The sequence below is a fragment of the Coenobita brevimanus genome, chromosome 102 (assembly GCF_032717465.1).
Source record: "Coenobita brevimanus isolate Jiangsu-jjx chromosome 102, ASM3271746v2, whole genome shotgun sequence".
Taxonomy (NCBI): Eukaryota; Metazoa; Arthropoda; class Malacostraca; order Decapoda; family Coenobitidae; genus Coenobita; species Coenobita brevimanus.
This window is the reverse complement of record NC_137055.1, coordinates 41064678-41136766: the sequence shown is the minus strand read 5'-3', so window position 1 is coordinate 41136766 and position 72089 is coordinate 41064678. Positions and strand designations below refer to the sequence as shown.

General features: G+C 42.3%; 3 pseudogenes across 3 annotated transcripts; all 3 read right to left on the bottom strand.

Moving 5' to 3' along the window:
* Positions 1-3829: 3829 nt before the first annotated feature.
* On the bottom strand, positions 3830-20471 carry LOC145415297 (glutathione peroxidase-like; annotated as a pseudogene). Its single transcript, XR_013900068.1, has 5 exons — positions 20380-20471; positions 17743-17914; positions 16305-16430; positions 8154-8297; positions 3830-4710 (listed from the first exon to the last, which is right to left on the bottom strand). The product of XR_013900068.1 is annotated as a glutathione peroxidase-like (transcript).
* A 2764-nt stretch (positions 20472-23235) lies between these two features.
* Positions 23236-30762, bottom strand: LOC145415377 (glutathione peroxidase-like; annotated as a pseudogene). The gene is made up of 5 exons (XR_013900077.1): positions 30720-30762; positions 29096-29276; positions 28550-28675; positions 26283-26426; positions 23236-24441 (listed from the first exon to the last, which is right to left on the bottom strand). The product of XR_013900077.1 is annotated as a glutathione peroxidase-like (transcript).
* A 3374-nt stretch (positions 30763-34136) lies between these two features.
* LOC145415365 (glutathione peroxidase-like) lies at positions 34137-49340 on the bottom strand (annotated as a pseudogene). The gene is made up of 5 exons (XR_013900075.1): positions 49170-49340; positions 39280-39405; positions 37808-37851; positions 37382-37481; positions 34137-36090 (listed from the first exon to the last, which is right to left on the bottom strand). The product of XR_013900075.1 is annotated as a glutathione peroxidase-like (transcript).
* Positions 49341-72089: the final 22749 nt, after the last annotated feature.

Here is a 72089-nt window from a genome sequence, read left to right as displayed (position 1 = left end):
GCACAAAATGGAGTTACTTCCCACACACTTGTTGCAAATTGTGCATAACCACACTTATCTGCATTGACAGGACTCCCACTTGCCCTATATTTCGTTTTATATGCACTTAGGCTACTCTCAAACCCTTGTGCCCCATTTCATCTCTCCATCGCCTACATCTCTCTTCCGCTACCCTGTCATTCTCCACGATCAACACCAAGCCATCAGCATATAACACCTCCCATGGGAATCCAGTTCTGAAGTCACATGAGAGAGCTTCAAGCACCATGATAAACAAGATGGGACATAAAACTGGCCTCTGATGCACACCAGCATTCATGGAAAATTCACTGAAACCTCATTGCACCCTCACCTGGGTGTGAGCACTCTCATACATTCTCATAACCACTCTCGCTAACCAGTTCCTCATTCCCAAGCTTTTCCATTGCCCATTGCACCATCTCCTTGGGCACTCAAAATCCTTCTCCAAAGCAACAAAAACAAAATACCTGTACAGCTGTCTTTTCTATCTGTCTATAGCCAGACACCTTAATCTGGTAAGGGATGGCCACAGACAAAATGCCTCCCATGTCACTCTGTCCCCTGCCATTACATGGCCCTCCCTCCAACTAACACCTACCTCTTTCATGAACCTCTCCACTCCATTCTATCTCATCCTCAGTCTCCCCTTCCCTCTCCCCCCCTCCACCTCACTTACATACACTCTCTTTATTAGTCTCTCACCCTGCATACAGGATTGAGAAACTTTTTTGAAAATGCGGATTGGAGAAAATTCAGAGAAACAAGAGAGATACAGAGGAAGTGGGATATCTTTCTAGACCTCTATAATTTGGGAGTGGAAAAATTTGTACCAAGAGTAAGAGGGAAAGAAAACAGGAAAAAGGAGTGGTTTAATAGAAGGTGTATGATAGCCAAAAAAGAGAGAGATAAGGCGTGGAACAATTGGAGAAAGAGAGGTAACGACAGAACAAAGGAAGAATATAAAAGAACAAGAAACGAATACACAAGAATACGTAGGGAAGAAGAAAGGAATTTTGAAAAAGGTATAATTGACAAATGCAAGGATGAACCCAAACTGTTTTATAGATTTGTTAATGGCAAACTGAAACAAAAGGAAGGAATCACCAAGCTGAAAGTAGATGGAGAGGTCTTTAATGATGCGGCAATGCAAGCAGAAATAATGAACAAGCGTTTCCAGTCAGTTTTCACTAAAGAAAAGGAGCTTGTGGAAGGGGAGGGAGTGATTAGAAATGTTCCGGTGATGAAAGATATAAAAGTGGAGGTGCAGGAAGTGTATAAATTACTGGAAACTCAAGATGTAAGGAAAGCCCCAGGACCTGATGGAATTTCTAATTGGGTACTGAAGGAATGCAGAGAACAACTGGCGGATAAAATTCACAGCTTAATTGTATGCTCACTGGAAGAGGGAAAGTGCCAAAAGAATGGAAGAGGGCAAATGTGGTACCAATTTACAAGGGAGGAAACAGGGAAGAACCCCTGAATTATAGACCAGTGTCTCTAACCAGCATGGTCGCAAAATTGTGTGAGAGAATCCTGAAAGACAGATGGATAAAATATCTGGAAGAGATGAATATTTTGGCTGAATGTCAGTTTGGATTCAGAAGTGGAAGGTCATGTGTTTCAAACTTGATGAGCTTTTACTCAAGAGCGATTGATGTGGTACAGGAGAGAGATGGTTGGGTGGATTGTGTGTACTTAGACTTAGAGAAGGCCTTTGACAAGGTACCTCATAAGAGACTAATGTGGAAACTAGAATATATAGGAGGACTAAAGGGAAACTTCTGGAATGGATGAGAGACTTTTTGAGAGACAGACAAATGAGGACAGTAATAAAGGAAAAGATGTCTGGATGGAGGGAAGTAACAAGTGGAGTCCCTCAAGGCTCAGTGTTGGCGCCAGTAATGTTCCTGATTTATGTAAATGATATGGTAGATGGAGTGAACAGTTATGCGAGTCTGTTTGCTGATGATGTAAAGATCTTGAGGAAGATAGAGGTTGAGGAGGATTGTAAAATACTGCAGGAGGATTTGGATAGGATACACAATTGGAGCCGGACGTGGGAAATGAAATTTAATGTAAAGAAATGTAAAATATTGGAAATGGGTAAAAGTACCAGGAGACCATCACTGAATTATTTTTTGGGTAATGAATTAATCACAAAAAGGAGAGAAGAGAAAGATTTGGGAGTGCTGGTCCAAGATAGTTTGTCACCAGAAAAGCACATTAACAAGATAGTTGGAGAGACTTATAAGCTCTTGACTAACATAAGAGTAGCATTTCATTATATGGATGAGGAAATGATGAAAAAATTGATAGTGGCCATGATCCGCCCAGGTTAGAATATGCAGCGGTAGTGTGGTCCCCACACAAAAAGAAAGATATAAACAAGATTGAGAGAATACAAAGAACAGCAACCAAGATGGTCCCCAGTCTGACAGACCTGTCATACAGAGAGGCTGGAAAAACTGGATTTGCCTTCGTTAGAGGAAAGGAGAAAGAGGGGAGACATGATTGCGGTGTTCAGGACCATGGTGGGAGTAGATAAAATTGACAAAGAAGATCTGTTTGTATGGGATAAGAGAGCAACAAGAGGACATGGAATGAAATTGAAAAAGTCAAGCTGTTTGAAGGATATCAAGAAATATAGCTTTCCTTACAGAAGTATAGACTTATGGAATAGCCTGGACAAAGAGATCGTCCAGTCTAAAAACATAAACGAGTTTAAAGTTAAATTCGACTTATTGAGAAACAGCGACGGAAACCCACGAGCATAGTACATTCCGTGTATATCACAATTAGGTATATTCTTAAATATTTGGAACGACTTAGACAAAGAGGTGGTGCATGAGAAAAACATTCATGTGTGTAAAGGTAGACTTGATAAATGTGGATATGGAGACAGGACAACACGAGCATTGCTCAATTCCTGTATACTACAAATAGGTAAATACAAATAGGTAAATACATGGCCAAACCACCTCAGTGTATTTCTCCTAATGCTTTCTGTCACATCCACACCACAACATTCCTTCACTTCCTCATTTGCCAGTCTGTCTCTTCACATAACTCCACATGCTCCTCTCATGTTCTTCATATATGTTTTTCTTGAAGCTGTTAAACAATGAATCTTGCATCAGAGAGAGTGAGAGAGAGAGAGGGAGGGAGGCAGGCAGCTCTGTGTTGAGTGAGTGGATGATGGGCACCCTCACCAACAAGTATTCTTGTCTAGCACCTCTCTTTATTGGTGTTTTGCAGCAGTCCATTTGGAGTTTTATAATGATGGTGGTATCTGTATAAGTATCTGAGTTCTTCAGCATGTTCCTTCTGCATCTTGTCCTAAGATTGCTCTAACAGGTTTTTCAAGTGAATCAAATGCTTTATTATAACAAACTTGTTAGGATGTTTGTGAAAAGTTTATACACAATAGGGAGAAATTTAATCATACAATAGTTATTTAGGTCTTCAGTGTTGCTTTTTCATATGTCTACTCATAAACCAGGGTAAATAAGTGCATTTTTCCATGATCTGTTTTGGCTTCTAATCATTTCATGTATAAGTTTGCTGATGCATGTAATGCAAAGTTACCTGCATCCTTAATAAGATCAGTGGTGAAACCATCATCACCTCCTGCCATACCTCTTGTCATTCCACTGATAGTCTTCTTTTTTACTTTGAATGTAATGCTTGGGATCACTGTGTCTGCCATTTTTCCATCCTAAAGAGATTTTTCATTCATGGTAAACATCAGAGAGTAAAAATTCAGTAAAGTTATGTTTATTTGAGCACATGCATGCAATACCGATATCATTCTAGTAGCTGCAGAACGCCATTTATATAATGCAATCCTACCCAAGCATGCATAGTAACCTGAGTGCCAGCATGACATGGAATAGCCCAAATGTAGCTGAATGAGCTAGAAAACCACACTTGGGGTTACCCATCAAGCACTGCCTACCCTTGGGTTTGTGGCGGTGCCATCATGACACCATGCTGGATCTCAGGACTACACCGGCAAAGGTCTGATCACAGCAAGAAAATATGATTGCTGTGCATTGCATAAGCTTGCTGACTATGTGGTGTACTGTATATGGTACCGTATTATTATCCCATAATTAGTGGTGCTACAGTCATTGGTGAATTATCATAAGTATGAACTACAACAGTGTTATGACAGAATATTATAAGCAGATATGCAAAAGCACACTGACTTCTGCTGCTAATTACAGATTTGTTATCTCTTTTTTCAGTAGTACAGTACATATACAATACTGCTTATACATTTTGTGTATGACACTGGTTCAAAGATGTTTTAGTGTGAAGTATACTCCAGTACTGCTTTGAAACTATAATTGTGAGCAAAGAAGCATGGGATGCTGAGAAAGTGTATATTATATATATATATATGAATCTATGAATGATAGAATGTCTGAATATTTTGGTGTAAGTTGTCCATCAAACTGAATTACCAAATATTGTTCTCTAAGCTTGTTATTCATTCTGCTGCAGAAGAAAAACAATGTCCTTTCTGATTTTCTCTGGAGCTGTGAGAGGGTCATAACGCATGAAGGGCTTGCCACTTTTTGTCACCAGAAATTTCTCCCAATTCCAGCGGATGTCATTGTAGCGGATGGGGCTGTAGTATAGGTAGTCAGGGTCAGAAAAGGTTTCACGTGTGGCTGGGCAGTAGGCCTGGTGGGGCAGGAGTGAGTGTTGAGAACTAGAGTGATAGTGATAATACTTGCAGTCATTGTTATAAATCAGTGATGCATGAAAAAAAATTAGCTCTGTTTCATACAACTGCAACTCTAAACTAGGGAAACTGCAAAAATTAGCCTTATAGGTAGCACTGACACATTAATAAAGTACTCAGTTTTCTATAATTTAGATTTAAAGCAAAAAAAAAGGATAGCTTATAAAAAGCAGAAAAAGATGGATGGCTTATGAAAAGCAAAAAAAAGAAGGATAGCTTGAAAAAAAGAAGAAGAAGAAGAAGGATAGGTTATAAAAAGGAAAAGAAGAAGGATAGCAAAAAAAAAAAAAAAAGGGGGGGGGGAATAACTTATAACAAGGGCTTACTGTACTTGGATAGGGATAGTTCACACTTAGCACCACCAGCTTTGGTCTGTCACTGCTGATCAAGTATGACAGTGTCAAGACAGTGATAGATAAAAAATTAATGAAGAATGGCAAGATGAGTGGTAGCTTTGGATTGGTCACTGAAGTATTGGTATGGTAATTTAATGTGATGTGAGTGTTGGAATGGTAACTGACTTAATTAGTGAACTGTGAGGGAGGATTTCTATAGTGTGACTGTGGCTGATTACATGAGGAAAAAAATACATTTGGGTGTGGATATGAGAGGGATTTGAAGTTGTTATGTTAGGTGAATGAATGTTTACAAGAGGAAGGGAAGTGTATTTGAGGATGGATATGATAGGGGTGTGAATTTGATGAATGAGATGAAGGTACTGATAGGGTGTGGGAGAGCGTGGTAAGGGTGTGAAAATTTATGAAATACAGTGTGTATTCATGACTGATAAGGGTACAACAGATGCTCTTTTTGTTGTTAAACAGGTAAAAGGGGAAGTTCAAGTAAAAAGGAGAGAACTCTAACCAATTTTTGTAGATTTGGAGGAAGCATATGATGGGGTGCTTAGAGAGGCTTTGCAGTGGGCAACAAGAGTTGGGACTGGAAGCATAGCCAGTGTGCCTGGTAGTGAAAGTATACCAGTAAGTATGGCTCAAGAACAAATGTGAGAGTGGTAGAGTAGAGAGCATGGAGTTTATATTAAAGGTGAGTGCAAGTCTCCTTTTTGTTTGTCACAGTACTTGAAGTATTGCCATGGAATTTTAGTTCAGGAACGCTCTTAAGCCTCATTGTATTCCAGTGATTTGATGCTGGCTGCAAGATTGTTGCTGTGGAGAAGTTCAGGAATTTGATGGAGGGTATGAAGTTTTGAGGTTTTGATGGTACATGTGGGAGAGACAAAAGATATGTTTAGCGCAGTGGACAAGGATTGTTGGTGGAGAGTGGTTGCAATGGTCTTGTACCTAGTAACTCCAGCTTGTGTTTGTGAGAGTGGATACATGAAGAGATGTGGTGTGAAAGGTAGAGTATGCCATAAGCAAGGGATGTTTGTTGTCCAGCCAGTACTTGAGGAGACTGATGAGGATATGGATCTGAGTGTGCTGATGTTTTGGTGCAGAAGATAGCACAATTGCACAAGTCAGAAGTTAATTGGAAGGAGTTCAGAGAGATTTTGCCCCTACTGACAGTGAGGGGATTTTCCCTATGTAACTTTCAATGGAACTTATATGTGTTTGAGTGTAGAGTAAGGTACCTTGTGGTAGTGAAATGGGCAGCAGTAGGGGATGTTTACAACATTGAGTACATAAATTGAGAGATGAGACAGTTGTATAGTGCCACACCGAAGAACAGTATAATGTGTGGATTTAAGAGTGTTTTGACACAGAGTGTTAAGAGGTAGTGGATGAGATGATGTACAAACGTAAATATGGAAGAGACTGTCCCTGCTGGCAAACTAAGGAAAACATGAGATGATGTCCTGAGAAGGGGCTTCCAAGCTGCAAGAAACATGCAGCTTGGTAAGAAGCTATCAGGTGAAAAAAGGTTGACCTGTGCAAGCTTTTAACATTGTCTGTCGTACTGTACTATATGTACATAAATTACTCATCACCACCATCATCCTGCATTTTTTTTCCTGCCCACTGGAGCGAAGTAGGATAAAAAAAAGAAATATTAATGAGAGAATTAAACAGCAACAGCATGCCCATCAAAATAGGTCACTCATTCACCCTTCATTCAAACCCCTTGAAGTTCTGGCTCTGCCTCACAGGTAGACCTTTCCACACAAGTGCTTTGTCAGTAAAAAAAAAAAAGGGGGGGGGTACCAAACTACTGACTCCATTTCGCAGGCACACCTTTCCAAAAATTTGTTTCATAATTATCTGTAAAAAGGGAGGGTACCAGACTTTTGTCATGCACTGCCCTTCACAAAATTCTTCCAGCCAGCCAAATCCCTGTCAGTTCCCTGGCCTCATCAACTTCCATACCACACATTCTCACTCACTCATTTACCACATCTGTCCACCCTTTCACACATCCTTCCACCGTCAGACTTTCTCACATAGACCCTTTTTATAATCGCAGATTTGCTCCATTTCTTTCACTAATCACGTTTTCTTATCCTATCGACTCACTGCACTCACACACATTTCTCAGAAATCCCTATCTCCACTGCAGTAATCCTTGACCTTGTTTTCATGTCACACCAAAGTCGCATATCCGCTTGTAACCCTCTTGCAGCTGCCACATTAAGACTTGTTTTCTTTTTTATCAAGGTCTGTACCACTCTACTTTCCACTTCTTTTACACACACACAGCTCTCTTTTTCTATCACTACACCCTGGTACTTAGCTGTCTTATCAGTTCAACTCTCCATTATCCGAAACATCACACTGGGAGTCACATTATCTCTCAGCTACCATCACTTTGCTATTATCTACATTCACTCTCAAAGGACGACGCCCACAGACATCAACAAAGGTCTGTAGCCTAGCCTACCTGTCTGCAAAGCTGTTGTTCTCAATTAGCGATATCATCTGCGTATAACAAATACGAGATACTGTTTTTACTCTTCACCGTTCATCACTGTCCTCATCCCTTTCTCCATAACTCGAATTTTACCTCTCATAATCCCATCCATATTCTGTCTTTATTAAACAACCATGGGGACATCACAGTCATCTGCACGTGAACTCAAGGGATGCTGGTAAAGTTCCCCACATCCTGCAGCCCACCATCCTCCTTTCGGGAATGGGGGTGGGGAGGTTAAGGTACGTTTGAATAACCGGGAAAGCAATGGATCTGCTTGAGAATATCAATGCCACCACAGGAGGATGTTCCTCTCCAACACCGCGACTAATTCTAAGTTGACAGTTACATTAGGTGGATGTCTTTTAAGGTCCAATAAATCAGATATCTTAAGACTAGTCAGAGTCATTATTCTTTGTAATTGCTGGTCAATTGATATTGGTCAGCAATTGACTAAGCAGTAATTGGCTAAATTAATGCCGATGCAGCCCTTTAATGTACTGTACCGGTATGTTACCTTAAGGTAGTTGTAGAGGGGATGGGCAGTATCTCCATTGACATCAATTTTCTTGAAGATGGGGAAGTTAGGCTCGTACCCTCCTCCTGGTCGCACGTGCTTTAGGCCATTCATCAGCTCGGAGGCAGTGGCCGCCGGCTCTTGCTGCAAGGAAGGCACAGCAGATATATATATATATATATATATATATATATATATATATATATATATATATATATATATATATATATATATATGATATAAAATAATGACTAGTACCGTAAATCACATTCTGATTCACAGTACTGTACCTGATACATGAAGAGGACCCAATTAAGACAGTCCAGAAGTGTTGATAGTGGTTGTGACTCATCTGCAGGGTAGACTTCCTCCATTTCACTGCGCAAAGCCTGACTGTTCCGCCAAGGCAAGGCAGGGTTCTGTGAGGTTCAGTTCCTCGTGTGTGAGGGGCCCCTTTTGGTCCAGTGTCTCTCAGTCTGAACTACCAGTAGGATTCCTTGTGATGGAGTTAACCCACTTGATACTGTAAGGCTAAACATAATCCTCTAAACTCATGCCACCTTCATAGTGTATTTACATCAGTATGGTTTCCTTACAGCTTTTTAAGTGCTTGCCCTAGACTCGGGTGGCCACTTCCATAACTTAAGAAGGACGACACATTGCGCGGCAACGTTTACCCAAATCATGTACGAAACCATAATATATACGAATCTGTTGTTTGAATCCATATCCTGTTTGGGGCTGCTACAACAAAAGGACCTTCTACGCAAGTCTGCGTACTCCACTAAGATCCAGTTCACACAATACGCCACCACCCTCCCTTACTTACCCTTGCACCCTTATCTCCATCGAGGTCAAGGTCTCCTAAAACGCTCTCCTGGTCAGTCTCCCACTTATGCAAGTATTGGTATTAATTCCAGGTCACTGATTTGAAGATGTTATTTTTTATAGCCTTCACTTTATTAGTGGAGGACACCAGTAATCTGGTGTCGTCCATTCATAAAATTTACTATTGTTTTTCCCTCCTCCGTTGTTACTTAAATAAATAAATGAAATCATGGTGATAAAATGCGAGTATACCGTTTGTCTTGTTCCTCCAACTGACAAAATACACACACACACACACACACACACACACACACACACACACACACACACACACACACACACACACACACACACACACACACACACACACACACACACACACACACACACACACACCGCTCGCTGGTGCAGTGGTAACGTTCCCGCTTGCCAACTGGTGGGCGGGAGTTCGCGCCTCGCTCAGGTTGCGAAAAGTTTCACTGATGAAGTGGGTGGTTACTGTCCCCTTTGAGCAAGGGGACGGGTGTGTGCGTGTGTGAAGGTCACAGCCTTGCCCTTAGATCGGACTATATGAGCTCTCAGCTCCCTTCCGGGAGGGTAAAAGCTGACAATCACGACCATCAAGTGATCCTGACCGACCCGGTGAATTACACACACACACACACACACACACACACTACTACTACTACTACTACTACTACTAGGGCTATCATACGTCATTTAACTGGGGAAACTAAGGGTAAATATAGAGATTTGTATGTGTGTCGCGTGTAATAATGTAAAAAATAACGTGTAGTACTGTGTTTTAACAGAATGCTTATCACTGTGTTTAGTTACAAGAATTTATTTGTTACTTCGTTGTGTTTCTTATGTAAAGGCAGGTTGCCAGCATTTAAACTTTTTAGTATGATGACGCTTTTTTTTTTCATGAATTTTTTTGCCTTGACGTATGGTGAGGCTGCTTACTCCTTCAGTACCCCATCAGGAGCATAGGGAACTGGGACATAACATTTAAGGCGAGGGTGACCACTTGTTCCCACCTGAACTGCATCATGTAAGCAGTAGACTCTAATCAGTCCTTGAATTTAAACCTACATGGGCCTCGTTTCTTCCTAGTAGAACAAAATTGTCTGTAGCTGGCAGGAACGAAATGTTAAAGACGTCCTCAGGTTGAAGGAATTAAGCTGGCAGTTGCTTTGATGTCTGATAGCTTTTCCTCGATGTGAGTAAAAGAAATTAAGTGAAGAGTATGTGTGATGGTGTTGGTGATGAAAGTCAGTGGTGGTGGTGGTCGTGGAGTATGTGTGATGGTGTTGGTGATGAAAGTCAGTGGTGGTGGTGGTCGTGGAGTATGTGTTATGGTGTTGGTGATGGAGGCAGCAGTGATGGTGGTGTTGGTGATGGAGGTCAATGGTGGTGGTGATGGAGAAGCGGATGTTGCCTGTTAGTGAGTGTGAGGGACCAGAGTCAATATTTATCAAGAATTTTAACCAGTTCCCAGGATAAGCATGCTCATAGCGGTCAACTGGTATCTGATTTGTCTTTTCTGTTGAGATTCATTGTAGCTTGACTGTGAAATATTTGGCAGCTGTAGGAGTGAAGACCTACTGTAAGTATAAACAAACAATATTAGACACAGTTTGCGCTCGAGAATGTCTGTAAATGTGTAACCAACTGAGCCGCAGCTGATATAGTGCCACCTGTCCACCCTTCTCACACCTGCCTCTGTCCTCTGCCCTTCAGTGTTATTAGCAGCATTTACCCTTTGTTGCTGCACAGGATATAAGCTAGGATTGACATTATATACTTCATCCAGGCCTGTCTCCCTTTTTGGTTATTCGTATGGGCACTACTAGCTTGTTTAATCCATCTTATACCCAGACCATTTTAAGAAGCTGAGTGAAATCCTTGTGTGTGTGTGTGTGTGTGTGTGTGTGTGTGTGTGTGTGTGTGTGTGTCTGCGTAGTGTGAGAAACTGACCAATACAGGTTAAAAAACAGTTTCATGGTGTAACGAGGGAGCACCTGGTTAATACACAGGTAACCCCGCTGATACAAGAGATACGGGCTTCCTCTGTGGTGGATGTGGTTGGGGTAGGGCAGCTGAAGTACACCGTATGCATAACAGCGCATATTGAGAGATGATGCTAATGCCTTCCTAAAGAGAAATGAAAATGATGTGTGGAGGCAGATGGAAAAGAGATGCGAGAGTACAGCGATGTAAAGTATGACGAAATGAGGAAAATGATAAATGAAGACATATAAGGGAAGATGAGAAACTGGGGCGCAGACAAGCTGAAGGAAGAAGTAATGGAAAAAGTCATGCTTGACATCACACACACACACACACACACACACACACACACACACACACACACACACACTCTCTCTCACACACACACACACACACACACACACACACACACACACACACACACACACACACACACACACACACACACACACACACACACACACACTCTCTATAAAACAATGATAATGGGAAGGCAAGAGCACACATTAACAAACCTCTCTCTCTCTCTCTCTCTCTCTCTCTCTCTCTCTCTCTCTCTCTCTCTCTCTCTCTCTCTAAAACAATGATAATGGGAAGGCAAGAGCACACATTAACAAGCCCCTCTCTCTCTCTCTCTCTCTCTCTCTCTCTCTCTCTCTTTCTCTCTTTCTCTCTCTAAAACAATGGTAATAGGAGGGCAAGAGCACACATTAACAAGCCTGTATTAAGTGGTAATATTATCCAGAAGAAGAAGAAGAAACTTCCTACTCATGAAAGGCAAGACAGGTAAGACACAGAGGAGAAGAAGCAAAATGTTATACGTGTAATGCGGAATATGATGACTTGGTACATTATATTTTGTTTGTTGTCTGTCACCGTAAGCTGTGGAAGGGTGTCCTCGACAACAGGACCTCCAGGTGACTCTCAGAATTCCGTAACGACCTGACTTCCCACGACGCACCATCGCCCTCTCGCACATACTTTTGTACCTTATCTCTCCACCTCGTTCTCGCTCTCCCTCCCCTCCTTCCAGCCATCGCAGTCTCATATACACTCCCATAGAAGTTTTGTTTTCATCTGACGGGAACGGAGCACCCACACAACTTGAAAGCCAAATCGCGGTTGTGTGAAATCCGATGAGTCTAGTTTATGAGGTAGGAATGAGTCTCCTTGGTTACCAATCAAGTTGACCCCCCACTTGAGATGAAAGGGGTTAAGGATCTTCGTTGGAGTAAACATGCTGCAGTTAGTTCCTCACCCTCCATACGTTCCACATGGCCAAACCACCTCGAAACGTTTGTCCCTCAAGTGGATGAATTTCTGTTACATAGTTGAGTGGGTGGATTTTGTTACAGGTGGGTAGGTGGACTTTTTTTTTTCATTTAGGTGGGAGGGTCGGTGCATTTGCTTGTGAGTGGATAGATTGGTTTCCTTAATAAAGTGGGTGGATTACTGTATATTAAAGACAGGTAGGTTAATTCATTGTAAAAGTGGGTGGGTGGACTGACATGATGGAGGTGGATTATTTTTTATGTGTGTGTAAGTTTTCTGATGAGTGGATTCTTTTGATTTTTTTTTTTAGGTAGGTTTGTTCCATGGATTTAGTGGGTGAATGGATTTATTTTTGGTTGGTGGATTTCTCTACTTGTTTCCGGATTTTTCTTTATAGGGACAGGGATTTTTTTTTTTTCAGTGGATTTATTCTGGATAGTTTTCAAGAACAGGTGGATTGCTTATTTCTTTCATCTGTTTATTTATGTATTTATATTTATTCTTGGAACGTCATTGTTAGCTAGTTTTTAATGGGATGGATGAGTGGTTAATTTTTTCAGATGGATGAGATTGTGGGTGGATTGTAATGGACTGGGCGTTGGGATGGATTATTTTCGAGTGGATGGATAGGATGGATTATTTTGGGATAAGTGGATAGGTTACATTATATTGGATGAGTGGATAGGATGGCTTATTCTTGGATGAGTGGAGAGGATGGGTTATTTTTGGATGTTGGAGAGGATGGATTATTTTTTACATGTATAGATTCGACGAACTGGAATATTTAGGGATTTTTTTTTTTTTTTCTGGGAAGGGGGATTTACTGGACTGACAATTTTTGGATTTTTTTCTTTTTTTGAGAGGGAAGTATAGCAATTGTACAGACATGCGGTTAGACGGTGGTAGGCGCTTACAGGCATAGATTTCGGCTTACATTTGGTTTTAAGGCATCCATAGACGAAGGCAATCTCCTTTATAGTTCTGTACTGTAGTATAGTTTTCATTATGTCTTTATTTTTTCAAACCTCTTCCAATCCCTCTGCCCCCACCCACCTCTCCAGCTGACTATTACGTTTTGTAAAGCATGATTACAGCAACCCGAAAATGAAGCTTGGCCCCAACAAACTAAAAAAATAAGTGAATTAAGCATAAAGATACTAAGACAAGACAAGAAATATAACCCACATCATATATATATATATATATATATATATATATATATATATAGAGAGAGAGAGAGAGAGAGAGAGAGAGAGAGAGAGAGAGAGAGAGAGAGAGAGAGAGAGAGAGAGAGAGAGAGAGAGAGAGAGAGAGAGAGGTGATGCCTGAGACATGATTCATCTCAGGTGACAAGGCTCTTCTACCTGGCCTTCCATCCTCACTTCCCCCACCACTCTGCCTCACAGGGCGGAGATTTGCAAGCTTAACTTTTACAGTCATCGGCCTTTTTTTTTTTCTTTTTCTTATCTCCAGGCGATTGTAATTCCTTTGTGATAGACTTTTCGGACTGAAGGGGTTAGGTATAGCATTTATTAACCCCTGCACTAGTAAGGTTACCTTCTAAGCTGAATAAATTAGTCTGGAGATAGGAATAGCACAACAAACATGTCACTGGATTCAAGGGCTTACTTTCCTCAGTCTGAGGGCGAAATGTTTTCATTATTATTGGTAGCTCTAAACGACTTTCAGCAGCGTAAGAGGGACTTTTCAGACTGGAAGAACCCCCTGGGGAGGGGGGGAGAAAGAATACTTCCCCAGTATCCCTGCTTGTCGTAAGAGGCGACTAAAAGGGGCCTTTTTGTCTCCAGTCTTTCTCTTCTTACTGTCCGCTTCTGCTCCTCTGTCCTGCCTCTCTTCTTGATAGTGCTTTCGTGTTTCTTCCTGCCCTTATTTTCCCTCTACTCCTACCGTGCCATATAGCCGTATTGTGGCTTGGTGCTAATTCTCCATTACTCTTTCCTTCAAACTGGAAGAGTTGGGTACAACTTTCACTGGCTGTTTCAGTACGAGAGTCCTGCCCTTAGTTTGGCTTTAGTCTGTGACGCTGATGTCAGATGTTTTTGTAACACATTTTTCCTGGGCTGTATTGGGTGACATGAAATTTGATGCAACATATTTAGTTCTAGATTAATTTTTTTATGAGGGAAAATGACAACGAGAAGGACAAGACTCGATTCATGGCCCGGTCTCTAGTCTTCCTTATCGATTTATTTCGTTTATTGCACCTTACCGCCCCCTTGTGTGTTGTGTAGACCGTTATAATATCGCCACACTATGCATAAATGATGTGCAGAATAATAATAACCAGCGTATCAAAAAATAAGTCGCTGAGGAAGAGGTGTTAGGGAGCTTCCTTAACCGACGAGAATACGGGCTCTTGACACTAAGGCCTGTACTGTATTCTAGATGGCATAGGAGGCTTCGTAGTACCAGCTGTTTCGTTATCTGTTTTGCATATTACACATTAACATGCTCCTATACGGTGTTTATATAATTTTATAATCGGCATACTTTGCATGGAGACGGAGTTGTAATGTGGAGAATAAATCGGTAAAAAGGAGGTGTTACGAAATCTCCAAAGGGCCCCATAAATACAACGCCGAGTCCCCTGTTGGCAATCACGGACGGCAGTATGCTTAACCCCATAAAATCCAATGACGTTTTAGTATATTCTTGCTGGCTTCAAACGGTTCTGTTATTTATTCATTTATTTACTTTACTTTGGAGAAACCTTTTGTGTTGACGGGGCTCCCCAGTAACCATTCACAGCCTTATTTTTCACTGAATAAAACTTTCTGGAGGAAGAATGAATAATACTGTATTAATAAAACGTCACCGCACTGAAGAGGAATAAACATAAAAGAGGAAGGCTAGCCCTCATTTTTTGTCGGCAATTTCTAAAGCATTTGACGAAGACAGAACGTGTTTGGTTTCTGTGCCGTACCCGACTGCTCACTGTAATGTGGGATGCAGGCTAATAGGTGATAAATAGACATCTTATATATCACCATGAAGTATTTGAAACTTGCCGTCCTCTTCGCGATTAGATTTTTAGTGTCTTCAATCAGATAACGATTTTTTTCCTACTTCCAGACGATCTTTGTATACTCTTTTTCGTTTTTTCTTTACCTAAAGGGAACGATGTAGCATTAATAAACCCTTGCAACACTACAGATCTTTCCTGAGTTAAATGGCCTGAAAATAGCAAGAATATTAAAATGGTTGTTCGGATTGAGGAGACTGAGAATATAGCCGTAATCTCAGGGTAGAGTATTGAGACCCGACTTTCAAATTACACAATCCCTGTCGCTTCGTTCACTGGTTGGGGAAAAAAAAAAAAAAAGTAGGAAACAGGATTAGAGTGATTGTTGATGAAAAGATGCCTTATGAATGCATCTTTATATTACATCACAAACCCTGACAGACACCTGGCCAAACCACATTCTCTTTTCCATAACCTAGCCCAGATATTCGTCCTTCTTCGGCTGATTTCATCAAGCCCAGCGGCAGAATAAGAAAATGATATGGCTGTACAATCCTTCTATGAAACTGAATCGTGACTAGCATCATATTCCAGTATTAATCTGTTGTTTTACCTCAGGATTCGGGATGTAAAGATGGCAGTATTAGGCCAGGTTAGCGTAAGAGGAATATATATAGATCTTTCCAAGTTTGTTCACAAGACTGAGAAAGAATAATTTCATATATTAGTGGGAAATAGATGGTTCTTTGATGAAAGCGCCCAAACAGCCTCCAAAACTACGACACGAAATCATGGAACTTAAGATCCAGAGGCCATATTTAAAGAATCTTAGCTGTTCTGTAAGATGAGCAAGTCCCCAGAACGGTAAATTATTATAAATACTTTCGCCACTTTTTTACATCGATATTCGCGCTAGTTCGTTCATGACATGTTTGATACCTGTTTGAGTTAAGATAAAAGTATAAACATGTATAAAAATCCCTGTTTCAGTTCAAGTTGCAAACAGACTCAAACTGCAGCTTTATATCACAACACAACCCTGCCACGTACAGTACCTTGGCAAACTGGTTGCAGGGGAAGGCGAGCACGGTGAGGTTGGAGTAGGACTGGTGCAGCTCATTCAGTTCGTGGTACTGAATGGTAAGGCCTCAGTAGGTGGCCACGTTCACGATCAGTACCACCTGGAGAAGGGTAAAGGTAGTGCAGTTAGGGTCAAAAGTTTTGCCTGCTATTCCACTTTGTCCGCTTCATATTTAAAGCATGCTCGCCTCCATTACGGCTACTTCACACGCCTACTCTTCTACGGCGTCTGCTTCATACTTTGGACCTACTGATTCCCTGCACATGCTTCACACCTAGAGCATGTACACCTGCTAATCCAATGTGTCTGTTTAACACTTTGGTTATGCTATTTCACAGCGTCTGCATCCCCTTAGGGCATGTGCGCCTACAATTTCACTGCATCTCCTTCACACTTGGTTCATGTTCACCTACTATTCCACTGCTTCCTACCTCCCAGTTAGGACATGGTCGTCTACAATATTTCACTGCGTCTGCTTCACATTTCAGGCGTGTTCTTCCTTTCCTCCCCGACGCTCCATATCAGAGAATCATTTATGGGCAAAGCAGCATGCCAAGTCTCTCTCTAAGCATAGGTCCTTATTTAAAGTGACATAGGAAGCTTCGTAGCATCTCTTCCTTAGTGATTTATTTTTCACATTACATCTTAACATTATACTGTAAGTTATTTTTATCGTATCATTATCGGCAGTGTTTGAATCAGTAGCATACATGAAGATACTGGGGTGTAATGTACAGAGTAAATCACTTAGGGGTAGATGTTACGAATCCTTCCATACCACTCAAAATGCGACTTAGAAAGATTAACTTCTAGGGGGAAGTAAAAGAAATGGAATGTTTATGGAACTAATATCAGTGACTATACATATAACATCAGACCCTTATTTGAGGAGTAGGGGGGCGAGGATAGGTTAAGTACGAGTATTGATGTAAGACCTGAGGGAGGGCAGGAGTTATGGTGAAGGCGTCTTTATATGCAGCATAGTGGTAAAATGTAAAGCCCATCTCTTTTTTTGTACAGTTGCCGCCATTTGTTCATTTACACCTGGGGAGGAGTCGTGTATGTAATAATTTAGTCCCATATGTGAGGTGTTGGGGTTCGAGGCTAGGCTGTGTATTGATTTAAAGTCTGAAGGAGAGGGTAGTGAAGGGTGTCGGATGTATAGGGAGTTATAAATCGTACAGTCCCTCTTTCCACGCGTACAGTTGCAGCCGCCTGATGATTTTGTTCAGCTTAGAGGAAATTCTTTGGTAGTGATGGATTTAAACTTAATAAAGTCGCTTTACAGTGTTTAAGCCAACCAATAATATCATCATCATTCATTTTGCCTCGTTTTAAGGCTAATATATTTTGCACACATGTAGTTCAGGTACAAGAGGTCAAAAGAGAATTGATGAAGTCAGCTGACCAACCTGCCCGCGGTAGTCTGCCAGTGAGATGTTCTTGGTCTCGAACAGGTCACTCTCCTCAAAGTCATAGATGGTTCCTCCTGCAGATGGGTGGTGGTAGCACGCCCGTGACTCCACCCGATCCTGCGCCGCCACACCCACCGCCGCCAGCGTCACCAGGCCCGCCCACAGCATCCTGAGGGCCACAGTAGTACCCATATTACACATACTTTAATATATCAATTACGTACCTACAGACGAATTTGGGGGAGACTTTTCGCGATAACCTCTACAGTATATATAGGTGTGTTTGTGTATGTCTGTGTACATATACAGTACTTTCCATTTTGAATATGGAAACTAAGTTACACACAAATCAGTGTGGTCTGAAAAGCCAGATCAAGTAATTTTCTCATACCACCCAAGAAGTAATTACCTTGCCATACCCCAGGGACACACCTCAGCACCTCCACTGACGCAAAGTGAGGCACTTCCTCCTCAGCAGGATCTCATAAGGATCTTAGAATGGTTTTGTTGACTGAAAGAATCAGCTCGCTATTTTACAAGCTGTATACGCCATGCAGATCCTGTACCCACTGCCCCTGAATCTCCTGCTATATCCTTGCCCGCCTAACCTATACTACCATCCCAAGCCACTCACACCCTCATTTCCCTGGTGATGTTCTAGCATTTTGCTCCGTGACCCTGTCTGTCTCATCCTCAGTTTTGATGTTCGTGCCTCCACATCATGTCCCAACGTACACCCCCAAATTCCTCTCCCCCCCCTCCCTCCCACGGCCCCTCAAATGACCCATTCCCGCTTTCCGCCGTGACTCTTAGCCATCGAGTACCGGTACTATTCTTGTTTTCCGCCGTGACCATTATACCATATTCCCATTATCATTCTTATTCAGGTCAGTCATACTTGTAGCGTTAGTCTTACTTCCTGTACTATTGTCTCAACGCCATTCAGTCAGCCTTACCGTATAATTTTACCTACCTGGGCTCGTCATGCTAGCAGTATTAACTTTGGCTGTATCATTCTGGCCCTAAACGCCTGCAGTATTAGTCTTGTGTCCTTTGTGTCCTGTCAGTGTCTGTTTAATCACTGGATAGCCTCACCTGTTTCAGTACCCTTTCTTGAACTACTGTAGTTATGTTTACGTTTTTGAATCTCATGGCCTTTGTTTCCTTTTATTGTCAGTATTAATGTAGATCATGCTCCGTCGTACCAGATTGATTTTTATGTGGTTCACACGTGCAGAACTCACATTTCTTGCTTCTCCCAATCCCAAGGAGTAATATTTTGATTTGAAATAGTCAGAATGGTGACCTGTTAGACATTGTATACACTTGCTAAAGTTGTGGTCCCAGTCTGATCTGAATGTGAACCCCGTTTACTACAAGATGAAGTTGGACTTCTCCTGGCATCCACCCTCCTTTCAGGGGACAGGAAGTTGTAGGATGCTTTTCTAACCGCGCAGTGGAGCATCCTGGTAATATCAGTGCCACCGCGTGATGACGTTCCTTCTACCCAGACATTATTGTACGAGTGCACTTGATTTGAGATCCCAGCGGCTATTCTTCTCTCTTCCACTTCCTACCTTTGTTTGCCGTCACTCCCTGCACTTTGCATTCCCTTTCCCTCTCCCTCCCCTTCTTCCCTTTTCCACCTCTCCCAGGGTGTCACCTACTCATGCCTCCAGCTTGCATTGCTTCACCACCTGTGCAGCTGAAATATGCACATGGTTGTCAACCTCATATATCTGTAAGGGTGTTGTTCTCTATAGCTGCCATGTAGTAAATGACCCTTTGTAGAGGGGAGATATTTAAATTGATCATAAGTACTATCGGATGATTTTTTTTATTGAATCCCATAATGACTTCTCGTTCTTTGGGGGACATGATTTTTTTCCTCTCTTTCTTACAACTACCAAATATATTCTTGTATTGTTTTGTATTGACTGAGCTCCTAAGTCACTTCCCTACTTCTTTCATTATCATGGCGTACTGCTCATGGAGCCATGGTGGTTCATTGGTACCATGTCCACCTCCTGTTCTGCGATGCCTTGGGTCTTTGTTTAAAATTCACCCGTGGCGGGTATTTGAAGTGGGTGATAGCAGAATGTCCTTTTATTTGCTAGCGTATGTTTACACCCTGTCAAAATAGTGACACACAGAAACATGTGCTGTACAACACTTCAACTTTCTTATATCTTGCTCTCCTCACAGACACCCCTTCTGGAACCGTACTTGGTTAGCATGGGAAAAAGTTAATTCCGGACATCACTATTCCGCAGTAGGAAAAGGTCCAGCCTTTCAAGGAACTATGTGAATTGACAAAGACAAAGACACGTGTTCAAAGGGACACGTTACTAGGTGTAGCCTCTAGCCATCAACGCAGTGCAGAGAGTTCCCTAATTACTCACGTGGACCGTAACTGATAATTTTTACTTGACCTGACCGAACAGAGTTCTTTTGAATATTTGAAACAGAATACCAAACACTGAGTTTTAAGTGTTTGATATTTCCCTTTGGCCATTTAAAGCACTCGGTTCTCCTGTTTATGGTAAAACATGGTCTGCCTGAGCTTGATTCTCTGTAGCACAACACTAACCTTTAGTGGTGATCTGTATCTGGGAGCCAGGATAGGCAAGTTACCTGGTTGTGGGGAGGCTGTCTTGCTGCCTGTTGTGTGGTGGAGGGCGGTGTGGCTGTGTGGCCTCCCTTCACTCACACACTCTTGCCATCCACCTGCCCTCATTGAGCCGCCACCCCACCCCACACTGACTCATTCTTCCTTATTACCCTTCCTGATTTATTCTTCGTACCCCCTCACCACTGCGGTGGCCGAATGGATAGTATTTCTTGATATAAAGGTGTTAGCCTGATAGTGTCTGGGGTCGCATCAGGTACAGGCAGCTGGCGCCTCTCCCTCCAGGTGTCCATCCACACTTTGTGGGTTGGTAGGTAAAATGAGTACCTAGGGTAACACCAAAGGGAGTCAGTGGTGGTAACCTGGATGATGCGGTGGTTTTTGTCCCAGAATTGTCGGTAAGTAACCTGCCACCGGCTCAAAAGTTTAAGTTATAGAGCTGAACACCGCGGCCAAGCACCTATGCCCTTCGTTTTCCATTCTTTTTTTCATCTCTTCCCCCCTTCAAAACCTTATTTTATTTACTCCTCCCTCTTACAAACCCCTCGTGTTTTACTTTTCCTCTCCTCCCTTATTTACCCTTCCCTCTCCATCCCCTTCCTTATTCATTCTTCCCCCTCATCTTTCCTTATTTGCTACCCCCTTGCCTTACCGTTTCTGCAGCTACCCTTCCATTCTTTCTAACCATTCTCTTCCTCTCCTTCTCAACATTAATTTTCTTCCCGACACCATGGAGAAAGAAGGTGAGCGCGTAGAAAGAGCATATTAATAAGCTGTTGAATGTAGCGACCGAAACTAGTGATAGAATAGCTAAATGGAAATGACTGTGAGAATAAAAAGAGACAAGAAGCGTGCACTACCTTATCCCTGTTTAGTATAAAGTCATAGGGGTGTTTAGAGGAGGATGGGGCTGATACAAGGCATAGACAGTGAAAGAGAAGATAACTGAAGTGAAGAGTGGATAGGAGGTTAGGAGGAAGGTAGAACAGATACAAGGGACAGGTTATGAAACAGAGGATAGCTGAGGTGGACAGTGATATGGTGTAGGTTTGGTCATATGGTTGTTGCTGACAGGAGATAGCTTGTGTCTCCATTCTCACAATCTCACAAGCAGTCAGGGAATTCGAACTTCACTACACAGTGTCCTACGATTATGATGTGATCACAAAATTGACCAACCAATGAGTAACCCCTGTTCATACCACCTGTTATCCCTCCACATACATACTTCTTATATAATTCCTTTCTCCCTTCCCCCTCCCTCTGTGTTAAAGAACTGCCGAGCCCTCAATTGTGATCTGTTTAGGGATGCGGGCACTGTTGAGGATATATGATTAGAACACGTGCGTGTTTCCTCTCTCTCTCTATCTCTCTCTCTCTCTTTGTATATATATATATATATATATATATATATATCTATATATATATATATATATATATATATATATATATATATATAACTTGCTGAATAAGTCACAGAGGATGAGGTGCTACGAAGTCTCCTATGCCACCTAGAAAACGGAACCTCTAGTCTTTCTTTACCTGACGGGACAGGGTCACCTTCACAACCTCAGTACCAAGTCGTGGTTGTATGAAATTCGTTAAGCCGTTTTTATGAGGTACGAATGAGTATCCTTGGTTACTAATCAAAGCTCTACCATCTGAGTATATGAACACCAGTTAAGTGTGCTTCGTAAGGGAGTGACAAGCGAGCGAGCCTTTGTGCATACACCTGTCATCGTAATTTAATATTGGTGTAAACTTTCGGCATTTCTGGTGAGGTATTTGAACAATAACAGAAGAATAATTGAGCTAAAATATTTACTTTCTAACGTTTTCTCTCGCACGCACGCACGCACGCACGCACGCACACACACACACACACACACACACACACACACACACACACACACACACACACACACACACACACACACACACACACACACACACACACACACACACACACACACACACACACAGTCAGCATGTGAAAGCGAAAAACAATTCATACCCCGCATGTGTCACTTTCACAGTGCTTTAAATCTATCTTATAGTGGAGTATGTCAGCTGAAGCCCTCGGTACATTCCTTTGAAGTGCTGGGATTCCAAGGGTTTTCTTTGGTCTCTTGAGTAAATTTATAAAAACAAAAAAAAATGTTGAATGTATCTACTACCTGCTGAAAGAATCTCCTTTCTGTCTCACATAGAAAAGTTATTAGCTTCTGAAAACCATCGCGGTCGGGCCGTGTCGTGTCGGGGCCGCTCATTTCTCAGCTGAACGTAAACATCACATTGCTACTCATGCTCGCTGGTAGCCAATCGAGCTGAATGAGCTTAAGGATCTTTGCCAGTTTAGAGTAAACGACCTGTAGTTATAGTTCACCACGCACCACCATCCCAACCCATCTTGCCTACTTCTGTCCCCCCTCCCCCCCACACACACACACATGAAGAACCTGAATCTAGTCAACTCAAAAATCGCATCACCAGTAAGGTTGAGTTTTGGTTTATGCCTTCAGATACATAACCTGAAGAGCACTGTATTAACTGGAATCAACCTGACTGACCTGAATGGACGTGAGAAGGCCTTGAAAGATCTGAACTGTCGTATCTCGAAAATCATTCCGCCGACGAGGATGATACCGTCACAGGCTTTCATAAGCAGAGTTTGAATAGCTCTTTTGTTGAATAGAACCGATAAACTTAAGGTGACCTAAAGTGAATCAGTCTGCCTGAGCTTGAGTGTGACTGAAATGAACTAGAATGACCAGTAAAGATCAAAGCTGACCTGGATGGGTCTCAGGATGCCCGAGTGAGAACATTGCTAACAGGGGGAATACATAAAAACACACCTTCCATAAATGTTTATTACTTCAACATCTTAACACACCCAGCCCTCCTTTTAGCACACTTTGTTCGTAAATGAGAGTTCCGGGTGAGCCAACAGCAGCGGTGTTGGTGGTGTGTGCTCGGCGTGGCTGGTGTGGCCCGGGTGTGGGTGAATGTGCTAAGACCACACCCGGGTTGACCTTCCGGCCTCGCCCACCCGAGGGTTTGTGGCGACGCCATCACGATGCCGCGCCGGACACACACACCAAACACCACTGACAATGGCTCACCTCAAGGCCACCCTCTCGCACATAAGCACGGGTCTCCACTTCATCTGTAGCTTGTATATTTGATTCTGGCTCGTCTCTTTGGACCTCGTGCGTCAACACAACACTGCTTCCGTGTTTTATTTTCATATACCTAATATTGGCTCATCTTCTGGCGCCCATTCAACAACACAGCATTACTTTTTCCACCTGATATTGACTCCACTCGGCATTCTTTTCCGTTGTGGCACTCTTGTTCATCTAAAATCTTAGGGAAAACTGTGATACCTATGCATCTTGGCACCCGATATTTGTAACTTGCTTGATCTGTGACACCTATTTTTTTCCGACGTACCGGGTATGAAACTTTAATAACAATGAATATTGCAACGTTTCGTAGAATAATATATATTACACCATGCTATATATCTAAGCTGTACGGTACTCCCAGGAGTGCATCACAGGCCAGTATTTGATAGGCTAAAATGTTTTCATTATGCCAGCGTGGTTCAGATAAATATGATGTATTTTACTCAGTTATTTCACGAATTTTTAGAACGCTGTTATTATTCTGTTAGAGTCTGTAGTGATAGTTCAACCAGTTTGTGTTTGTTTTTCATTAGTCCACGAATTTTGTGAGCGCCAGTGCTTGTGGTTTTCTGCGACGATGAATATTATAAGCATCATCTCATGAATTTTGAAAACCCTCACGTTCGAACACTTAGGAGCCGCTGCTCATTCTCCTGACGTCTGCTGAACTGCCCCAGCTTAAGAGTCTTGCTGCAGAAGGTAGAGGATGTCTGTGCGAATTTGCTCTGGCTTGGTTTGTGGGTCGTAACGCATGTAAGGCTTTCCACTCTTGGTGATGAGAAACTTCTCCCAGTTCCACCTGATGTCGTTATTGGAGAGGGGATCGTAGTAAAGCTTGTCAGGGTGTACGAAGCCTTCTCTTGTGGCTGGGCAGAAGGACTGGAGGGAAGAGGAAAAGGGGCAGATTATTAGTACACAGAAACATTATTATTTTCATCATCATCATCATCATTGGCAGGGGTCTGTAGTGAAAGTATTGGGGCCATGAAGCTCCCGGTACCTTCTCACGGTCAAATAGTATACCACCACGATCACTCATCTGCCAAAGCCAAACTACACACTGACATATCTCACACCGCCGCATCTCACTCTGTCATATCTCACGTGAACAAATCATACGCTGCCACAATTCATACACACACCACCCACGGCCAAACCATACACACTGCCACATCTTACACTGCGGCACCTCACCCTGTCACATCTCACACTGTCACACCTCACACACCGCCCCATCCCACACTGTCACACTTCACACACCATTCAGTGTTTAACGTGGAATCTAATTACAGTCAATTTTCACTCTGTTGGACGTTATTTTACCAGTTATCATAGGCCTCTTACATTCCCTTAACATCGTACTCAAAAATACATAATTGTGGAAAGGATAGGTATTGCAGTAATACATCTTTTGCTTAAACCTGGCCTAAATTTCCTTTCCTTTCCTCCTTTTTCACGTAGGTAAATGGTTGAAGATGATATTACGGCGCTACCTCCTTTTCTTAGCACATCTTCGTTACTAGCATCATGTTTTAGCAGTAATCTCTTTTTACAACTCAACATTGAAGATGGAGTAAAAACAGTATGAGGATGAGCTGTATTACGTTCATAAAATACTATGTGAGAAGAACGTGACAAGTTTTCTCTCTCAGCTGCCGTTCTCTCCTTTAAGATTCTTGAAGATCGTGATTGTTATTGCCGTTCACCACAACGTAACACCTTATACACGTAACACCCTATACACGTAACACCCTATACACATAACACCCTATACATAACACACCCAACACCCAACACACCTACCACCCGATACACTTAACACCCTACACAGTTAACACCCTATACACGTAACACCCTATACACTTAACACCCTATACACTTAACACGCTATACACGTAACACCCTGTACACATAACACCATATACATTTAACACCCAACACACCAAACACCCTACACACCAAACACCCTACACACCAAACACCCTACACACCAAACACCCTATACACTTAATTCCTTATAACCATAACACCCTGTACATCTAACACCCTACACACTTAGGTGTTCTAAGCCGACTCCGTACCTTCTTTACTCCTGCACAGTTGTTTTAACTTTATACACGGGTTTTATTCACCCCTGTGTGGAGTACAACTCTCATGTGTGGGGAGGCTCCCCATATATATCTCTTCTCAATATGGTGGAGTCAGAGGCTTTTCGTCTCATCAGCACTCCTCTTACTGGCTCCCTTCAGCCTTTGTCTCTTCACCGCACTGTTGCATCTTTATCTCTTTTCTATCGGTACTTCAATGGTCACTGCTCCTCTAAACTGTCTGCTTGCATCCCTCCACCTCTACGACGGGCGCGTAGCACCCGTCTAGCAACAAACTCTCATCCCTTTTCTGTCCAACTCTCTAATGCAAGAGTTAACCGTTACTCCCAGTCCTTCATTTATTCAACAGGTCAACTCTGGAACTGTCTCCCTCTGTCTGTGTTTCCTACTTCCTATGATCTCCAGTCTTTCAAACGCAGTGTGTCCAGGCATCTCGAAGTGAACGGATCTTGAATTTGGGTCTCTTTTGTATTGTTTTTTTTTTTCTTGGAAGGAACGGTTTGCGGGTCCCTGGCCTTTGGTTCCTTCTTTCTTGCATTAGGAAAAAAAAAACTTAACACCCTATAAAAGAATGAAGCACTAAGACTACCCTCCCAGCACACCTTCTCTCACCTTCAGATATGTAAAGATGGGGTGCTCGTTTTTGCCGTTCACCTCCACTTTCCTGAAGAGGGTGAACGCCGGTGTGAAGCCTCCGCCGGGACGAACGTACTTCACACCGTTCATTATCTCCTCGCCGCCGGCTCCCGGTTCTTGCTGAGTAGGGAAGGGCGGGTGACATGAAAGTATGGCACCTTTATAACGCACAAGTAAAATAAACAACATCATAACCTAGAAATGGTATAAGCAACACCAGTATAACCTAAAAATAGCATAAACAACACCTATATAACCTGGAAGTAACATAAACAACACCATTATAACGTAGAAGTATCATAGACAACATCGTTATAACGTACAGGTAGCATAAACAACACCATTATAACGTAGAAGTGCCATAAACAACACCAGTATAACCTAAAAACAGCATCAACAACACCATTATAACGCAGAAGTGCCATAAACAACACCATTATAACGTAGAAGTAACATAAACAACACCATTATAACGTAGAAGTAACATAAACAACACCATTATAACGTAGAAGTAACATAAACAACACCATTATAACGTAGAAGTAACATAAACAACACCATTATAACGTAGAAGTAACATAAACAGCACCATTATAACGCAGAAGTGCCATAAACAACACCATTATAACGTAGAAGTAACACAAACAACACCATTATAACGTAGAAGTGACGTAAACAACACCAGTATAACGCAGAAGTAAAATAAACAGCACCATTATAACGCAGAAGTAACACAAGTAACACCATTATGACTCAGAAGTAACATAAACATTACTGCAAGAGACATTTGAATCTGACACCAGGATAACGCAGATGCAACATAAATAATAGCACAGGGGAAATTCTAATCTGTGGTCATTATAATGCAAAAGTACCATAAAGAATACCGTATTAGAAATTTAAATAAGACTGGATTATAATGTAGACTTAATACACACGGCACTACAAGATAAATTTGAATATAGCCCCATTGTAACACAGATTGAACATAAACAATATGCATTTAACACTCACTTTCCTATCAAGGCCTGTGACCCACTCAGCTGAATTAAATTGTCTCTGGTTAAATGGAATAAAATACGAGAGCAGTCCCTACCATGAGAGAGAGAGAGAGAGAGTAACTGTACCCGGATTGACTTGCTCCTATGTCTTACTTTTAGCTGACTTAAATTGTTCGGCGTTAGCTGAAAGAGTACCAGTGTTATCCCCACCATGAAAGAGTTAATATTTTGTTATACGTCATTTATGCAAACTGTGTCGATCTTTGAAGGATAGCATTAAAACTAAGTGACTATCTTGATTTAACAAGCAAAATAAACTGCTTAAGAAGAAATGCTACAAAACTTACTAAGCTGGTTTCCATTGGAGCTTAGGAGACTTACTAACACCTCTTGCTTGGCCATAAAATCCTTCGGTATGACTTTGCTGTTTAATATCAACGTACTTAAAATACAAGGGAATATTTCGGGTATGCGGCCGAAGCATGTGTTCGGCTCAGGGAAGGTGGACGTCCCTGCCCTGCATAGTCCCGGGTCACCCTTGGGCAAGGTGTTTCACCCGTTAGCCCCACTAAAATGGCAGTAGATGGATGGTTACCATCATCCCAAGAAGTACTGCCATGGGAGTAACATGGGGCCAGGATCCGGTAGGTGGCCTTACGTTACTGACCTGGCACAACCGCCTAATCAAGCATTTACAGTCCGGGCTGAGACTATTGCTCATATTATCTCCTTTACACAGCTGATCCTCTTGGAGGTTCCTCCTTTTTCCCGGCACCTCGCCATGTGAAAGGACCTTGTTCCAACCTTGGCAAGGCGCTGTTTGCCACAAGGATGAGGCTGATTTTTGTAGTCGACGGGTCTGCTCGGCCAGACTGGGATAGAGTAACAACAGAATACAAGGGAATATAAACGCCCCGTATGGGAGAAGGACCGGTAAGGAAAAGGTGCTGGGAAGTCTCATACGCGAGTGAAAATACCACCTAACCCCATATTTTTGCCTGCATAGGAGGCTTTTAGAACCCCTGCCTTTCCAGTCTATTTCTGCAAATGTGGTGTTGATATATCTCTTGCATCGGTATATTATTAATGCAATCTGTGTCGGTATTGAAAGGACATAAACACCCCGAAAGATAATAATGACGTGTAACATTCAGGATAAGTCGTTAAGAAAGAGGTGCCGGGGAATCACCTCAACAGACGAGAATAAAAAAAAAGAAAGAAAAAATGTCGAGTGTGACCCACCTGGCCAAACTGGTTGCATGGGAAGCCGAGCACCTCAAAGTCTGTGAAGGATTCTTGTAGCACATTCATGGCGAGGTACTGATCGGTCAGACCTCAGTAGGTGGCCACGTTCACCACCAGTACCACCTGCATACACGTGTGCAATTAGTACAGTTTTCAGAAAAGGAGAAAAAACACGAGGAAATGAAATGAAGGAGAAATGGAGAAGACGTAGAAGCAAAGAAGGAAATATACTGGAAGAAGAGGGAATATAGAAAGAAAGATGACATTCTTTTTTCATAACTAGTTTAATAATAATAATGATAATAACAGTAATAATATAAATCAGTAGGTGGCCACGTCTAATATCGGAAGTACCTGCAACAGTACAGACATATTAGTAGCTTTACCTGTATCTATATCATTCTATTTGTTATCTATGTGTTTATCAATCTCTACGTATATGCTGTACCAGACAACGTAACTCCCTATCTATCTGTATATATTATCCGTCTATCTGTCTGCTGATTATCCATTTTCCCATCTGTCTATCTGTTTTACCCTTACCTTGCCGCGGTAGTCTGAGAGGGAAATATTCTTCTTGCTCATAATATCGAGCTCCTGAAAGTCGTATATGGACTCGCCCCTTGAGTGGTGGTGGTAGCAGGCCCTCTGTGGCGCCGTCTGCTGGGGTATGGCCGCCACCACACCCACCATCCCCACCACCAACGCATTCCACCACACCATCCTGAAGTGGTATTAGTGGTATTAGATCATTTTAAGTGATACCTTCCATCCGTTGGTGTGTTTATTTGAGCTGGATCCAAGAGATTTTGTTTCCTCAATACACCCACATTAACGCACCCGACCACATCATCATCAACGCACCCGACCACACCATCACCAACGCACCCGACCACATCATCACCAACGCACCCGACCACACCATCACCAACGCACCCGACCACACCATCACCAACGCACCCGACCACACCATCACCAACGCACCCGACCACACCATCCTCAGCCAGAGAACGTATTATTTTCATTTTAATTCACTCCGAAGACGTCTCTCTCTCTCTCTCTCTCTCTCTCTCTCTCTCTCGTAACCTGCCTCACAACTGCCATCACCATCTTCCATAACCATCCTCACCACCACCACCACATCCACCATCGTCATCATCATCATCATCATCATCACCGTCAACTATAACTTTCTTTATCGTCACCACCACTTACTATAGCCTTCGTCACCACCACCACCATCATCTTCCTCACCACAACCATCATCTTCCGCACCACAACCACCATCATTTGCCAAAACCTTCCTCACCATCACCATCCACCATAACCTTCCTCACCACCCCCACCACAATCTCCACCTTCCTCACCACCACCACCATAACCTTCCCCATCACCACCAACACACCACAAAAATTTAATATCTAGAGCATTTCAAAACTTAATCTGTAGTATTTCTCTCTATGAATATCGCAATTTTCCTCTGTATGATGCCTCCGTTAACCTGTTTTATCAAAGTTCATGTCAAGCGTGAAGAAGCTGTCGGTTTTAGTTTGTTGATTTATTCATGGTTGCAATTGTTTGGGGAATTTTGTTAAAAGTATGTGTTTGTGACGCATTAATTGAAGCATTCACACATCAAAGTCCAGCGCGGGTGCCTGATTATTACCTGCCCCACACCCACACCTACATTTACATCCATCCCACACCCATATCTACATTTACACCCAACCCATACCCACACACCCTCACCTACACCTACACCCACCCCAACCCACACCAAAATGCACAACTGCACCCACACGCACCCCACATCCACACCTGCAGTCAGCCCACATCCACACCAACACCCACACATACAACCTCACCCTACTGCCACATCCACACCCACACCCACACCCACACCCACGTTATGGACACACCTGCCCCTCAGTGTGGATATATCACGCAGATCTCAGACAAGCATTACTGTTAATCTTTTCTTGACGTTACCCTGACTGACGAGCTGTAACTGCGTCATTTGTAGTTATAAGAATAGAAGAAACACAACAAACACTGTCACACTTCTCATTATCAATCTCTGCTTTCTTTTGTCTTGTACGGCATACTCTGTTTAGCGGTATCATAACTACAGTAGAACCCAACTGAGTCTGTACGTCGAAGACAGTACCTGAAGGCTTGTAGGTGACGCCTCCCTCCCGCCTGCTGCGAGGCCCGGGATGGCACTGTTCCTCCAGCCCTCACACACTCCTCCTTCAACATCACCCTTCACTCTCAGCCTCCGGGACACATATTCACAAAGTTTCTTGACCTTGTATGTAAGACTTCAAACACCCCCTTCACCCTCCTCTCCCCCTCTCTCCTCTTTCTGCTGACGTTTTCATAAGCTCCCTTCATCTTAAGTTTTGCATAAGATTTACGCATTCCTCCTTCAGCCTCACCCTCCTCTTCTTGTTCCCTGGAGTCGTATACACAAACCTTTTCGAGCTTAAGTTTTATATATACTGTGTTTATTCTTATTTATCTTCATTAGTAATTTTACCAGATGCTTCACAGCCGAGGCTAGAGTAAATATTTATTTTTTTATTTTATTTATATGAGGGAGGGGGGGAGTTGGGGGGAGGGTAGTCAAATGGTGGGTGACAGAGCGACTTGGAGGCGTTTTGTCTGCTGCCACCCTTTGCGGGATTAGGGCGTCGGGCTGTAGATAGATAGATTTATTTATTTATTTATTTATTTATTTATTTATTTTTTTGGTGTCCGACTCTGGGCATAGGCTTCACAGCTTGCTCCCAAGACCCAGTAGTCCTACATACCATACACACCTCTACATGTCACCACTTCGGCGCCAACACCCACCGCCCGTATTGAATACATGCTAGGTCTGTCTCATGTAGGAGTATGAGACGGGGGTATTTTTACATGTCGGCGAGTCGTCTGGTAGATCAGTAAAGTCTGATTTTATGAAATTCAGATCCTTAAACTGTTCGCTCCCCCAGCGGGGATTTGAACCTGGGTCCGGTAGGACTGCAGGCCACCTCTCTACCGAATGAGGTTATTGGAAGAAATGCACCCTGTAATTTATTAGTTTATTTATTCAGTTATTTAATTAATTATTTATTTATATTATGAACAATTCAGCGCAATAAATACTTACTGGTCACATGTCTTGCCCTTGGCACTCCAAGTATCTTATCCAGTTTTTACGATTAATACTGCAAGTCTGCGCAGCAGGTCAGTCATTTCTATCAGAAATAGTTTTGCGTTGTCGTCGTTTTCACCTTGTTATAGACGAATTGGGATTTGAAGTGTTTGGTAGGTACGGGTATTTAAGTTGAAATAATGGCATACACAAAGGGAGCTTAGGCTCAGCAAATTTAATGAATACCGCCTCACTTCTCGAGTTACCCTGGCACTTGACGACAGAGGAACCTTGAGCGCTAAATAGCCTCTCGTCTGTAAGGCATCACGTGACCTTGTGCCTAATGGTAAACAAGCCTAAGCACCCCATAACAGGGCCCTCTTGTTTATGACCATCATCTCCTAGACTTGTGTTATTGGAGTTAAATGTTGCCTTGTGTATCTAGTTCTCAGTGACGATGAAATAATAGAATTCCTCTTGCTAGTTTTGGGCTACAGGGAAGTTTAAAATTTCGACGTTGGTGATTTTGCACTTATAGCATAAATGGCGCTCGAAATAGTAAAATATCATGTGATAGTGGCTGTGAGTCAGTGTAATATCAGATATGGTACTTGCTGAACGATGTTATGTTTCGATTTAGCCGTAAATAAGGAGAGTGCAGTATCGAGGACTGTCCATGTTTTCACAGTCACTGAGAAAATGTTCATAAGTTTCCTTATTTAGGGTTAGAGCGAAAGATAACAGTGTTCAGCAAGTACTAGATATTATGTCAAAGCTGTTTTCATACGATAATCATATATATATTTAAAACTACAAAAGTGATCATTGTCGATATTTTGAACTCCTATGAAATTCAGCGCTCGCAAGTGGTCAGTTATACCAGATCTTTGAGAAGTTGGTTTACTGGTGAGGCACGGTGCAGGAGAGGGACGCCTTCATGTGGTGGCATCTAAATAACCAGGTCGCTCAACTGCCTGGTTATGCAAGCGTCCCGCAGCTACTTCCCTATTTCCTAAAAGGAGGATGGTGAAATGCAGATCATCTGAAGCCTGCAGTCCACCGGGTTCACGTTTGAGATGGACCTGGTGGGCTACAGTTACTATTACTGTTGTTGAGGTACACTTGCCTCCACTGCCGCATTAGCCACTCAGCGTTGTTAACTAGTTGCCAGATACCCTATTCGAGGTTTTTTTGTTGTCTTTATTAAAAAAAAAAAATGATATCAACATAATGTGTAATATTTTTCCAGTTTCATTAAATATGGGGGGAAAAAAGTGGTCTGCATTGTGTTTCTCTTCCCAAAATTGATTTGTTGCCCATCGACGCAAGATGCTAGGAGTTGTTGAGTGTGTGTAATTCACCGGGTCGGTCAGGATCACTTGATGGTCGTGATCGTCAGCTTTTACCCTCCCGAAAGGGAGCTGAGAGCTCATATAGTCCGATCTAAGGGCAAGGCTGTGACCTTCACACATGCACACACCCGTCCCCTTGCTCAAGGGGGACAGTAACCACCCACTTCGTCAGTGAAACTTTCCGCAACCTGAGCGAGGCGCGAACTCCCGTCCACCAGTTGGCAAGCGAGAGCGTTACCACTGCACCAACGAGCGGTGTGTGTGTGTGTGTGTGTGTGTGTGTTGCGTGGTAGCTATTTGTGTCAGAATGTATGAACGCAAAACTGTTATCCTGGAAAACTTGTGCTGTTCAATGAATCTTGAATAAAAAGATAGCCAGACTCATTGTGAGATGTCTGGACACGTTGCGTTTAAAGACTGGAGATCATACGCAGTGGGAAATAGAGATTGAGGAAGACAAGTCTAAAGCTAATCACTTGTTTGCAGGAATGAAAAGAGTACGGATAATTACTGCATTAGGAATTTGGACAGTAATGAGTGAGACTGCATAGGTAGACGGGTGCTGTGTGCCCGCCGTAATTGAGAGAAGGTGCAAACAAAAAGTTGATAAGAGCAGTGACTACAGTAACAGCGTCTTAAACACATCTATGGCTTTTTGCTGACGGAGTAGCGAGCACTGCAGTAGCCGAGGTGTTAGTAAGACATGAGCTCCCCCTCCACTTCCTCCTTCTCCTTCCGTATTTTGATGACTGGCATAATTTTCTCCTCTCAGGTAGAATGAGTCAGCATGATTCGGTTTGGTGTTGCATTCTATGTTGCATGAAATACTTCGTAGTGCTTTTTTCTTTGTGATTTATTACTGGTACTCATGTTGCACCTTGATATTCGTTGTTGTGCTATGTACAGTATATATTTCTCGAATTGATATAGTTCTCATCATTAACATTCTTGAGGATATTAAGGTGTATCATCAAAATAAAATTCTAGGGAAAGAGTGTTACGAAATCACCAAAGGCAGTTAAAATACCGGTACGGCCCTTTGCCAAATCAAACTAGTTTGATGCACGGTATGTAAAGGTAAATTAAATGCATATTAAAAGTTAGGATGCTTTATTGTTGTGAGTGCCACTGAGGCTGTTACAGCAGGGGCGTTGGTGGTGTGTGCTCGGCGTGGCTGGTGTGGCCCGGGTGTGGGTGAATGTGCTAAGACCACACCCGGGTTGACCTTCCGGCCTCGCCCACCCAAGGGTTTGTGGCGACGCCATCACGATGCCGCCCCGGACACACTTACCAAACACCACCACTGTCACAACACCAGCAGACAACTTTCCTAAACATTTGTGCATATTTTCATATGCTTGAACATCAACAAGGAACTCTAATAAACACGTGTGTATATAGCTTCTAATGCTTCCCTGATTCTCTGGCAATTCTCTGGTACATATTCAAAGTTTACCACACATTTCAGTCCACCAAAACCACCTCTGCAGGTACAGTCCCCCCAGCTTACACGTTTACAAGCAGGCTTCAAGTTTCCAGCAGTGTACAGTAGTTGGGCTGTAAATATAGGTATTCGAATGGATGGACCACTTTATGAGAGACATTTAGTAATCTAAGTAACTAAGATACAACTCACCACAGTTTCTGGATTTTATGAGTGTGAAATTTGAAGCCTGCCTGCAAAAGCGAAATTACTCTTAGGAATTGAACAGAGGGCTAGGTTGATACAAGCAAAGTACCTGGCCTGTCACATGATGAGCTTGGGTTCATTTCCTGAGAGGTGTTACTGAGATGACATTATTGTGGTGCATCTGAATTCTCTTGGCATCATTGGATTAATTCGATTCCTTAGGAAATACATAGTATTATCTCTCCCCTATTAGTGGCATTGATGTGATTAACGTTATAGATATTTCACTGCGCTTCATCAGTGCCTTAGATGTTACTGGTAGCCTATAGTCCGTCCACTTTAACCTGGCGAAACTGAACCATGCCCCCAACTTGAATGCTCAACGTGACGAAGTGAATATTAAGGGGTCAGAGAAGTTCATAATCATAAATTTCGACTATGGTTTCCATCCTGTTCGTATTAAGTAACTCCTTTTCATTATACTGTTCAGTTGTAAACTTATTCAAGGTGGTGACTGACACATTAGTAAGCATTTGGAATAAAGAACCGCGCGAAGTAATATTTTGACCTCCATTCACATCAGCATAATCAGCAACTCATTGTCCGTGTACTTTTGCCATTATAAACTTGCTGTAGATGATAATGAAACGTTGACAGGTGCGCAGTGAATTAAATATAGTGATACGTAATTATATAAATGAAGAGGTGTATCATTGCATTTACCGCATTTAAGTAGTAGCCAATCAGGTGCAAGGGGGCGGGGCATCTTCGCCAGGTAATTTAACCACTTCTGCACTATGACGTTTTACATGATATTCTTACCAGTACAGACTAATTTATTTTACTGGAAAAGTAAAAAAAACAATGTTATTTTTAACGCGATGCATTTTTTTTTTTTTTTTAGTATATTCTTACGCACCCAGACGATTTTATGCAACACAGATAAGACCTTTTGTACTGAAGTATGTAAAAACGAACCCTTGTTAAACTCAGCAGTCACCTACTTATCATCGTATTGAAGGGGCTTATAATATGGACCGTTAGATGATGTGACACTGGAACAGGTTGATGAAGGGTGGATGAAGAATACACGAGATAGAGTCAAAGTTTATTCCCCAACAGTTTCGCTGTAAAGCCTCAGGAATAAACTTTGACTCTACTTTGTGTATTGTTCATCGACCATTCACGCACTGTTATATTATTCCCCTGCATGAGTCTAGGCTTCCTGTTGTAGAAGGTAGAGGACGTCGTGGCGAATCTCATCAGGTTTGGTGCCCGGGTCGTATCGCATGAAGGGCTTGCCGCTCTTGGTGATGAGGAACTTCTCCCAGTTCCACCGCACGTCGCTGATGTGCATGGGGCTGTAGTAGAGCTTCTTGGAGTCCGAGAAGGTCAGGCGGGTTGCCGGACAGAACGACTGTGGCAGGATGGATGATACGGTGCGTTGAAAGTGGCTCAAATGAACCTTTATGTATTGGATTATTTTTTTTTTTCTAACAGTGTATATCATGAGTGCCTATATTACCTTATTTTAATAAATTGTTCTCGTCTAACTTTTAATGAAAGCATTTCAGTGTATCTGTATCTGTTCATCCATCTGTGTATCCATTTATTAGCCATCTGTCTATCTATCTGCCTGAGTCTGTATGTCTATTTCAACATCGATCTGTCTACTGTATATCGATCAATCTGTCTGTTTATCTCTCTATCCGTCTGCCTTTCTTAACAAAAAAATATAATTTGTTTTAATGCTATTGATGATTGTATAATCTGAACTGTGGTATTAATCAAGTAATATTTTGCATACTGTGTGGTATTTATTGTCACTTCTGTCATCCACTTATCCATTTCTCTGCTTCTCTGAAACTTCACACACACACACACACACACACACACACACACACACACACACACACACACACACACACACACACACACACACACACTATTATTATTATTATTATTATTATTATTATTGTCATTATTATTATTATTATTTTTATTATTATTATTATTATTATTATTATTATTGTTGTTGTTGTTGTTGTTGTTGTTGTTGTTGTTGTTATTATAATTATTATTATTATTATTATTATTATTATGCGAAATCATGTGATTCGTGAAAGATGTGCAGTGAGGAAGTCTGTGGACACCAGAATCGAAGAGAGTGTACTGAGATGGTATGGTCATGTGAAGAGAATGGATAACTTTAGAGTGGAGAAAAAGGTGCATCTGAGCGAATTTGAAGGAGGGAGGAGGCGAGGTACGCCAGGAAGAAGGTGGAGGGATATGGTGGATGAGTGTGTGGGGAAGAGAGGTTTAGAAATTGGTGAGGCTAAGGGACTGACAAGAGACCGGGCTGGCTGGATGAATTTTGTGCTGAGAAGCGCATAACCAGGGATTTGGCACCCCTTTTTAACGTGACAGCGTTCGGACTGACTCTATCAGATAGGTATATGTGAAGCTACAGAATGTGGTGATTTTTTTTTTTTTTTTTTTTTTTTTTGGGGGGGGGTGCTATCTGATGGAGCCAGGATTCCTTGGGCTTGAATGATCACTGAATGGGAGCGTGGCCCATTCATTTGGACAAACTTGGGCAGTGTAGACGTTGCTACTCCTCACACTGCCCTAGGATGGGAAAGGAGGTCTGGATGATGATGATGATGATGATTATTATTATTAATACTGATATTATTGTTATGACCTACCTTGAGGTAAGTGTAGAGAGGGTGTTCATTCTCGCCGTTCACCTCGATCTTAGAGAAAAGGGTGAAGTTTGGCGTGAACCCGTTACCTGGCCGCACATACCTGCACGGTAATTAGCATCATTAGTGGTTGACAGATGTGCTACAGCTTACCTGGGGTTGAATTTATAAAGGATCCCAACCAAAGACTACGATAAACAAGTCTCATATTTATTTAAAAAAAAAAAATCCAATTAACAGGTTAAACAAGTATCGTATTAATGAATGCTTCAAGCCAACCTGCAAGATAAACAGGTATTTATAAAGGATCCTGGCCAGATGACGAGAAAACAAACCGTATTGATAAAGGATCTTGACCAAATTATCCGATAAACAAGTCTGTGCAACAGTTAATTAGAATCACAGATCGTATAATTTTTCGTACTTTACCTGATGCCATTGAGAAGCTCGTCAGGGGTGCCAGCTGGTTCTTGCTGTGGGAGGCACAGGTTGTGGTTAGTACAACGTGAGATGTTGAAAATGTGCAGTTGTATGTTGTCTATACAGGCAACAAATATGCCTGTTATATAAGTGGGATCCAGCTGTAAAGCTTCCATATTATACATCCTATATAGAGATAGATAGATAGATAGATAGATAGATAGATACTTACATACATACATACATAGACAGATAGGTAGGCAGATATTTGATGAGCCGATTTTGAGCAAAAATTGCTACGGTACATGATCAGAGGTCCATCTAATTCTCAGCCATAAAGAAACAACAGTTAATGCTGATCTTATGAGTGAATTATGAGGGAAACCGTTTTCGCCCTTAATGCCATCAGTAAATGTAGCTCCATAACGGGTGAGAATTAAACTCATTGTTGATACAGGACTTTTGAAACTCATGCGAGACGTGTTGCAGTGAAGGTATTAAGTTATGGGTGAGCAGGTACATTCATACACAAAGATCGTGTCGCTAATCTTATCCTTTCTTGTATAAGACATTCAGTTTGAAACACCACAGCGAGAGTAGTACTTCTCTGGTAATAGTGTAAGTAAAGTCGTGAGTTTGTGGGGGGTAAGAAGGCTAAGTGTTTGGTGGTACTGTTTAGGGCCAGGATCAACGATACAACTTTGGTATGTACTGTGCGACCTGTAAGGAGTCTTATGTGACCCATCCTGTGCGTCCTGACTTCTTAGTCAAAACTTCTCTGTCTGCCGCCATACCATGCGTGATATTTTCACAAACTTTTTACTCTCCGCTGGCATAGTTTTGTTACATATACTACTGCAGAACAGTTCCTTCCTTGACGCGACAGTGAACCTGCTCCTGCCAGGCCAGTGGCACGGCAGGGTGTGGGAGCTGCAGGTTCCTCTGACCTGTTTAAATTAGGAGAGTTCACACGACCTGTTCTGCATCATGCCCACTGATTTTACTTTTAGACTTTTTGGCACTTTTCCTGTTTGGAATCTCACTTAATAAAATAATATGGCGATAGCAAAAATAAAGCAGTGAGGTGAAACATCAGTACATAAAGACTTACGTGAATACTTTATGAACAGAGAGACATCAGGATTAAAGTTTTTCTTTAGAAAACTAGAGCAACAAGTAACATGAGAACGTGGGGTAGAACAAAGAATCAGGGAGAGAGATCTAAGTCTTTAATATCTCAGGACTGGACTGAAACCAACTAACGATCTGTAGGTGTGACTGGAGAGAACTGTGAACTCACACAAGCTGATGATGATGGTGACAGTGATGGCAATAATTATTATCATTCTAGCTTTGTCTCCATTTAATAGGTAGAGTGACTGTCGTCCAGAAATTAGAAAATGATAATTAAAATAGGGAAAACGGTCAGTAGCGTCCAATATAATAGACGGAAGTATAAAGAAATAATGTCATGGTATTACCTTTCCGAACTGGTTGCATGGGAAGGCAAGGATCTCGAAGTCAGAGAATGACTCCTGTAGCACATTCATGTCGGTGTACTGATGGGTGTAACCTCAGTACGTCGCCACATTCACGATCAGTACTACCTGCGGGTAGAGGAGGAGTCATTTAGTACAGGACGTGGAGAAGGAGGGGGAGGAGGAGGAGGAGAAAGAGGTTCTAATCGAAAGCGTTAGCACAGATGCAGCTACATAAGTCTTTTAGGGCCAACCATGGTAATTTTCATGGGTAACTGGGAGCATTACTGAAAATTTTAGAGCTAATTGTGGTATTATGTCGTTTTCCCACTCAAAGCGTCCTGCCTTTGAGTGGGGCTAGGTGTGTGTGTGTGTGTGTGTGTGTGTGTGTGTGTGTGTGTGTGTGTTGTGCTACCTTCAGACATATATATTCAACTTAGGAGAGAGAGGAAGAGAGAGAGGCTTTTCTAACAAGAGAGATTAACCACATCCGTCACTGGGACTTCCATTACAAAATAAATCCCCCCAAACTGAACAAAGTCGCCAGTACGAAGCAAGAATAAGAATCAGAGGAATTAACTATTATCAATCGAGTTTCCTGCCTCTGTTGTGTAAGTCTGTCTGTCCATTTATATAAGGGGTAAAAATAAAATGTCGTGGGTCAGCATTTTTGACATTCAGGATTTGGGTTTTGCCTAAGGGTCCAGTCCCTGTGTGTGTGTGTGTGTGTGTGTGTGAGAGAGAGAGAGAGAGAGAGAGAGAGAGAGAGAATGACTGGGAGGCAGATAATATGAGAATACGAGAGCGCTTGTAACTTAATATGTGTGTGTGTGTGTGTGTGTGTGAGAGAGAGAGAGAGAGAGAGAGAGAGAGAGAGAGAGAGAGAGGCAGATTAAGTGAGAATGAGAGAACACGTGTAACTGAATGTGTGTGTGTGTGTGTGTGTGTGTGTGTGTGTGTGTGAGAGAGAGAGAGAGAGAGAGAGAGAGAGAGAGAGAGAGAGAGGAAGTCAGTGTAAATGGTAGCGTGACAAGGAGGCGGATGTGTGAACGAGAGAACATGTGTAACTGTGTGTGTGTGGGGGGGGAGGGTTAGTGTTTGTGCAACCGCGGTGTAAAAAATATAATAATGTTTCTCTCTCTCTCTCTCTCTCTCTCTCTCTCTCTCTCTCTCTCTCTCTCTCTCTCTCTCTCTCTCTCTCTTTCTTTATATTTTCTATTTACCTGGTCCGTCTCTATACATCCATCTGTGTATCTATATTTCTTCCTAAATTCTAAACCCTTCACACGTTTCTTCAGTGTGCGTATTTTACTGTGATCATCGCCAGACGATTTTATTCAGCTGTTTCAATGCCATAGGAGGTTTCAAAGCACCTCCCTGTAGGCGATTTATTTTGTACATTACACCTGAACATTCATTGGTATGCTCTTGGTATCATTTCAGAGTATACAGTTTTCATCAGTAGTATACAAGAGAATACTGAGGTCTAATGTGCTGAGTAAATCGCTACAGAGAAGGCGTTACGAATCATCCAAAGCATAGAAAATGATCCGAATTTCCATTATTACGTAACACATTCTTTTTTTTCGAATTAATCCCTCCAGTCCGGTGACCTACTCTTTATTTCCTTAGTGTTTCCAGAGAGAGAATTTTCAAACTGTTAAAAATAGCCTAGGTTAATCCTTTCTTTATAACTGCTGAATATAATCGTTGAATAAATACGTCTTATATTCTACTTGCTCTAGCATCAGAAAATAATTTCGTCTTTTTTATTCTTCTCGTTGTACCATCAGAAAATAAGTCATTTTTTTTTATTCTACTCGGCCTACCATCGGAAACTAATCCGGTTTTAAATTCTACACGTTCTACCATCAGAAAATAAATCCCCCCCTTTTTTTTTTTAATTCTACTCGTTCTGCCATCAGAAAATAAATCCGTTTTGAATTCCACTCGTCCTACCATCAGAAATGAATCAACCATCAGAAAATAAATCCGTCTTTTATTAGTCTACTCATAACTACGATCAGTCAGGTCATCAAAGGAAGGATTTTAAAGTGAAAGGGTTAAAAGCAGCCCCCATTAACACCACTCCCGTGACGCATAATCTATTTTATTCTTGCTATCTCCAGACGATTTTTGTTGTTGTTGTTGTTGTTGGGGGCTAAGGATGGGCTTTTAGAACTGGAGGGGTTATATACATCCTTCATGAACCTTTTACCTAACATATACCTTCCTCTAGCTGGATGAAATCGTCTGGAGGTAGCAAGAAAAGGCCATTAGCGTGTGTCTTTGTATCGTTTTTACTCTGGTGATTTTCGTCCTTTTCCAGCTTATTTCACGTAGCTCAGTGGCGGGAAAAGACAGTACAGTATTAAGATTCTGCATCCTTTCCACAGCACTTCTTCGTGACTAGTACCACATTCTACCGTTAATCTAGTGTTACAACTCGGAATTAACACTGAGAGATGACAGTTTTAGGCCAGGTTAGAGAAAAAAGTGTAATTTGAAGAAGTTAACTCCTTCACTATGAGAGGTCTTCAGCAGGTAAAAGTAAAAATCGTTTAGTAGTAAAGAGGAGAAAATACAAAAAACATAATATTGCTGGAAGGATTAAGGGATTTATTCGATAGTTGATGGCATAAGAGGCTTCGTAACACCTCTTCGTTGGCGATTTATTTTTTATTATTACACCATAACATTTTACTGTATAAATAACATTTTCCTGTATGCATTGCATAACTTCCAATATCGACTTAGTTTTGTATCATTAATATACAAGAGGATTTTGAGGTGTAATATGCAGAACAAATCGCTTAGGAAGAGTAGTTACGAAATCTAGAATACGACCTAATAAACTGTATTATTAAATCTAGTTAAGTCTGCGAAAAATTATATACTGTTTTTACTCTAACTTGGCCCAAATATTCATCCCTTTGCATCTGATATCAGGCAGGTCAGTTGTAGAAAAAGAAAATGCTGCTGCTCTACACCCTTCCCAAAGCACTTCTTCGTGACTAGCATCATAATCTAGTGTTAATCTCTTGTTATAACTCAGTATTCAAGATGGAGAGACCGCAGTTTTAGGCCAGGTTACAATAAAAGGGGTATCGTCAGTTTAGGGTGAGGAGGGCAGGGTAGATATAAAGTACAGACGGTGCAATAGAGGATGGGTGAAGTAGATAGTGTGATGGTGTAGGTTTGGGTGTTTGCTGTGGACTAGGGTTAATTTGTGAGCGTCCACCCCGCAAATTCCTTTTCACTCAGTGGGGCTCGTACCCACCACTCAGGGCGTCCTCCAAGTGTCGTCCCGAGTGAGTCACCAGGTCGCCATTCAGTCTGTATAGTCTACGTAACTCCCCTAGCCCCCCCCCCCTATTTATTGTGCCTCTCCACACGCCAGCACCACCACCACACACCACTTCAAGGCCAAACCCGTCGTTAAGGCGTCACAATGCACAGGCCAGCATTGTAATTTCGCCCTTGTGTCCTTATATAACACCCACTTAGCCGTAAACACTTTAAGGGATGTTCTTATGGCGTCTTTTGGAATGTCACCTCGCCCTTAACCTCTTCAGTCCGAGGACGATTTTTTTTTATTTTACTCATTCTGCCTTCAGATAGGTCAACTCTGGAACTGTCTTCCATTTTCTGTATTTCCTATTGCCTATGACCTCTAGTCTTTTAAACGCAGTATGACCAGGCATCTCGAAATGAACGTGTCATGAATTTGGCTCTCTGTTATCTTGTTTTTGTTTTTTGTTTTTTTCTAAGAGGGAACAACCTTGCGGGCTTTGGCCTCCGGTTCCTTCCGTGCATAAAAAGACGATTTTACTCAGCTTGGGAGTGATGTCTAGCAGGGAGGGGGTTAATGAAGGCTATATCTAACCCCCCCAAGTTTGAAAAATTTCTCCTAAGCGGAATACAAATTTAAAAATATATATTCGAACTGAAGGGGTTAACTCTTTCAGGCTCCCAGGACTTATCTTCAGCTGAATAAAATCGTCTGGAATATAAAATCTAGGCTTGTATTCTCCTCGGGTAATGAAGCTTCCTAACACCTCTTCCGTAGCGATTTATTTTTAGTTGTGACTGGTTAATATCCTTTTAGTACATTATTTATGCAGAGTATGGGGATATCGGAAGGATTTATATAACACAGAAGAGGACAGATAGATGTAATAAACAAAATTAATCGCTTGGGAAAAGGTGTTAGGGAGCTTCCTCTGGTGTTGGCCGGAATAGGAGAATTGCCCCGACTTTGAGAGGGTTAACTGTAGGGCATGTATTCTCAAACACCTTTTCCCAAGTGATTTATTTTGTTTATTACACTTTACTGTCCTCTTGTGTGTTCCATAAATCCTTATGGTATTGCCATCTTCAAAAATAATGCCTAAAAGGATATTAACCAGCCATAACCAAAAATAAATCGCTAAGGGAAAGGTGTTAGGGAGCTTCCTCATCCGACGAGAGTACGGGTCATTGTGGAGAAGTGTTTTTGGATTTACACTGTTTCGTCCGTTTCTTAACTCTTTCAATATGGTGAATTATTCTCTCTCTCTCTCTCTCTCTCTCTCTCTCTCTCTCTCTCTCTCTCTCTCTCTCTCTCTCTCCCCGAAATGCAATACGAGTGCCCTTTCCTAAGCTGAATAACATTGAAATTAACAACAACAACGATAATAATAATAATAATAATAATAATAATAATAATAACAATAATAATAATAATAATAATAATAATAATAAAGTCACTGGAATCAAACCACTAATCAATTTAATATTTCGCTTATAATTTTTTACCCCCTTCTTATGTGTGATATTTAGTTGTATTTATATTATTTATGGTCACTTATTTATATCAATGTATGTTTCCAGTATTCGTATTTAATATGGTTTTGTCTCTTCTATCTATCTATCTATGGCCAGACGCCTTAATCCCTTACGGGGTGGCCACAAACAAATCGCCTCCACGTCGCCCTGTCCCCCGGCATTTCACTGCCTTGCTTCCAACTTACACCCCCCTCTCTCATATACCTCTCCACTCCATCCCTCCATCTCATCATCGGCCTCCCCCTTCCTCTCCCCCCCTCCACCTCACGCACATACACTCCTCGTCAGTCTCTCACCCTCCATCCTCTCCACATGGCCAAACCACCTCAGTGTGTTCCTCATAACGCTTCCTATCACATCCACATCCACACCACAACGCTTCTTTATATCCTCATTTGTCAGCCTGTCTCTCCATGTGACTCCACAGGCTCCTCTTAAATAACTCATTTCCACTGCTCTCACTCTTGACTTGTGTCCTTCCAACAACGTCCAAGCTTCACTTCCATACGTTAGAGTTGGTATCACAATACGTGTCATGTAGTAACTTTTTGTCTCCTTATAAGCTTAATTACTTTTATAAACTATGATTTATTATCATTGTTTGGCCGCCTTATGCTTTTGTGGGTAATAGAGTGATGTGGTGATGATGATGATGATTTTTTTTATTACTACATTATTATTATTATTATTATTATTATTATTATTATTATTATTATTATTATTATTATTGTTGTTGTTGTTGTTGTAGTTGTAGTTGTTATTGTTGTTGTTGATTCTGAATTTACACTTTAGCAGTCTGTTCCCATCTTAATGCATTCACGTACGTAAAATCCCCCCAGCGACACTCACACGTCACCACTTGGGCACCAATACCCACCGCCCCGATTCTGGAATGCTGGGGATGTCTCTCAGGACTGGTGTGGTAAAACTGTAGGGCCTTACACAACGTCCGAGGGCTCCCAACGACCTTCACAGATCACATCTTGAGCACTTATACCTACCGTCTGTATTTGATAAGCTCTCTTTTACGACTGGTTAGATGGTGTTTTTAGAGCTTGTTCGGCACTCCAACGGAGGGCAACATAACCGTCTCACGTCACCACTTGGGCACCTATACCCACCGGCTGTACTGTCATATGCAAGGGTTATATCTAACTGCCGCCTCACTATTTTATTCATTGCTAATCAAAGGTCTCTCGAAACAGTCTCCATGGCTGACGAGACGTTCAATCTCTGCGTTATCTCGTCTCTCCACGCACGCACACACACACACACACACACACACACACACACACACACACACACACACACACACACACACACACACACACACACACACACACACACACACACACACACACACACACACACACACAACTAGCATCACCATCTAAATATACCGAGAGAGCCTTGCGCAACAGCCCTGTTAATGCGTCTCAGTGCGTGGTCAGGAAGATGTGCATGTAGTTGGAGATCAGAGAGCGCATTTAGTGTGTGTGTGTGTGTGTGGTGGTTTTGACTGTGGTGATTATGGTGGTGTTATGGTGTGGTTGGACGATATACACCATAAAGCGTAAACATAAGGAATTTTACCACACTCATTTACATTAGCTGTAACGCCGTATTCATAAACTCATTTACATTAACTTGGTCTAAAATTGCATCTCCATCTTGAATGCTGAGCTCCAACATTAGAATAACTTTGGAAAATGATGCTAGTCATGAAGAAGTGCCGTAGATAGGATGCAGAGCTGTAGCATTGCCTTTTTCTGCTACTGTGCTCCATGAAATCTGGGTCAAGTTAAAGGGAAATAACTGTAGTTCTCACGAAAATAATGTCTCCATAATATTGTCTCATCACGAATCAGTTTCTTTTGTCGTATTGTTTATGAATACGGCGTTACAGCTAACATCTGTTGATGGATGTGGTGTGTGTGTGTGTGTGTGTGTGTGTGTGTGTGTGTGTGTGTGTGTGTGTGTGTGTGTGACCACGGTGGAAGAGACAGATGTGATGGTTGTGGTGTGGTGCGCAAGGACGATACCGGTATAGGACCCCAGCCAGTGTATAGTTATGGTGGCGTGTGTTCGTTGTGGTGTGCGGTTGTGATAATTGTGGTGGTGGTGGTGGTGGTGGCTATTTTATGGTGTCCTTGAAAGATACGCACCTCATTTAAAATCTGTTGGAGGCTGTGGTGTGGTTGGTTGTGGTGGAAAAGATTTGCTTTGGTGATGATGATTGTGGTGGAGATGGTGACTGTGAGGAAGTATGGTTGGACGATATGTGTGTGTGTGTGTGTGTGTGTGTGTGTGTGTATGTATGTATATCATCATCATCATCAGCCACTGCAAGTCCACTGCTGAACAAAGGCCTCCCGTTTTCCATGAATTCCTTGACTGAGCCAGTCTCTGCCACATTTTGTCTGCAAACATCTCTCTCTCTCATCTACCTCCTTTCTGGCCCTTTTCTGCTACGCTTACAATCTCTTGGAGTCCAGTTAGTCAGTCTCGTGGTTCATTGGTTATCCTTTATTCTTGCTACATGACCTGCCCACCTCCATTTCTGTTCATTTGTAACTTCTCTAATGTCTTTGAGTTATGTCTTCTCTCTCACCCAAGTTGATTTCCAGTTTCTTAAAGCTAATTCCAACATTAACCTTTCCATTGCATTTTGAGAACGGAATAGTTAATTTTCCATCGAATTTTGTCAGTTTCCAGGCCTCACAACCGTACGCCGTAGCTTGGATTATACATTCGGTATATTCATTTCGTTTCATACATAATGGCAAGCTACTTCTCATAATTTATCTGTGTTTACTGAAAGCTTTCCATCCAATTGTAATGCGTATATAAACAGAATATATATATATATATATATATATATATATATATATATATATATATATATATATATATATATATATATATATATACTGTACACACACACACACACACACACACACACACACACACACACAAAAGTATACATGCCCGCCCATCTTTACCCTTTTATATAGGTCACTTCCTTGATAATGAGGACGATTTTCAACCATTTTTCATTCCACCCCGGGCGATTTTTTTGCAATTTATGAAGGGCCTGTCGTAGTGAAGGGGTTTAAAAGTCTCTATTAATCCCCTTACTACGATGACATTTTTATTTTATAACCCCCCCCCTCCCCCGACGATATTTTTAAGAGCCTAGGAGGGACGAAGGAAAGCAAATACCGTAGCAACTTTTTTGTTTGTGTGTGTGTGTGTGTATGTGTGACTGAGAAGCCTATGACCCGTATTCAATTCTGCAAGTCCCTGTTAGGTGACTAGAGGTATTTCCCTCCTGTATTTCCTCGAATCAAGGACGTAGGCAGATCACTTCCTCGGCAAGAATAGACAGTATATGAGACGTGCGTGATAGTTGCTTCCGGAACACACGTCCTTGAAGTAATAGATTAATTATAATGAATTGCTGTTGTTATTCCCGTTTCCTTTAGCCATATTGAGAGTATATTGTTACCAGTATGAATGAGATAATTACATAATAACATACTGATAACAACTGCCTCGTGAGTGTATCCAAGGCTTGAGTCACTATCAAAGCTGGAAGTGACGCATAGAAAATTACTCATGCAAAACGCAATGTCAGCTTAGGTTTCGAGGGACCTTGAGCCCAATGACGTACACAGACTCCGACGCACATAAACATTGACAGTACTGTACACTTACTTTCGCATGGATCACGCTTCCTACAGACATTTCATATCCGTTCGTACTTCACCAGCATGGAGGGAGGTTAGGTCTGGTTATCACACTCCCTACGAGAGGAAGATCTCTGATATGGACTGATACAGATCTACTTACAGAGCAAGATACTTTTGGGACCTCCCTTTATAAGTCAACATTCCCGGGGCTCCCCTCACCACGCACCATACCCTCAAATATATACTGCTTACCATATACCAGAGCTTCTGTGAGATTATCTGTAACATTGTCTGTATCTTATTGTAAACACATCCAGTAAGGAATTATTGCTTTCTATCGTCGTAGCTTTAACACGAGAGTAGTGAGAGGATGGTGTGGAAGTTTATCTGACCTTATGACTGTAGCTTGTGGTAGGTGGGGACGCTCACCATCCACTCACTCGATGTAGTGCTGCTGTCGGGTGTCTGCCCTTTCCTCGCCTCCTTCCTTCTTTCCATCCATCCTCTTCTGCCTTTCTTTCCTTCATCCTTTCTTAGTCCTTCTGCCTACGGGTGACTTTACACTCCCTTTTCTGTCTTTCTTTCCTTCATTCTTTCCTCTTCCTTCTGCATGTGGGTGACTCTACACTGAGTGACAAGCCAAATGGTTTCCTGTACACCAGGAAACCATTTACAACGTTGGATGGTAACCATACAACCGAATTTTGGCACCTGGTGGTTTAGTGCGTAATTATTGCGCTCCAGTCGGATTGAGCCGGTGAAGGTTTATATCCAAGGGGTGCTTGGGGTTGATTGCTCATGTAATGACACTCAGGGATGAGTGAGGCTGGTCACTCTCATCTTAAATGTCGGGACCAACTGCCTAGCCCCGGGCTCCTACGCTCCTCATGGGGCAGTGTAGGATTGGATGATGGATGGATGGATGGATGGATGACTGTAGCATGGACCTTGAAATTGAAAACCTTATTCTTAGTGGCCTTGGACGTTTCGTAACACCTCTTCCTTAGCAATTTATTCTGCACATTACATCTCACTGTCCTCTTGGATGATACTGATGCAAACTATGTCTGTATTAAGGCGATGTAAATGCCATAAAAGACAGTGTTAAAGTGTAATTTCTGTTCAAAATAATTCACTTAGTAAGAGGTGCTACGAAGAATAAGGATTTGGAGACTAAGACTAACCTTGCCACGGAAAATTTCTGACTCGGATAGGTGAGCAAAATGATTCACTTAGGAAGAGGTGCTACGAAGAATAAGAATTTGGAGACTAGAGTAACCTTGCCACGGGGAATGTCTGACTCTGATAGGTGTGCAAAATAATTCACTTAGGAAGAGATGCTACGAAGAATAAGACTTTAAGGACCAGACCAACCTTGCCGCGGTAGTCTGACAATGAGATGTTCTTGGTCTTGAACAGGTCACTCTCCTCGAAGTCGTAGATGCTCCCTCCCGCTGTTGGATGGTGGTAACACGCCCTCGACGCCACCCGGTCCTGCGCCGAAACGCTTAGGGCGATCAGCGTCACCAACCCAGCGAACAGCATCCTGAAGAAGGGGGAAAGTAGAGGTTGCTTGTGGGAAGGCTGAAAACGACTTACATTGTGTGTGTGTGTGTGTGTGTGTGTGTGTGTGTGTGTGTGTGTGTGTGTGTGTGTGTGTGTGTGTGTGTGTGTGTGTGTGTGTTCCAGCATCCTGAAGAAGATTAGAGGTCGAGTGTGGGAAGGACCAAAAACGACTTACATTATGTTTGGTGTTTTGTGTGTGTGTGTGTGTGTGTGTGTGTGTGTGTGTGTGTGTGTGTGTGTGTGTGTCTGTTCAGGGTTGTATTTCTAATTGACCTTTTCTTGGCACCTTTTTATTAGCTATTTATTCTACACATTAAGCCCCATTATACTTTTGTATGTTATTGATGCAAATTATAAGGATATGAAAAAACGCAGGTAAAACAGAAAAGAATGTTAAGGAGTAATATGCAAAATAAATCGCTAAGAAAGAGGTGCTACGAAAATCTTTTATGCTAACTATGTCCGTGTTCTCGTCGGTTATGGAAGCTCCCTAGCACCTTTTCCTTAGCGATTTATTTTTTGATACAGCTGGTTAATATCAGTTTGTATGTTGTTTATAGAGGGTATTGTTGATTTAAATGACAATGAAGAGGAGTGGAAAGAGTAATAGGCAAAATAAATCGCTTAGGAACGGGTGTTAGGGAGCATCTTTAACAGACGAGAATGAGGGCCCTTGGATACGGGGTTTGGTGTCGGGTGTCGGAAGGAAGGATAAGAAGCGATTTATTTTTCATCATTTTAACTTCATATACAGGGTGTGTCGGGGAAAAAAATGGCCAAACTTGAGTAGATTATTTTCCTGTGTATTTTAAATAATAATTGTTATAGTCGACATGGGTCCAAATCTCGGCCGTTTGATCGGGCTGTGATACCTGACGAAATTATGGGTGTAATATGAGAGAGAGAGAGAGAGAGAGAGAGAGAGAGAGAGAGAGAGAGAGAGAGAGAGAGAGAGAGAGATTCTTATATTTGTGGGAGGTCAGAGAGAGAGAGAGAGAGAGAAAGAGATTCTTATATTTGTGGGAGGTCAGAGAGAGAGAGAGAGATACTTATATTTTTTACTGTATTTTGCTCTAGTCTAGCACCGATCCCGCGTCCTCACAGTTAGCAGTTCATTACCTTACCACTTGACCACCACCAGTTTCATCATCATCGTTATTATCATCATCATCATCATCATCGTCGTCGGCGTCAGAATCTTTGTTTCCATCATCATCATCATTGTCAACATCATTAACTGTATCATCATCATCATCATCATCATCATCATCATCATCATCATCGGTGTCTTTGTTATCATCATCATCGTCAGCAGCAGCAGCATCGGTATCTTTGTCATCATTCATCATCATCATCATCATCATCATCATCATTATCATCATCATCATTATCATCGGTTATCATCATGTTAGGGAGACTTTCGACGAGAATCCGGTTTGAAAGATACAAGCAGTTTTGCGTTTGGCCAGACCAGTTTATAAAAGCAGTTAGTGACCGTTACATTTGTAAAGAGAGAGAGAGAGAGAGAGAGAGAGAGAGAGAAATTGCATCCTCGTGAACCGAAGTCTCTCTCCGGCATTGCATTATTATAACTGTAATATTCCGTCATAGGCTGTTTATATTATTATAATATAGTCACATTTTGTTATAAATATCACACAAGAGTAGTAGTAGTAGCAGTAGTAGTAGTAGTAGTAGTAGTAGTAGTAATGGTAGTAGTAGTAATAGTAGTTTCAATTTCAATTTCAATCAGCTTTATTTCGTATCTCACGATACATAGAAAATAATACATTTCACCATCATAAAGATACTAGTACTGTAATAGCAGCAGCAATAGTAGTAGTAGTAGTAATAGTAGTAGTAGTGGTGGTGGTAGTGGTGGTGGTCGTGGTGGTGGTTATTATTGTTACTGTAGCCCCAGGTTCATCTGCAACGTGAACCCAGTGGACTGCAGGCTGAAGCTGACCCCCCTGCTGTCCACCATCCTCCATTTTTGGGGGGGATACGGAAGGAACTGAGGGACGCATATATAACCGGGCAGTGAAACCAACCAGTATCAGTGCCACCACGTGAAGGCATCCCACTTCATCACCACCACATAAACCATTATTAACGTGCTGAATGTAGAACTAATTTTGCCAGTAAGAGGTTCAATTGAGCCTCTTAAAACCCCGAGAAAGTCCTAACCTGAGCTGAGAACTTTAAAACTTTTGTGTCCAGTCATCTCGAAATGAACGGATCTTGAATTTGGCCCTCTTTTGTGTTTTGTCTTTTTCTGGGAAGGAATGGTTTGCGGTCTCCTGGCCTTTGGTTCCTTCTTCCTTGCTTAAAAAAAAAAATCATACAGAAATTTAATCCCCATCGCGAGTAGACCTTTTATTTGCAGGACGTCAGGTCAATAATTAGTTAGTGAGTCAGGTCCGAGGTGTGTGTTAGGGCAGGGGTCGCCTTAGGACAGAAAACCTGCCTCGTGATGCCGCTCCCTCTGACTCAGCCCCTTGCCACACACCTGACTCACCGCACACACACACACACACACACACACACACACACACACACACACACACACACACACACACACACACACATGTTCTGCCTACCTTTCTGTCTAACTGTCTGTCTAACTGTCAGTCTGTCTATTTATCTATCTACCTAACTGTCTGACTGTTTGCCCTCTCCAGCATATGCAAATACGGGCAAGATACACAGCAATTACGAAGATAACATTACGTCTATATAAGGATGGAGGGGTCAGGAAGGAGAGGATGTGCAGGCTTTTCCTTCCTTCATTCCTTCCTCCTTCCTTCCTTCCTTCCATCCTTCCTTCCTTCCTTCCATCCTTCCTTCCTTCCTTCCTGTTATTTCAGCGTATTCTTTTCCCCAGCTCTCATTTCCTGTTCATTCATCTGTTCTTGTATATTTTTTTAAACTCTTCTTCCATCGGCTTTTCGTCCTTCACTTCTCTTCCTTCACTTTGTTTTCCAATTGTTTCCTTCATTCAATAGATAGATGGATAGATAGATAAATTGATAGATAGATGGATAAATAGATAAATTGATAGACAGATGGATAGATAGATTCCATTCCTTTCTTATTTCGTTTTCTCTCTATCTTCATTGTAATTTCACCTTTAAACCTAAACATTTTCAGTCTTGCTCATTTACACATTCTCTCTCTCTCTCTCTCTCTCTCTCTCTCACACACACACACACACACACACACACACACACACACACACACACACACACACACACACACACACACACACACACACACTCTCTCTCTCTCTCTCTCTCTCTCTCTCTCTTAATACAACTCCAGTTTTTTCACTAATACCGGTTTACATTCCTTTTTTTTCCTGTCACCAAAGTTCAGACAAGTTCATGAAGTTTTTATACGGCAACAGGAAGGGCGGGTGAGGGCGCTTGTGTGGAGTAAAAAGAGGAGGAGAGAGTAGTAGGTCGGTGGTGGTAATAATAATAATAATAATAATAATAATAATAATAATAATATAATAATAGTAATAATAATAATAATAATAATAGTATTGATGATGATGACTTGTAGGTGTGGGCTCTCACCTTCCACTCACTCGATGTAGTGCAGTTTTGGGTGTCTGCCCTTTCCTCTCGTCCTTCCTTCCTCTTTTGTCTTTCTTTCCTTCATTCTTTCCCCTTCCTTCTGCCTACGGGTGACTTCACACACCCACTGCTGTCTTTCATGCCTTCATTCTTTCCTCTTCCTTCTGCCTACAGGTTGCTTTACACTCCCTCTTCTGTCTTTCTTTCCTTCATTCTTTCCACTTCCTTCTGCCTGTGGGTGACTGTACACTGAGCGACAAGCCAAATGGTTTTCTGTACACCAGGAAACCATTTACTACTCTGGGTGGTAACCATATAACCAAATTATGGCATCTGGTGGTTTAGTGGGTAATTACTGGGCTCCAGTCGGATTGAGCCTGTGTAGGTTTATATCCAAGGGGTGGTAGGGGTTTATTGCTCACGTAATCCCACTCAGGGATGAGTGAGGCTGGTCACTCTCATCTTAAATGTCAGGACCAACTTGCCTAGCCCCGGGCTCCTATGCTCCTCATGGGGAAACACAGGATTGGATGATGGATGGATGGATAATGATGATATTAACAAATCTTTGTAGTGGGCGGCAGGTGTGGCGAGTGAGGTGCATTTGAGAGAGATAGAGTCGCGTACCCAAATTCTTCGCCCTCAGGTGGTCAGCTTTTTGCGTCATACCGTATATCCTGATCATTATCGTTGGTTCTCCAGTGGAAGGAGAAACGAAGGTAGGATAACTGAAGGAAGGAAGGAGGACTGATGGAAGGAAAGATGGTTCAAGGAAGAGGGACTGAAGGAAGGAGAGCTGAAAGACCCATAAGTGGGGGAAAAGAAGGAGAAAAACGAGGTTTGAAGGACTGACAGTTGAAAGAAGGCAGTTTGAAGGAAGAAAGAGGAGGAGAATGAGGGAGAGTTGAAGAAATAATTGAAGAAAACGCAGGTTGAAGGAAGGATGGTTGAAGAAAGAGTGGTCAAGGAGAAGAACTCGGGGAAGGAGAATTGTTCAAAAGGTAAATAAACGAAAACGGAAAGAAAACTGAAGGAAGGAGACAGGAAGAGAGTTGCATCCACACACTCCCTTACTGTATTATATTAAACCCCATTTTATTACATGGCTGACCCAAATAGCATATCTCTGCATATTAACTTTTTGCCTACGATATCTTTTCTTTTATTTCTGCCTTCTCCAGACGAAATTGTTTAGTTTTTGAGAGACTTTTGAACTGCATTTTAAAGATTATTTTTTCGCCTGTTGATGGCATTTCATTGGGATACTTGGTGCCACATAGTTCCCTCGCCACCATTGTACCAGTAATTAGTTGCCTGGCCAAGTTTTTGAATGGTTTGACGTTCTTAGCGTCTTGGTTTCAATTCGAACTGTCCCTCTTTCCTTGGACAGCTGTCACCCAAGGCCAACAGGTTCAATCTGTCCCAAGAAATCGGATGTTTTAGTGTGGAAGAACTATGTACAGGAATCTCAGCCTAGACTTTTTGTACATGTGGTTGAGTCTCCCGCCTGGGAGTGCTGCACAAGGCCAGCTATCGGCTGTTGGTCCAACACTGCTCCATGATACTGCCTCCCAGGGACGAAAGGACGATGCTCAGTTGTTCATCGTACACCTCCTACCGTATAAATGTCACCTCAGTCACCACCTTCACTGCTGTGTCCGACTACTATGTCCTACTCCACTACTGTATCCTATTAATAGATCCTACTACTGTGTCCTAATACTGTATCCCATTACTATCCTACTTCTGGATCTTACTGTTATATCTTATTATTACCCTATTACTGTATCCTGTTACTCTCTTCTATATCCTATTACTATTACTATCCTGCTTCTATATCCTACTACTGTATCCTATTATTGTATCCTGTTACTATACCCTACTTGTGTATCCTATAACACTATCCTTCAGCCATATCCTCTGGCAGTACAAAGATTTCTGAGAGTAGAAGTTAACTCCGTTGGCCCGAGCACGTCTTTTGAATCATTTTCTTGGAACCCCTAGATTACCCTATTCAGTTTAAGAAAGACATCTGATATGGAAAAAGAACATGAAGTCTCTATCTAACCTCCCCAGTTCGAAAGTCCGTCCCAAGCAGAATAAAATCATGTGCAAAAAAAAATTAAAAATAAATATATCATCGTATTGAAGAGGTTTTGTGTCCCTGAACCTGATGACGAATTTTGTATTTTTTCTACCCATACGATTTCAGTATTTTGTTTTTTTCTGACAAGATGAATAGAGGATGGGAAAAAAAATCCATGCACCAGATTACAGGTTTCCTCCATTCGTAACAAAAAACCTGTGACATTTGGACTTGAACTGCTGAGATTTCGAACAAGAGGGGTTGGATGTGGCCTACATTTACCCCTTCACTGCACGGCATCCCCACAAAGCTGAATAAAATCGTCTGGAGGTAGCAAGACTGTAACTAATATGCCTCATTGTGGTAAAAAGGTTAATATGTTTTTGTTTTTTTCTACGTTCCTCCATCTGCAAAGTTCTCCTGAATTTTCTTTGTGATAGACTGAAACGAAGAAAAAAAAAACTATAACCCCTTCAGTACGACGTATCAGCACTGAATAAAATCGTCTGGTGGTGACAAGACCATGACAGAAATACCTGATCTTAAGGAAATTGCTAATCCTCAATTTTTTTCATAATTTAGCGTGTTTGTAGTTAGTGAGTATTACTAGTAGTAGTAGTAGTAGTAGTAGTAGTAGTAGTAGTAGTGTTAGTAGTAGTAGTAGTTTCACCAAGCCATGAGCCAGCACCAGTCTTGTATAACCAGGGATCGTCGTCAATGTGTTGAGAGAGACAGGGTGTGTGGTGAAGGATTTTAACCAAAGTGTAGGGTAAATTAACCCTCCGTTGCAGTCACCATATCTGAAATCGTGTTGTTTTTCGTATTTAACACCTTAATATTCGCTACAGTTTGATTCTGAGGTGTAGGGAATCTGTATGAGTAAAGGGAAGAGATAAACATGTAATCTTATGCACACACACACACACACTCACACACACACACACACGTAGGAGTGCAAACATAAAAGTGTTGAGAGAAAGTGTGTCACATCTCCTCTCACTCCTTACCCCAGCTTTCAAATTTAAGAACAGGAAAAAAAAATTATAGATATCAAAACTGAGGTCACAAACCCCAACCCACACCCCCACCTTCATCCCCACCCCCACCCCCACCCCAACCCACACAATGACCGTACCGTCCGCGCCACCTTAGGTAACATGATCCACGTGTGTGTGTGTGTGTGTGTGTGTGTGTGTGTGTGTGTGTGTGTGTGTGTGTGTGTGTGTGTGTTTTGCGTAAGCCATGTTGGGTAAGGATGTTCCGGGATCCTTAGAGTGGGATTCTCAAACGTATTTACGATCGCCTTCCTGTCTTGACTTGGGTATGTTTTTTCCAGGAAGAACTAAAACAAAGGCAGATTTTTCACCCCTTTCTCTGGTCATCCTACAGAAAACAGTTATACCCAGTTTTACATTCCTTCTCGTAACTAAGATGTATTTATGAAGTTGGATCAGGAGACAGAGGAAGATTCAAGAGCCTCCTTGCCCTTCCTCCATATCAAATCCTAAATTACGACAGGGAATTGTTCGTGCGTTTGTGTATCCCGCCTATGATCACTTACGCTAAGGATGCTCACTTTACTCTTTTCACTCTAACTTGGTACAGATTTTCGTCTTTTTGAAGCTTATTTCACGTTGCTCAATCCCCCCCCCCCAAAAGAAAAAAAATCCTTGGACTGTAAATCCTTTCCATAGTATTTCTTCGTGACTAGCATCTTATTCTAGTATTAATGTAAAGCTCTCAGCACTCAAGATGGACATATGGCAGTTTCAGTCCTTCAAAAATTATAACATTTCTTCCTTCGCGATATGTTTTGCACCTTACATCCTTTTTAATGGTATTTACAATATTTATCGTTATCTTTCTCATCCATAGATTTTTTTTTTTTTTCATAACGCCAAACGATTATATTCGGCTTAGGAGATACGTTTCGGCTGCAGGGATTACCGTCATCATAACTAAGAGCATGCAGAATGAATATGAATTTCCTTTTAAGAAATATATTGGCAAGGCAGAGGTACTAAGGAGTCATCTAAGCCCACAAGAGCGCCATCCTTAAGCTCACTCTCATCCTGACGAAGATCCTTAAGCCCTGTTAGCTCAGTTGATGGCCATACGAGTATGTAATCAGATTCATGTGTCGATTTGACCAGTGGATTCATTTGTGCCTTGTCAGTAAGGGTTATTGAAGTTCATGCGAATACAACTCAGTGTTCAAGTTGTGGGAGTTGCTGATCTCCGTGAAGTGAAGACAAATCGACTAGCTCACACCACTCGCTAGATGCAGCGTTTTGAAGTAGGGTTGCATAGTGCGACTGTAGTTCAATCCTTTGCAACCTAGAATATCCTTCGTTGGATACTGCATACCTCCAGACTATTACTGTTACGTATTTCATTCAAGCTGTGCGTTGGGGCAGACTTTTCCGGAAATTAAGTTCAAAGTGAGAAACACGCGTAGCTAAAACCTATTCATTTAAATGTTTTTCACCAGGAAGGATAATTTAGCTTTCCTGTCTCCCCATTTGAACTACGTATGCTTCACTGGCTTGAAACTTAATAATGTAAATATTACTTCTAATCTTTCTATGAATTGCCTTATGGCGCATCATGAGTTAGCTGGCGTCAGTAAAATAGACCCTCCAGTTCTTTCTGACCCTGTTCAGTAATGATCCTCTTCTCGCGACCCACCGTTCTCCCTCATGCACTTGTCGCCCTGACTCTCCACCTCTCTGCTTGGCATATACAAAGTTCGCAAGGGTCATGCAGACTGTGAAAATTGGCTTGCATAATACAGTCTCTCGTACACATTAAATTACTTTTCACTCAATATCGCAACCACACAACTGAACTAATGTAAGTCACATATCCAAAACTATAATAACAAGGAAGTTCTAGCCACGTAAATGCCTCATAACTGATTCGTTTGAGCCGTTGTAGAAGTGTAGAAATTGGAGTGTTGGGCGTCAAGGAAAAAAGCGACGTAGATACAGTGTACTATAAAAAAAAAAAGAAAGAAAGGTTGAAAGCATTTTAGTTCTGAGGGGGGACTGAGACATAACTGAGTTGTTGAGTGAGTTTGGTACAGACAGACAATCAGACAGGCAGAGACAAAGACAGAGGTAGATAGATAGATAGATAGAGATGTAGATAGAAGAATACATACATACATACATGCATATATAGACAGAAAAACATACAGAGACAAGGCAGAGGCAACGACAGATTGACAGAAACAGAGAGAGGGAGACAGGCAGACCGATGGACAGACAGACGGATGTAGATAAACAGCCAGTGAGAGAGAGAGAGAGAGAGAGAGAGAGAGAGAGAGAGAGAGAGAGACTGCAAATCTGTTAATCGTGAATGATTCGTGCAATTTAAAGAACATCACCGTATACTTTTACAGTTGGAAATCAGTGTTCATACGAAATTTTGAGAGAGAGAGAGAGAGAGCGAGAGAGGGAGAGAGAGAGACAGACAGACAGACATAGAGGAGGGGGGGACAATGTGTATACTTAACCTACCTGGCTGCTGGATGGGTGACGACTGTAGCTCCTCGTCGGGTCTCCCTCACCTGTATACTTTCAACCTCCCCCTCTCCTCCACTCCCCCCTGCCCTCCAGCATCCCACACTCTCTCTCTCCCGTCCCACGCTTCCCCCCTCCCCTCCCCCCTTCGTCTTCCTGTCTATGCCTCTCCTCTCCTAACCTCCCTCCCCCTCCTTCCCCCCCCTCCTTCAATCGTCTAGCCCCCTCCCCCATCTTCTGTCTTTTCAGCTCCTTGGTACCTCCTTCGTATGGGTTATAAGACCTTTTGAGGTACTACTTGTCCTTGTAACTCCTTGCAATGCCTCCCTCTCCATCACACCCTCCTTCACCACCTCTCTCTCTCTCTCTCTCTCTCTCTCTCTCTCTCTCTCTCAATCTTTTTCTATCCTTTCCCTGACCTCCATCTCAACCCCCCTCCGCCTTTCCATCCTTCTCTCCATCTCTCTCCCCACTCCTTCCATCCTTCTCTCCATCTCTCTCCCCACTCTTTCCATCCTTCTCTCCATCTCTCTCCCTTCACTACCTCCCCTCCGTCTCCCTCCCTGTCTTCCTTCCTTCCTTCTTCCATCCCCCCTCCCTCCTTGCCTGCTCCTTTCCCCTTCCATCTCTCCCTCGCACCCTCCCTCTCTCTCTCTTCCTTTCCCTTCCACTTCTCTCCATTCCCTTTTCCTCTTCTTCTCTTCCTCCTCAAACCTCTTCTCTCCCTCGTCTCTCCTTGTCTTCATATCTTTCTCTTCCTGTTATTTTTTCCGTTTCTTTATCTCTCTTTCTCCCACGCACGACCTTACGTAACCTACTCCCTCCCCCCCATCCTCCCCCGCGTCTCTCTCTCTCTCTCTCTCTCTCTCTCTCTCTCTCTCTCTCTCTCTCTCTAATTCTCAATCCTTTCATCTACGTTCCCTACTCCTGTCTCCCTTCTTGTTTTAGGCTACTATCCCTACCTTCAGCTTGCAGAATTGGACATCATAGTGATAGTCTTTTCTGTAACAAGCATCCTCGAAAGGACCTGTTGCTGTTTGCTTTCCTTTGTACTCCTTTGTACTCTTTCCCTAATCCCCTTTCTCCCTTACCTCCGTCTCTCTCCCCCTCTCTCTTTCTCCGTTCCCCTCCTTACCTTCATTCCGTTTCTCTTCCCCTTCCCCCTCTCTCCATCAAAACATCTCATCCCTCCATTCCCTCCAACTTTCTTTCCCTCCAACTCTCTCTCCGTGTCCCTCCCTCCTTCCTCCAACTCTCTCTCTCTCTCCCCCTCCCTCCTCCCTTCCCGCCGTCTCCCTCTTCCTCCCCACCTCCCTGTCCCCTTCAGCTTCACTGCCCCTCAGGCAATACCCATATGGCGAAGGTTACAGGCATGAGCAAAAGTTAGTCGTCTGTGTCATTTGAAAGTTTCACAAGTACTGTTTTTAGATACTGTCGATTTGAAGAACATAAGAGAACGAGAAGGAAGGATATTTTTTGTTGTTGAGGGAGGAAAAAGAAATATGGAAAGCAGAATACGTTGAGGGCAGAAGGGAAACTTGTGCTCATGGCTGTACTGCAAACTTACCCATGCCAGCCAGACTGAGGCCTTGGCGGGAGATTCATAAATAAACTTTACGACGAACTATTTCTTATTATTATTAGTTATTCTTATTCTTATTCTTCTTATTATTATTATTAGTAGTAGCAGTAGTAGTAGTAGTAATGTTATTTTTTTTGGCTCATTTCAAGGCCAATATAACTTGCAAATCTTACCTCATTTACAGGAGCCTATTGTGTGACTTTAACTAGAAGTAAAAATGTCAGTTTGTCATCTTGAATGTTGAGCTATAACAAGACAATAATGATAGAATATGGTTCTAGTCACAAAGAAGTGCTATGGAGAGGATGTAGAGTGTTACCATTACCTTTATTTATTATTATTATCATCATCATCATTATTATTAATATTATTATTATTATTATTATTATTATTTACTTTTTGTAGGAAAGGAACAAGACTTAATACTTTTTATATATATGCCATGTTCTTCCCGTTATTTAAAATCAGAGTTACGAGAGAAATATTGTCGCAAGCGTATTTCTAAATATAAGCTTTTCGGTCGCGTTGTAAGTGGCCTTGGAGCTTTCGTAAGACATTTCACCCAGCGATTTAATCTAAACATTATTCCTTGGTATTGTGTTGTATGTCTTTAATGCAAACTACGTCGAGATTTAAAGTATATGAATAACACACAGGAGAACGTTAAGGGAATACGCAAAAGTAAATCGCCGAGGAAGAGGTGTTACGAGGTCTCCCATGCCGGTCAGAAGGACTGCGTTCCTGATGGTTTAGGTAACTTCGTAAAACCCCTTCCTTTGCGGTTTAGGGCAATTTCATTGGGAGTAGCGTTATTTTTTTTTTTTTTTTTTTTTCCGTCGTGATGGGTTTCTGACTGGACATTAAGGACAACTTTTTTCCTGAAGAGATACAAGAAATCACTAAATCTCTCTCTCTCTCTCTCTCTCTCTCTCTCTCTCTCTCTCTCTCTCTCTCTCTCTCTCTCTCTCTCTCTCTCTTGTCTGAATGTGAATTGCCTGGTATATATAATGCATTTTCTAACCTGACAAAGATCCCTCATCCCTTTCGTCTCGGGTGATGGCTAAGTATAGTCAGATTGAAGGGTGTTGTTTGACTAGTAACCAAGGAGACATTTCAATCTCATAACTATGGGTCATCGATTAATTTCAAGCAACCACGACTTGGTATTCCTCGGATTTTTCCAGTTCCATCAGTTAAAACAAATTATACTTATATGGTTGAAGAAAAAAGTATAGACAAGAAATATTACGAGCGTTTTTAGCCCAGAAAACTTTAGGATTGTTTTACCAGATGTTTGGATTATTATTATTACTATTATTATTATTATTATTATTATTATTATTATTGATTTTACTCATGAGTAACATTTTATTTGCTATTCGTGATGGGCTTTTGGTTTGACATTAGGCACACGAATTTGCCGTGGTGTGAAGGAATGGTATATGTTTGTCTTGTCATGTGTTTGGACGTGTAAACATTCCCTAGTGACCACAGGCCTGGTTCAGGCGAGACTCAGATACAAGGGAGTGTGTGTGTGTGTGTGTATGTAAAAATATCAGCACAATGAGTACCGTGGCTTCCGGGATACATCACTAAATAATCTCTTCCATCTGGTGACGTGTTATTTAAATGTATTCTTGCTATCTCCGGACGATTTTATTTTAGTTAAGATAGATTTTCAGGGCTGGAAGGGTTGGATACAGCCTTCATGAATCCCCAGTTACGGGCCACTCTTACCTTCATCATAAGCGTCAGGAGGAAACGTGAACAGAATTAAAAACACAACATCTTCGGCCAAGTTAAGGGTGTGAGGGCCGTGTTGCAAGCGGCAGGGGAAGCTTCGTGGCATACCATTCTCAGCGATTTAATTTGAGCGGCACCCTTTAATATTTTCTGGCTTGTTATTTATGCGATCTTGATATTAGTATACTTTTCATCACGGGCATGTTGACGTGTGATGTGCAGAATAAATAGCTAATGAAGAAGTGATAAGAAGCCCTCCATGTCCCGTCGGCCCTAGGAAGGACAAAAAACAAAAATAAAATACAAAAATCCCACGTAACACTACAGTAGGCTTATGTCCTTCTGTGGCATTTCATAATCAGAATTATTGAAGGCGCGACCACACTTACTCCCAACATGTGATCGTCAAGAGGAAACGAGGCTCAGTGTTGCGTCCAAGGCTTAGTTCCGGGTAGTACAGCAGCTCTAACCCTGTGCTTCGTTTCATCCTGTTGATCACATGTTTCAAACAAATGTGGCCGCGCGCTTACTTTCCTCTCGCCGATCGGACCCACAATTGATGCAAGGCCGTCTGTTCACTAGGGCCGTCTAACCACACCACCTCCAGGCGCTGTTTCTCTACCCCCTACGCTGCGATGACGGTGCTGGAGAGGGACGCCTTCATGTGGTGGCATCGATATAACCGGCTGTTTCACTGCCCGGTTATACAAACGTCTCTCAACCCCCTTATCCCCCCCGAAAGGAAAATGGTAAAGTTCAGCCTGTAGTTCACTGGGTTCACGTTTCAGATGAACATATGACTACTACTACTACTACTACTACTACTACTACTACTATTACTACTACTACTACTATTACTACTACTACTACTACTTCTTACTACTACTACTTCTTACTACTGCTGCTTCTTACTACTACTACCTCTTACTACTACTACTTCTTACCACTACTACCTCTTACTACTTACTACTACTACTTTAATTACGACTTTTAAATTTTTTTCTTACCAGCACCAGAAGGTATTATTCAGCTCAGGGGAGAAATTTTAAGTAGATGTTAGATATTGTTCTTATAAACCTCTTCACTGTGAGTCGTCTCCCAGTTTAATGAGTAAAGTTAGGTTAGCTGAACAGGAAAAAAAAAAAAGTCTCGCTGCTGTAAAGGTGTTAACTCCTTCAGTGTGAACACCTGGGGATGACAAGATGAAAATAGAAATGGCATCAGAATGTGAAGAAATAGCCCTGACATTTTTCAAGCGCTTATTTGACTTATCGTCATTATATTTTTGTTGGCTTTATATTTCTTTGTTTATCTAGTTTTCCCTGGGCTTACTTATCATAGTTCTTTTTTCATTTTCGGAACTTTCTTCTCTGTTGGTGGATCATTTAAGGAGAAAAAAGCCAGGATGATGATAAATACTGTGATGATTATTTTTACTCTGTGATGTTGAAACTCCCCAGCAGGACAGGTGTGACGCCACTTCTGGGAAATTCCTACCTGGATAGCTCACGACTGCCTTCCCATCCCACCCTCCCTCCCGTCTCTCCCTCCAACCCGTCCTTCCCTCCTTCCTTCGTCCCTTCTTTCTATTTCCTTCCTCTCCCTCCCACCCAGTCTCTGTCTTCCCATCCTCCGTTCATTTCTTCCTTTCCTCCTTGCCCTCCCCTTCCTTTTCCTTCCCCTCCTTTTTTCATCGTCTCCACTCCCACCCGTTCCTCTTTTCTTTCTCTCATTACTATCGTCCCCTATCTTCCTTTCTTTCTTCACTTCACACTTCCATGCCCTTCTCCCCGTCTCTCCTGCCCTTGCTAATACCTTCTCTCGTACTCAATCCTCCTCCCCTCCCCTTCCCTCCCTACCCTCCTTTCCTCCTCTTTCCTCCCCTCCCCTCCTCTTCCCTCACCCTACCCCCTCATTCCATCCCCTTCCTTCCCTTTTCCCTCCTCTCTCTCTCTCTCTCTCTCTCTCTCTCTCTCTCTCTCTCTCTCTCTCTCTATATATATATATATATATATATATATATATATATATATAAATATATATTTCTGAACCGCAGAGTTCAGTGTTAGGTCCTATCCTATTTTTGATATATATAAATGATATTAATGAAGGATTATGCAGTAAGATTTCAAAATTTGCTGACGATACTATAATAGGTAACTGAGCAGAAATAGCATTGCAATGGCAGGGAGATCAGAGAGATCTTGATCAACTGTTTGACTGGGCCCAGGTATGGCAAATGAATTTCTATATCAATAAATGTAAAGTGCTAAACATCGGCAGTAAAAATGTAAGAGCTAGTTATAACATGAATAATGTCCAGCTTGATAGGGTAAACCGTGAAAAAAGACTCAGGAGTTATAACAACAAACGATTTGAAACCAAGCAAACAATGTACAGATGAAAAAAACCAGTAAACTGAGTGGGTTCATAGGCAGAGCATTTGAATATAAATCCGAAAATATCGTCCTCACACTGTATAATTCCTTAGTTCGTCCGCACTTGGAGTATTGCGTTCAATTTTGGTCACCATATTATTAAAAGGATATGGAGAAACTTGAAAGAGTACAGCGAAGGATGACAAAAATGATGCCTAGATTGAGAAATAAACCGTACGAGGAACGTTTAGCCCTGAATCTCTTTACCCTAACTAAATGGAGGTTACGAGGAGATTTAATTTAAGTATTCAAAATATTCAAAGGACATGATAACATGGCTGTCGATAAATTCTTCAATTTTTCACTCGATTTATACTAGAGGCAGTGGGCATAAAATAATTAGCAAACGATTACAGTCGCATGAAGCTAAGCATTTCTTCTTTAATAGGGTTGTAAATATATGGAACAAATTGCCCTCCGATGTGGTAAATCTGTCGTTTAACCCCCAGCTTAATATGTTTACTCCTGAGTAAAACGCTTGTCTATGTATATATAATTCCCCTCCCCCCCCCCGAGCCTGGATCAATTTATTAAATGTAAATATAGTATAAACACAGACTAGGATATGCACTGATAGCCCTGCGTTAATGGTCACTACTCATACTTTCGACCTGTGATGGGCTGTGGATCACTGAGGGTCCCTGTTAGTTAAGTGACCACCATCGGGATTTTTTTTAATGTACCAGGGGTCACTGCTTCAGTAGGTAACTTGTGTGCTTGTTCCGCAAGGGAAAACTCCATTTCTCAGTGGAGTGACTGCTGCCTACCTTAAAAGTGCCAGGCAAGGCTGCCGCATCATCCCTAAACATCCACACTGTGCACTGTGTAATTTCCACGTCATGTATACGGAAGCCCCGTTAACTCAACGTACCCGTACATAGTGTCATGCGTTATTTATTTGATTATTAATTCTATTTTACTACTTTCTCTTTCAGGTTATTAAAACTGGTTGGTTATAGGAAGTATTATAGAATGTAACTTTTCCTTTTCAGTCTTTCCTATGAAATTTCCATGTCAGTTTTTCCATGCAGCATGGTGTTTTTTCTCACTTTTTCCTGCCAGCTTCAACTGGAGGGTTTGGAGCCGAGGGGAGCCTTCTTGCTTTACAATCTTTATCCTTTAGCATGTATAGTAGAATTAGATCTCGTAGTCATAGTCTGCTCTGTAACAAACAGCCTCGAAAGGACCATAAGGACTGTTGCTGTTTGCTTTCCTTTGTACTCCCCTGTTTCTCTTCTTCCTCCTCCTTTCCTCCCTTCTCTCTCTCTCTCTCTCTCTCTCTCTCTCTCTCTCTCTCTGTATTTCTTTCCCTTTCTTCCCTCTTCCTCTTTCCTCTTCCCTTCCCCACTCCTATCCTCCTCCATACCTCCCCATTACCCCCTCCCTCTTCCCTCCCTTCCCCTCGTCTTCCCCCACCTCACCCCCAAGTGGACCCACACACCATCGGAGACGCAGATTGGTCACTTCCTCCATGCAAGGCGACATTTTAACCTTCAGTCCCATGACGCAGTTTTTTTTTATTGGTATTTGTATCTCCAAACGATTATATTTTCACTGTAGGCTAGCTTTTTCGAAATGGAGGGATACGACATACCTTCACTGACTCTTTAAGTATTCTGATGTCTTTCTGAGTTGAACTGAATCGTCTGGTCGCAACAAGAATTAACCAGTTCAATCCAGAGACGCACTCTTTTGTTTATGCTCGCGGCGTCCTGACGATTTTATTCTCTCTCTCTTAACGACGGGGTACCTGAAGGCTATAACTAACCCCTCCAGTTCGAAAAGTCTCTCCTAAGCTGAATAAAATCGTCTAGAGATAGCAAAGACGAGTTGAGAGCAAAAATCGTCACCAGATTGAAAGGGCTACTACTATATGTAAATGGCGTGCTGGGATTTCGGGTGTTAAGAATATCAGAAGCGGAAGCACATGCAGGTTTGGCGAGGAGCGCAACTTGACTGCGAGAATATGACAAGGATAGCTAAAAAGAAGGTTTTATGTTTCCAATTGCAAAAAATTACTTCTGCATTATTTCCTGTATTTCTTCTCTCTCATATTAAGGCGGGCCGTTTAATAATGTTCGGAAAGTCTGTGTGGTCTCTCTCTCTCTCTCTCTCTCTCTCTCTCTCTCTCTCTCTCAGGGTATTTTTATAGAAATTTTAGGCCAAGTTAGCGTTAAAAGTGTATAGTGTCCTTCTCTTCAATTAAGGAAACTCCCTTGCGCTTTTTTTTTTTCTTCCCGGTTTATCTGTGTGTCTTCCTGTATATTATCGATGTATACTCTCATGATACCACAAAGATATGTATAGCAAGAAAGAGAACAGGAGAGAGTAATAAACAAAATAATCTGTTACGGAATAGGTCCTCGTTAGCCTCCTACGCTAACAATAATACGGGTGTGGGTCTGTCCTTGCATTGGCTATATTTGGTGATGGTGGACCTACCCTAGCGTGCAGGGAGTTGAAGCAGGCACGCAGCGTTCACCTCCTTAATAGGCGCGTCCACACCAAATGTTTGCTGGCGCGAGCTGGAGTTCTGCATAACAGTAACGCATAAAAGCTCTCCCCCACACCCGCCCACACCTACCCACATACGCCCACACCAGCAAGCAGTTGGTGTGGACGCGACCTAAGACAGCAGCCTATCAGACCTGTAAAAAGAAATTGAAGCGTCTTTCGATTCCTCGTCCCCTTAATTATTCAGGAAGCATACGTGTCTGTTAGTTGTATAGTGTCTTGGGAGATTGCGTAACACCTCCTTACAATTTATTTATTCTGCCCACCACACCCCAACATCCTCTGGTGTGTTACCGATGCAAACTGTGTCCATAATAACACTATCTTTACAGCATACAAAACGATGTACAGGTGTAATAGTGAGTTTTTTACGCCAGGTACCCCTTTTTTGGATAAGGGCTAAGGCGTTGCCCCTGGGTAGAGGACTTTGGTTTGGAGCGTGTAGCATATTATGACCGGATGCCCTTCCTGATGTCTACCAATGACCCTTGGGTGGATTCGATCCTCCGACCCTTCAGTCAGAGCGGACCGCTCTAGCCCACTGAGCAAGAAATAAGTGCAACGAAATCTGTGCTACTTATGGAGTTGTGTCGGAAGATAGATATTTCCAAGGCACGGCATAAAAATAGTCATCATCATCATCATCAGTCAGTCAGTCAATCAGTCAGTCAATCATCATCATCATCATCGTCGTCGTCATAGTAGTAGTATATAGTAGTAGTTGTTCCCTAGGCAGTCTGGCCGAACAGCCCCGAGTCCCTTAGGAAGGCCATGGCCGAGACCGGGCTTTCCCACAGAGCTCTCAAAGAGTGTATGTTGTGTTGTTGGCGTAGGTGATTGTGTGCAATGCAGTCTTCTATAATGTGCTTAATAGTATGGGGTGCTGTGTTGCATCCTGGACAGGCATCATCGTCGTCGGTTTCGTCGTCAGTAGCAGCAGCAGTAGGTAGCAACACCACCACCACCACGACCACCACCACCACCACCACCACTGTCATCATCTTTCTCTGTTCCTTGTCAAATAGGATGGGATATATTGAGTGAATTTACCATATTATTATTCACCCACACAAGCCTTCCAGATTATTCACTTCACCCCATAGGTTAACCAGCATACACTATGACATCACAACTGCCTGTAAGATGAGAGGAGTTAGGATGTGAAGAGTTATTATTTTCATTTTATATATTCTTAGAGGGATTCCCTGTCAGGCTCTTCTTACATATGTGGTAGGCTGTTTGTCACACACACACACACACACACACACACACACACACACACACACACACACACACACACACACACACACACACACACACACACACACACACACACACACACACACACACACACACACACACACACACACACACACACACACACTTATACAACCTCTCTCTCTCTCTCTCTCTCTCTCTCTCTCTCTCTCTCTCTCTCTCTCGAGGAAGAGAGAGAGAGAGAGGTTGTATAAGTGTGTGTGTGTGTGTGTGTGTGTGTATATATATATATATATATATATATATATATATATATATATATATATATATATATATATATATATATATATATTTATATATATGAGTTTTACACCGTGTTTCCTTTTTTTCAGTAAGGGCTAAGGCGTTGCCCCTGGGTAGAGGACTTTGGGTTTGGAGTGTGTAGCAATTTATGACCGGATGCCTTTCCTGATGTCTATCATTGACCCTTGGGTGGACTCAAACCTCCGACCCTTCGATCAGAACGCTCTAACCCACCGAGCCACGGCTGCTACAACCAGCAAAGTGACAGGAGAGCGCTACCTCTCCCGGCAGGGCAGCTTACCCGGGCGTGGCTCGAACTCACGACTCTTCGGTCTCAAGTCGGCACTCTACCACTGAGCCACCATGCCCCCCCTGTGTGTGTGTGTGTGTGTGTGTGTGTGTGTGTGTGGGGCCAGTGACATAGCCAGAGAACTGGCAAGGGTTCCCATGGCCTTCCCGGAAATGTGTGGCCTGTCCAGTGGCTGCACCGGTATTTGGTGGGAATACTTCCGGACTTCCCTGAAGAGTATTCCTTGGACCATCCCATAGGTGAGCTTGGCCACCCCTTGACCACTCCATTTTAAAACTCCCGGCACCCCCATTGTCTGCCTCCCACTTGATATTATGAAATAATTATAAAACAATGCGTGGCAAGAAAGAGAATGACATACTGTATAGGTGAGGAAGGGAAGGTGTATTTGTGAGGGAGAGTGTAGTGGTGATGGTGGAATGGTTGAGGGAGGGAGGTAGTGGTGAGGAACGGTGAAGTGGTGATGGAGGGTGTAGTGGTGAAAGGGGAGGGTGTGGTGGTGAAGGAAGGTATAATAGTGGTGACGGAGGGATGTAGTTGTAATAGAGAGTGTAGTAGTGATGGAGGGTGTAGTGGTGAAGGGGGAGGGTGTGATGGTGAAGGAAGGTATAGTAGTGGTGACGGAGGGATGTAGTTGTAATAGAGAGTGTAGTAGTGATGGAGGGTGTAGTGGTGAATGGGGAGGGTGTAGTGGTGAAGGAGGGTTTAGTGGTGTAGGGGGTGGTGAGGGAGGGTGGTGCGTAGTGGTGATAGCTTACATAAACACAACCCACCCGTCTGCACAGTGTCAGGAGAGACTCTTACATATCCTGGAGACTCGCTCTGGTGGGTGAGAGAGAGAGAGAGAGAGAAAAGGGAAGACTAGGGGAAATGTGTAATCAGCATAACAGGAGGAAAAATTTAATCAGAAGGCAAGTATTGAGAGGAAATGGGGAAATAGAAAGAAGGAAGGACCTGATCAGGAGGAAGTAGATGCAAGAAAAATGGTGATAATAATGAAAGGATAGATAGGAGAGAGATGACGTAGGAGGGATAGAAATGTAAATGGAGAAGGCAGACAGGGAAAGAGCGAGGCAGTTACGCAAAGGGGAAGAGTATGGAGGAAGGGTACAAGGTTAGGGAGGTCACACACACACACACACACACACACACACACACACACACACACACACACACACACACACACACACACACACACACACACACACACACACACACACACACACACACACACACACACACATCGAGAAAACCTAACACCCCTCTCGATCTGCAAGGGCGGGTGTAAAACTACATTTCACCCACACCATACACCCATACACTGTTTACATTTTATCTTACTCGCCCACCTTACTGTGGAACTTGTTTCTTATCTCACTAATTCCGTGATTAAAAGAAAAAAAAGGTGCAGTGAAGGGTTAAGTAGAGAAATAACTGTGGAAGGAGGGGAGGTGCGGGATGGAGAGGAAAGGAGAAGGACTGGAAGAGAGACAGATTTGGGGAGAAAAAAGGGGGGAGGGAAGGAGAGAGTTAAAGGGAAGGTGCTATGGAGAGGTAAGTAGGGAAGAAACTATGTAAGGAGGGGAGGAGAGTGATGGAGAGGAAAGGAGAAGGGGAGGAAGGGAAACAGAACTGGAGAGAAATAAGGGAGGGAGGGAAGGAGAGAAAGAAACGAAGGGAAGGTGCAGTGGAGAGGTGAGGAAGAAGGAAAGTTTGGAGAGTTGACAGTAACAGGAAGGAGGGACGTATGGAGAGAGGGATGACCAAGAGGGAGGGAGGTTTGGAGAGAAGAAAGGACAGGAGGGAGGGAAGGAGGGAGGTGTAGAGAGAAGGGAGGAGAGAGAGAGGGGGAGAAAGGAGGTATGAGGGAGGTAAGAAGTTACTGAATATGGTTATGGTAAAATAGGCAGTCAAATATTGTTTTAAAAATATGATAATGGTTATAATAATGGTGATAAGGATGATGACAGTACTATTAGTACCACCACTATTACTGCTACTACTGCTGCTTCCTTTACTACTGCTACTACTAATAATAATAACAATAATGATAATAATGATGATGATGATGATGATGACAACAATGACAGCTACAACAACAACAACAGCAACAACAACAACAACAACAATAATAATAATAATGATAAAAATAATAATAATTATGATAGTAATAATAATAATAATGATAATAATAATAATAATAATAATAATAATAATAATAAACCTTTCTTCTAGTCCAGTCGGTCTCAGCCAGGGGTAAAGTTACCCCCAAGGGGAAAAAAAATCCCATGGATGGGGTAAATATATCAGTCTAGAAATGCAGGAATTTTCCTGAAATACAGTATATACTAATAAGTAAACTGTCCGAGACACTGCGGCAGCGAAGGTTCCACTTATAGTATTTGTTTCTGGTTTTTGTCTCATTCTGACTGATATGTGTGAACCGTACTTTGTCTTTATTTATCAAAGTAAATATTTTACAGTACCTTGATATTGAAGGTATTTTGTAACTTCATACTTTGTGCCTTTATGTCTTTGATTGTGTGGAAGTCAAGGGGAGGCGGGATAAAAGGCTGATTATACATCAAGACATGAGGGTAAATGACAGAGGAAAGGTTGAGAATCATTGCTTTAGTCCCTCAAGGTGAAGCCAACTTCGGCTAAGTCATTTAAGTTGGGAGCATGTCTTAGCTTCCCCAAGGTAAGATAAATGGCCTGTAGATTTTGGCACATTTTTAGTCAAAGCAATAGATGTATTAGGATGAGGGGATGAACGATATAAAACGCAGAGTGAAGCAGAAATGTACAATAGTCGTTAAAAATATTCTTCCTTTGTCTCGCCTCCTCCCCAATCCCCGAGAAACCGTGTGGGAGAGGGTTAGGGACGGAGGTGAAGGTGGCCAGAGGTAATAATTTCCCCTACCCTTCACAGTACCTTACCTACAATCTCTCTCGCTCTCTCTCTCTCTCTCTCTGTATTCTTCTCCTACCTCACCCCTCCCCCTACTTCTTCTCGTCCTTCCACCGTCTTCCTCTAACTCATCGCGTCATTTCTTCACCCCCCCCCTCCCTTCTCTTCCTCCTCTCAGTCCTCATTTCCCCCTCCACTTCCCTCCCCCCCCCTCTTCCTCTCTCCATCTTCCCCTTCCCTTGCCTCTTTTTTTCTTTTTCTTTTTTTTTCATTCCTCCATTGTGTCACGCTGATTTTTTTTTCCCATCCTCTCTCTCTCTCTTTTATTCCTCTCATCCATCCTTCTCCCTCCCTCCTCTCGTTTTTTTTACCACTGTCTTTCTCGTCCCTCTCCGTCATGCCCTTCTTTTCCCCCAATCGTTTCATCCTTTCACCCACTCTCCACCTATTTTTTTTTCCTTTCCTTCTTCCTTCTCTTCATACATCCTTCTCTTGTCTCTCCTTCTCCCCCTTCCCCT